At 31.4% G+C, this 72,089-nt stretch overlaps 1 protein-coding gene across 2 annotated transcripts; it reads right to left on the reverse strand.

The window, feature by feature from the left end:
* Window positions 1-14,634: 14,634 nt before the first annotated feature.
* On the reverse strand, window positions 14,635-44,808 carry LOC145322243 (uncharacterized). Of its 2 annotated transcripts, XM_080164109.1 has the most exons (6): window positions 44,392-44,762; window positions 37,755-37,816; window positions 19,725-20,427; window positions 18,346-19,274; window positions 16,675-17,111; window positions 14,635-16,536 (listed from the first exon to the last, which is right to left on the reverse strand). In XM_080164109.1, the coding sequence occupies exons 3-6, from the start codon at window positions 20,120-20,122 to the stop codon at window positions 16,156-16,158; spliced, it is 2,145 nt and encodes a 714-aa protein (XP_080020235.1). In that variant the 5' UTR covers window positions 20,123-20,427; window positions 37,755-37,816; window positions 44,392-44,762; the 3' UTR covers window positions 14,635-16,155. The 2 variants fall into 2 exon arrangements, with proteins under 2 accessions (XP_080020235.1, XP_080020233.1); XM_080164107.1 differs by lacking the exon at window positions 37,755-37,816 and having other exon boundaries at window positions 44,392-44,808.
* Between the last annotated feature and the right edge of the window lie 27,281 nt (window positions 44,809-72,089).

Raw genomic sequence — 72,089 nt, forward strand, 5'->3', positions numbered from 1 at the left:
TTACAATTGTCAGCAGCATGACCATCACACAGGCAGAGTTCACACAACTTATTCTGCTGGACAACTTTTTTTTGGTCAACAACATCCATCTTCTTAAACGTGAGACAACGGAAAATAGGATGTTTATCCTTGCAACTTTCAATAGGACATGCACTATTCCACTTGGAAGTTTTGTCCTTTCCAGCCTGTCCATTCTCATTGTCACTGCAGCCAGATACTTGCGCGGCGGCAGCTCTGTCACGGTTCCTCTTGCCAGCACCAGTGTCATAGGACATATCACCAGCCAACATTGCTCCCCTTGTCCTCTCCAGCAGTTCTACAATCTTCTTGGTGTCTGGTAGGTTCATGCTGCCTAGCTCCATCATAATTTTCTCTCTCAGGGCATCTGGACATTTGTCTTTGAAAATATGAATAAGAGTTAGGTGGTGGTAATCCTTAGCTTCAGAACCAACGATGGCTTCCACTTCCTGCATGGTGCTTTTGCACTGATCACGTCCACAGGTTTATCCACAGGTTTCATCTTGTTCAGCTTAGTCAAAATCTTCATAAACCGGCGGGTGTTTGATAAAAACATCTGATCCAAAAACAACCATTGTTCATTTACATTATGATCTCTAATCGCTGACACTTGCTTGCGTAGCTCCGGGTTGGTTATCACCTTTTCCATACACAACATTAGACTTAGCCTCTGGTCAGAGAATCCATAACCAGCGCACAGATCTTTAAAGACCTGTTTAAAGTTGGAGTAATCCGTGTCAGTGCCATCAAAAGACGGCAACAAACTGTTGTCCCAGCGCCCATACTGCGGGTTGGAGCTCCGAATATCTACGGTGGACATACTCCTGGAGAGTATGGCAGGTGTCCCACTCTCATCTAAGTTAGATGAACGACGTTCAATCTCTCTAAGCCTTCGGTACATATCACGTACTTCTTGGCGCAACTCCATGGAAATCTTGAGCACTCCCATGTCCATCCTCACCTTCTCAATGACGTCGAGGTTCTTGGCGACAGTGCTCGACCTCGCGTCGTCTGAATCATTGTCAAGCCAGTGCAGAATTTTCGTACACTGCTCCAACGACGCATAAACTTTATCTGCAACATTTTTCTGTTCACTAGCTTCATCCAAATCACGCTTGAACTCGCGCATCTCACTAGTCTCCACGGCAGATTTTAGACTTTTTATTAGGTCAGATTGGTCCTTGACCTCACTAAAAATGTCACGAATTGATTTTACATTCACATTTTCACATGAACTAAAACTTTGGCAGGCTTTTAGATTTTCATAAAACACTTTTAACTTTTCATCAAACACTTCTAGCCTTTCACTGCCAATAGCGATAGCTCGCTCAATTTTCTGCTTTTTGGTTAGTGGCATATTGATTCACTAGGTACTTATTTCACAGAAAAATTGTCACAGTTTTTTGCATCAATAATCACTGGATGCTATTGATCTCTTGAAGAATGCTAACGCCTATTCTTCAGATACTTTGAAATTGTCTCAACCATGACACTTTGGTTGAGTGTGACTTCTGAATTTGCGGGAAGTTCTAGAGATCTTAATTATACGGACAAATCCCCCAACACCAGGAACCATCAAGTTTCAACAGCAGGTTTGAGTATAGATTTATTGATACTAACTATTTCAAAGTCCTGAAATTACAAAATCAATTAATACAAAATTCCAGTTTTTATAACCACGTAATCTTATTTGCTTTTTAAAATCTTTTTTTCTACGGATAAGAATCTTTGGGTACTTTGGCTTTAAAGGAAAATTATTTGGTTTAATAAATCATTGTTAGATGCAAAAATAAAGGCACATAAAAAATTACTAAAACATAATAATTGAATCATAATAAAGTTTCATGTTTAGCTGGCTAAAGCCTTTTAAACTTAATTAATTCGTCTTATACGCCATTCAATTCAATTAAAATGAACAAATTCTACCTGAAGTTCTTATGGTTTAAAGCCCCTGGTATACTAGGGTTGTTCACGCACTATGAGACCAATGATAGGCCCAACTTTGTTCTCCGAAATCTTCATCCACTCACATATCATTCAAAAGTAACGAACGTGGACGCATCAAAACATAAACAACACTATGCCGCGTCTCTTTAGAAAGGAAAGTCAAACAAAGACGACATTTGCGCTTAATTTGAATTTTGAATAAGGAATTAATTTCGGTCTTGATAACCACAAAGATTCCTCGAAAAGAGGTTAAGACACTCCCAAAAGTATACAAAAATGATTTTTAATGTGTTAAAAAATCCATTTAAAAATCTTGATTTTGAGGATGATGGCCTTTAAGATGCTCCTTTCCTTTGGGTAGTGATGGTGAGCCAAATATTATCAAAGTGCATGACTATGATGACAACTTATATATTGAACTATGGTCCAATTTTTGTATTCATAGCAGCCTCCAGCCGAGCAGTATTAAAAGAAAAAAAATGCTATTTTAATTACTCCAATGCATAAGGTAAATACTGTGGTTTTTAGAAGATGTTTATATTTCTTGTTGGTAGGCTCCATTGGAGATTGCTATGACTACAAAAAATGGTACATAGGTTGATAGACAAGTTGTTGAAATGGGCATGTACTTAGATAACATTTGGCTCACCATCATCACCAATAGAAGCATCTGAAAGGACATCATCCTCAAAATCAAGATTTTAAAATGTTTTTTTTAACACATTAAAAAGCATTTTTGTATACTTTTCAGGGTAATTTTTATCTTTAACATGTATTAAACTGGAGGTCAGCAGCTGACCTCTAAAGTGATAGGGGTTGATTTTTTTCTAATATTTCTTATTTTAAAAAATCATTAATTTCTATCTTATACTACATTTCATAATAATTAATACATAAATCCCTTTAAAAATTGTGAATTTATTTGAATCAATCTTTAAAACAGAAAAAGTGCAAAAAAATCGATTTTCCAATGATTTGTTTTGGATTTGCATATCTTTTTGGTTCACCAGTTTTTACCCAAAATGCTGTTTTTGAGATCTTGTGCTTCATTGGTGCTGATTAATAAAAAATCAACGGTGGAAACTTGTAACAAAAAGATGCATCTACATATTATATATACAGTAAATTCGTCCCAAATGAATAATGAAGCTGCCATTCTAAAAATTCTGATTTGCCTATTTTTTTGGTTCGTAGTTTATTTAAATCAATTTTAATTTTTTGATAAATACTCCTTTTAACCCAAGAGGAACATAAGAACATTCATCTATTTTGAATTATACATTTAAAAAATTGAAAGTGTAGCTATTCTAAAACTAGTCACTAAAATTAACTTACTGATTTATAAGTTTCTTATTTTCTTTGTCTATTTCTAACTTTTATTCTCTTTATCTCTCAGTCTATTTTTCTGTTTATATATAAACATGTATATACTAATAGCCAGTTTTAAAACTTAAGTAAATAGTTCATGATTTAAATATCTTGAATAGAAATAATTAATGAATGTATTTTTATAGTTTATAAGATAAATTGCCTTTTTATTTAAAACAAGTTAAGATGCGCATTTACTTAAAAACAAGAATGATTATGTTAAATAGTAGGAAAAATCTACGGTAAAGGGCAAAAATGAAATCAGGAAGGAATGTTTTATATTAAAGAAACATATTTTTCTCATAGAAGTTTTATAATTTTGTATACATATATGATATATACATATGCATATATTTATATACAATTATATATTATTTATTTAAAGGTATAATCTTTTTAGAGCGATGTGAAAGTGCTCTGTACTGAAAAGTAGTGAATTGTCAATAAACTTATATTATAAATAGTTAATCATTTTGCCGCCTGGCGTCTCAAATGTTTACCTAATTCTAATAAGAAAATATGTAAATTACCTTTGTTTTTGTAACAAACGTAAGAAAGTATTTTAATGGCAAATATTTAAATTTTGAAATACAATAATAATAAGTTTATGCACTTTTCTAAATTGAGTGTTTACATATAGATTACGGCTGTCAATTGATCTTTTAAACCCCTACCCATCAGTACACAGACGAACATACCTTAGTTATAGAGTAGCTTTGCTTATTTAATTTTAACGCGACAGCGTTCATAATTAGCGTAGCAAAAGCTTAATTCTTTTATTGAGGGCTTCAAGTAAGCCTAATAAATTTGCATAAATCCTATCACTGCAATAGTCCTTTGAAGTTTAATTTTGAACGATATATGTATATATCGTAACGGTTGTCAAAGTTCTCTAACAAAAGGGGTTAGGTTTTACATACACTTAACGTTACGTTCCTTCCCGTACATCATTAATTTATTTTATTTAAAAGTAAAGCTTTTATATAATTAGGGTCAATCCTTACTTCCTAAACACATACCTCTTATCGTTAATTAAGACATTTTAGAATTATCCTATTGATTTCAAACTTTTCATGAAAATTTTTGTAACATGTAGGTATGATGAAATTATTCTATTCATCTGATTTTCGGAATGATGATTTCTAGAAAAACAAGGTACAATTTTATAAGTGAAGCATCTCATAATTATTTTTAAACATAATTAATTTGTATTTAAACTGTTTTGTAATAAATCTATGTATAATTGAGTTTATACAATTTTATTTTAGATCTTCGCTTTTATAGATGTTGTCATCTTTGCTTCTTTAGTCAGGAAATAATTCTGGTCAGCTTGACGCATTCTTTAGGTAAAATCTTATTAACCAATTTTTTTAGATTTTAAACTAATGCGTGACTTCTAGAGAATCTTAGCTTCTACTTAAATATAATTTCGCAGCATTTTTTAAAGGAGTGGTCAAATGTATATATTGTACATACATACATAATATATATATTAAAAATACCAATATAGTCAAACACTAGCTAAATAATAGAGATCTTTTTATTATGCACCTTTTACCTTTTACCCGTAGATAATCTCAACAAAACTTATTTGTTTGAAATTGTCGAAAATAAAAGTAAAACTAAGGTAAAAATTTGTATAAAAAGTTACATACACACATATCCCAATTGTCAATCACCCACTGAGCAAGTTTATTCTGTCAAATAAAAACTGTTTATTCTAAAATTACTAAAACTAACAGTTTTTGTATCTCCGTGTGTATGTAAAAGCTTTATATGTATATCTTCTGTCAAAGAATTATTAGTAATTTTCAGAAATTTGGTTTGGACCTTCAAACACCATCTAATTCAAAGCAAAGTTATTCTAAAACTTATTTGTTATAGTAAGTAAGTTTCATTGACATTCACATATTTACCAAGTTTAAGACTAAAATATAGTGTTATACTTATATTGTAATCTATTATACAAAGTAAAGCGATGTCTGCCTGTCTATCTGTCTGCCTGAAGCTTAAGATCATAAATTGGGCTCTACCCGATTGGGCTCTACTCTTTAGGGAATATGCTACTGGTCCTATGATGGTTTTAAGCTATTTTATTGTGGGGTTGGGACACCCCTCTAAAAAAAATTTTGATTTCTTTTATAAAATTAATTTATAAAAAATGCTTCTTTTCATCCATTTCCATTTTTTCTTGGGTCAGAACAATTTACAGGGAAATTGTTTAAAAATTGACATTAAACAATTTCATTTTTACATGAAAAATTCCAGATGTAATTTTTTGTAGATTTTCATTTAATTTTAGCCTTAATGAATTGGGTTCAAAGCTTGTTTTAATCTATATGATAACTAGAACATTTTTCCAATTGGTGAATCATAAAATTAGGAAGAGGGCGGATTCCGAGATCTTTAGCTTCAGACTAAAATCTCTTAATGTCTTTTTTTACTCTTTCTGTCTTTCTCCATTATCTACTATTCTTTTTCTCGTATCTCATACTATCTTTCTATTTTTGTGTATGCAGAAATGATTGTGCAATAAGTAGTAAATATTTCAGTTGCATTTTCTGTGTAGTCTAGCTACTCTACAATTCTATATAGTCTAGCTACTCAATAATTCTATATAGTATAGCTACTCTATAATTCTATATAGTCTAGCTACTCTATAATTATATATAGTCTAGCTACTCTATAATTCTGTGTAGTCTAGCTACTCTATAATTCTATATAGTCTAGCTACTCTATAATTCTATATAGTCTAGCTACTCTATAATTCTATATAGTCTAGCTACTCTATAATTCTATATAGTCTAGATACTCTATAATTCTGTATAATCAATCAAGCTATTTTATGATTTTATATAGTCTAGCTAATGTATAATTCTGTGTAGTCTAGCTATTCTATAATTCTGTATAGTCTAGCTACTCTATAATTATGTATAGTCTAGCTACTCTATAATTCTGTATAGTCTAGCTACTCAATAATTTTCTGTGATTGAGCAAAACAATAGAAGGGGAAATGGTTAAATAACTGTAAGTCCCCACCCCGTGAACCAGGGTCTTTGAATATCACCAAAAGCTTCGTAAATAATTACACAGCCAAGCCGCTACAAAATAGCAGGAATCAATTTGCTTCCAGATGAATAAGGTCTCCAACACTTGATCCAGGTTGTTTTCTAGTTAAACATTTATACTTATAATTTTTTTTCTGTGTTTTCATTAATAATTCTTATTGTTTTGTTTATGCTGCGCTCCGTTGCTAATAATTGTTATTGTTATGTTACATGTGAATTTGTGCAAATCTAAACCTAAATATGCGTATTCATTCACGTAAATACTGTGCAGGCAACATACAATTAAACTTGAATCTTACCTCTCCCGTACAAAAAAAGCTTTAATTTATTTAAATTGCTAAAGAGATTATTACTCATTGCTTTGCTTAGAAACAAAGTAATCACATAACAAAATTTTAACCTTAACTTAAGTTCCATTAAAATACTTATATTATATATCATTTTTGGGGACCAACAATGGCCGGAGTAGACCAATTTATGGTGGAGTTTTCCTTACCATACGAGAATAAACAGACATTAATTAAATGGGATAATTTTAAAATATAATTTAAATGCCAGAAATAAGGATACTATCTTTATATTATATAAGGATATATCGCATACTGTGAGGAAATTGTGAATGTTTTGTCGATTTTGATTTATAGGTAACATTTTGTAAGGCTTAGAAACAAACATGGCAATTTCATTCCTGTAAAAGTAAAATAGCTATCAAGGACGATGATTGCATAAAGGCGAAGTTCTACAAAAGATATAGTCAAAATAAGATTTGTTTGAAAAAAGTACATAATATTTTCAGATGTAACCATTATAGAGATTATGCCAAATTGTAATTATGTACATAAATAATAAGTTAATATTGATGAGTATACCTCCTCGTTACAGTAATCTTCATGATTGCTAATCTAAATTGATCTCATGTTATCTAAATTGCACAAAAATGTAATTAAAGCTATCCGCAACTGAATAAGAAAAACGAAATATTTTATAATAGATTCGCTTACAAGAAGAAAAAGTAATGAATGGAAACTTAAGAGGAAAAGGAACAGAAAACTTATGATTTAAGAACGAAGGTAACAGAGTTTACAAGGAAGATTATTTTTAAAATCAGCACAGCAATAACATAATAAAAATATCTGAAGAAGATACTTTTTTTTCTTTAAAGTAGTATAAATGTAAATGTAAACAAAAGGACGAATCCTACTCTATATCTAATATAATATAATAGCTTTTTAGAAAATAATAATAGAAAGAAAAATCAATAAAATGCTATTAAATGATTCTCAATATCTAAACAATAATTTTAGGAAAAAACACAAAATACAAATACTGGTGCTGTAATAATAGATTAGAAAGCCCTAATAAACATAAAAGTTTTAATTATACCAACAAAAGCCGAATTCATATTTACTGTTAAGCATGTACTATGTCAGCTACGATCTGTTTTACTTAATACCATAAATTCGACATAAATAATGTCTTCCTCCTAGTCGATGATGTCATTGAATTTCTGATGGTTTGGTTATGTGATACATGTGTGGAAGTGAATGTAGACCCCTAAAGCTGTGGTGATACAAGTGCGGAAGTGAATATACAATATACATCCCTCAAGCTGTGGTGATACATATGCTGAAGTGAATGTGCACCCCTCGAGCTATGATGATACAAGCGTAGAAGTAAATACAAACTCCTTAAGCTGTTGTGACAAATGTGCGGAAGTGAATATACACCCCTCAAGCTGTGGTGATACATGTGGGGAAGTGAATATACACCCCTCAAGCTGTGGTGATACATGTGGGGAAGTGAATATACACCCCTCAAGCTGTGGTGATACATGTGCGGAAGTGAATGTACACACCTCAAGCTGTGGTGATACATGCGCGGAAATGAATGTACACCCCTCAAGCTGTGGTGATACATGTGCAAAATGAATGTACACCCCTCAAGCTGTGGTGATACATGTGCGGAAATGAATGTACACCCCTCAAGCTGTGGTGATACATGTGCGGGAGTGAATATACACTCCTCACGCTGTGGCGATACTTATGCGGAAGTGAATGTACACCTCTCAAGCTGTGATGGAGATAATCTTGTCATATTCTGTATTATTAATTGTCACAATTCACAGGATTACAAATATAATTGGATTAAAATAAGGTAGAATTTTATTTTGTTAGGATCGGAGAAGGGGAATTTTCAGGGAGGATAGGATTATTTTATTGTCTACCTTAGGTTCCTTGTGAGTTTAGTTCAAATGTCGCGTCTACTCTATAATTCACGTCTGCATGGCCGTGAGAAATTGTAAGGGGTGGGGTCATATTTTTTTCGGTTGCTGTTAATGATTTATATAAAGATTTTCTTTAGAAATCACCGTGTACTATTCAACTCCCTTTTATTATTTTTATAAATTCAGTTTACTCTATTGTTTCATTACATTTAAATTTGAATATACATACGTAAGTACCACAATTATAGAAAATTTGCGATTCTAAAATATGTGCTAAACCCTTTGGTCCAACCCTTTTAACATACTTCTTCTTTATATCCGTGAAAAATTATCAAAGATCCCGCCCCCCGCTCACCGCCCTCCCAATGTTCATCTTAAATCCCTTTTTTGAATGACCCATATAACAAGGATAGAAATGCAATTCGCACACATGCACGAAACTTTTTAAGTGGATAATTATCATTCTAACAGAAGTTATTATTTTGTGGTATCTACTGTATGCCCATCTTACATATCAGTGGAGTAATTTCAATTTTCATTAACAAACTTACAAATGGAAAGGCGAACAGTAGCTGCTCAATTAAACAAGGATGACAATATCCATAAAAGCGAAGCTCAGCTAATAAGACGGTCCGACATGCGAACCCTTTCATACATAACAACTTATTTAATATGTAACATTATTTAGAAGTCTGAACGCAAATTCGATATTAATCAATCATAAAATTTCAAGATGCTTAAAATGGAACTCGATTATAGAGATTCTTCGCTTTTAATAGTGTACCCTATCGTCCCAAAAATGAAGTGAAAATGAAGTTTCTAAAAAAGCTTTAAAGTCACATTGCTAAAAAAATTATTTTAAAAAGTATAGCAGCGAAGGGACGTTTGTGGCAAACCTAAATTTTCAATAAGACCTATCAGGTACGGACAGGCGGACCAATACATATATAGAAAAGTTAAGCTTTTAAAAAGTCTAGTTGAGCATTAATAATTGTTTAACTATTTTTTTTTAGTTTTTAATTTCATGGGATTAGGTATTTCTACTCTTTCTAATACAAAAGGGGTGAAATGTTTGCCTGTCAGTATATCTGCCTCTAAAGATTAGTAACTATTTTAACCGAAGGGTTAATACTTTTCAATGGAGCTACATATTAGTCTTCCAAGCGTTTTCATTATTTTTACGAAGAACATTAAAAAGGAATACATTTTATTAATTATTATATTAAGTATTCAGGCCTAGCTATGTTCACCTAGGTATGCTTATCTTCAAATGAGATATATACAAGATTTAAATATTACTTGATATTTTACCAGTGAAGTTATACGAACCTATGCAGCAACCTTATTCCTTGGAATAATGGCCACAACATGCAAATTTTATATCCACAATAAATGTAGTAGAATCATCTTATAAGTCAAGTAGAAACACATAACCAAATCCCCCCCCCCCCTCTTCATCCCAACTACGTCAGACAAACTAACCCTACAGATAAACATATTCCTACCCGTGTCCCATTTAAGAAAAAGACATATTATTTATGTATGAAAAAGGACACAATGGAAAAATACATAATAATGTAGATAATATATATATTCAGAAAATGCACATTTGTGCGTTTTAGTCTCTTCTTATGTTCTTGTGTCTGTACAAGGTGCATTGTATAATAGTTGTCTGTTCATTATTAATAATCCATACGTACTTGCCAATGGTGATTGGGAATGTATAGAAAATATCGGTCATGCCCTTACAGACAACCTTATGAATATACTCTATTTACACAATAGTATGAATAAAACAATTATGTCTTTTTAATAAAAAAATTATTTGATGAGGCTTTTGGGTGGTCTGCTGGTGTTATAGGGAGTTGTGCCAATAAATGTTGTTATACATATTGTAAACTATAATATTTTGGAGGTGGGCCAAATATGGACACATACACATAATATTACATTCATGGGGACAGCTTGCAATCCCATCAGTGATAAATGATCCATATAAACAACCCAACCAAGGCACATTTTAAAAGTGTGTGAGGGTTTGGAGGCGCGAGTTTTAGTGTTTTTGTTTATTAAATGCGGCTTGTTTCCAATCTTTGTGGAGTTTTGGTGATTTTAATTGTGTAAATGAAGGGGGGGGGGGGGAAGGCTTTGATATTTGTTGGTCCAGACGAAGACCAAACTGCATTGCTTTTGCACCACTTTTGACGTCATATTCTCCATATCTTTTTTAGAGGGTTTCTTTCCCACTTCTCTTCTCATCTTCCTCATTTTATGACGTCACAGAAATCAAAATTTGTCACAAAAGTAATGCAGTTTGGTCTTCGTCGTTGGTCCATATCTATTTTAATACCCCCACCACCACCCAGAAACAATGGATCGACTTATCTGGCCTTTTACGAGATCTTACTGGACTTTCATACATCCAGCTTCTTAAAGATAGAGGTATGAATGTTTTTTTCTCAGCTGCTATATGAGTTAGATCTTAGTTGTGTCCTTAAAAAATAGAATCGGAGAATTAAAAGATTAAAAGTAGAACCATAATTCTTTTTAAAGCATTTTTTTTAGATTTTAAAGATATTCTAAATTATTTTAGATCAGTTATTGGTGTAATATAGTATACAGTTTTTAATCATTTCATATTAAAAGACTTTAAAAGACAATTATTATTTACGTAGTCAGGCTACCAAAGGCAAATATCAAATTCTCTTTTTTAAGAACCAACCTAATAATAGAAATGATGAAAATTGTCCGGGATCTAATTATTCTTATTTACTAATCATTAGACATTGATAGATGTATTTATCAACATTATTAAAGATATAAATTTTATTGTCATCAGACACAAGACAGACAGACAACTTGTTGTCCAAACAATTCCGCTAAATAACCTGTTTTTTTTCATTTTAACTTTTCATAACTATTACTACACTTACATCCTTATAATTTAGCAACGAATTAATTGTATTTAATAATTGCTTTTGTTAAGAAATCCCTTTCTCTACCAAATTATTAAGTGTCACCAAAGGCAGAATTCCTCATATAGAAGTTACTAACAAGAATGTAACTTTTAATAATATGAAAATTTCGCGGATTCGAGTAAACACCCGTCAATGTTTAACCAATGCAGGTGTGAATCCAATAAACATATACAACAAATTATCAGAACTGCTAACTATTATAACAACACAGAATGTCCATTCCCAATTTCTTAATTATCATTATAGAACAAGTACTTTATTTTTTCAATTGTGCTTTTTTTTATAATTATGGAAATAAAACAATGTGATTGATATATAAAATACTAAAATGAAGGCACACCTTACCTATAATATCATCTTATCAAACTAATAAATCTTCTAATGGCGCCTTTTTATAAGTGTTTAATCATGTCCGCGAAAGTTCTAATAAATCAAATAAATGAATTCTTAAATATTACATTAGCAATAATGATTAGAAGATTTCGGAAGTGTATTCATGCACATATTTGTTTTTGCTGCGCTACATTTGTACATAAATGTGTTCTGATTTTTTGATAAACAAATTCTCTTGGGGAAGTGATGAAGCAACCTTTTACAACTCGATGACATCTCTTCACCAAAACCTTTATCTTTCTAATTATTTTATCTTTATTTATAATTCTTCTATCTGCATTATTGTCGAATTCTTTTTCTTACTTATCGTTCTGTCCACTCGCACGGAAATAGGTTAGAACCCTCACAGAAACAATAGGTTTTTTCCCCAAAAAGCACAACCTAATGTGTTTAGCAGGAACGAACAAACAAGCAATCATTGTTATACTTTGCGCTATTGTGTTAAAGATATAAATCCATGTAGACAATTCTTAGGAAAACTATACAGTTTACATTAAAATTAGTTATAGTGCTATTTTCTTGGGGAGTAGATTTGGCGTAGATCAAGGTATTTATCAGGGAGAGACGGGATATTTGACTCTAAATAACAACCTGAAGCTTATAACCATGTTCTCTTATACGTTGGTCCCAAAACTAGTGCTACTTTTATTGTTAGCTACCAAACTAATCATTTCCCAACTTTTCAACCAATAATCTTGATATACAGAAGTTGTAATTTTTTGTCATCATTTGGGATTGTAATCAATTTATCATCCATAGATTTATTTTCTTAAGGCTAGAGGCGAAAAGCTAACTCCATATGTTAATATATTCAATAATCAAATGGTTTTATTAAAGAATTTATCATCCTTTTGAGTAAACACTCCTTGCCTATTGTTAAGTAGACTACTAAATCCCAATTTGGTATTTTGAATAATTCATAAATTTTGCCTTTTTAAAAGCCTCTGAATCGCCTCTGGTTATAAAGAGAAGGCGTAAAGAATATTTAATTTTATTGGCGCGTGGCTGCTATTCAATTTATATAGGGTGCATTTACATTAGTTACAAGGAAAAGTAGACTTTATCATGGCTCGGTAGCCTCGCAACTCTTTTATTTCTTTACCTTTCACGCCTATACTTTGGGCAGTTGCAAACGATTGGCATAATTTCGTACTTATATAACCACTGAAGTTTGCTGTCATCAATGATATGCAGACACAGCAGGGCCCCATTTAAAACCAAATGTGTTCAAAAAAAAACTAAGTTGGAGTTTATTGCCCTATCAAATAATTGTGTAGTCGATATTTTGTCAGTTATAACCATTTTCTATCACTATTGTTAATAAATATTAGACCTTTTCATGAAAATACACTTTTTCGAATTTCAGTCTTCTCTTCTGCTAACCTAAAAAGTTACTTTAGGAGCCTAGAAATACATGTACAAAATTTCAGCTCTCCATCTTTACTGGCGACCTAGCGCCAGGCATGTAAAATATCAACAGATAACGGTAGCACGGCGGTTTTAACAATATCTCAGCAATGTGCAGGTTTTAAGCTCTTCTGCATATTTCAATTTAAACACATAAGTACAAAGATATATTATCCCAAAAATCTTTTGTCAAAGTCTACTCTACACCTAGCGCCAGTCAGTTTTCTAAAATCATGCATTTTATACCTGTGAAAATATAAATCGCCAGCGCTAGGTGTAGAGTAGACTTTGACAAAAGATTTTTGGGATATTATATCTTTGGCCTTATATGTTTAAATTGAAATATGCAGAACACCTAAATTCATCTTCCAAGCCATTCTCTAAGCATTTAATTTTTTTTTATTAAATAACGGGATTTCAAAACTGCCCTTTGAAAAGGCCTAAAAAATATCTTTTTTTGTCACTTTTTTCACTGCTTATAATTACAACTTATTAAGATATTATGCTCAGTTAAAAAAATCGGCGCCTCCAGAACCAAAACCGGCAAAAAATGGTAATTAAACTTCTTTGCCCCTGCTTGCCCCCCTCTTCGGCCAACAGTAGTTATCTCAAGAAGTAAAAGAGATATCAACACACAGAAAGAAAACTTTTTTAACATAACCGAACAGATTGTAATGTAATGTTTACAGATTTCTTTTTGGGACTTTCCTTCTAGGGGCTTGTGGAGCAAAAGACCCCCCAAAACACTAAAAATATGAGTTCTGAGCTTATTTTTAAAGATATCAACTTGATTTTTTTTGTAAACTTTTTTAACATAACCAAACTCAGTAACATTTACAGATTTCATTTTGGGACTTTCCTTCTAGGGGCTTGTTGGCAAAAGACCCCCAGAACTAAAAATATGAGTTCTGGACTTATTTTAAAGATATCAACCTAATTTTTTTTGAGAAAACTTTTCCACATAACCAAACTCAGCAACCTACACAGATTTCATTTTGGGACTTTCCTTCCAAGGGCTAGTGGAGCAAAAGACACTCAAAACACAAAAATATGAGTTCTGAGCTTATTTCTAAAGATATCAACCTGATTTTTTTGAAAGAAAACTTTTTAAAGAAAACTGAACTAAGTAACCATTACACATTTCATTTTGGGACCCCCCCTTAAAAAATTTTTACCCCCCAAAATAAAAAGCTCCTTTCGATAGGTCTAAAATTTAAATAATAAACAACAATTAATAAAGATTTCTTTATTTAGCGTAGAAATAATACAATAATTAGAGTATTTCATATAATATTAAGTTTCGAGGCCTGATTTAGGATGTCAGAAGATTTTTTATTATTGGATTGTCAATCCTTATATTCATAAAAATGTATTTAGATTATATTTTTTAAAAGTACTTTTCTCTGACAATTTAATCCATTCAATTATTTAATTTTCTTTTGATTTGGTTTATAAATATTATAGACCTTTTTTATATGTTGTAATATTAAAATATATATATTCCATTTTTAAACAAATAAGTTTTCCTGCAACCATCATTCTCAAAATTTAAATAATATTGAAAGTTTTTGCTTGAAAGGGTCCTTCGAGACAAAATGTAAATGAAAAATAATTTTCAAATATAAAATTCCATATTTGATTTTTTACCTCACCCAATTTTAAATTAAATCATTATTTTCAAAGTCCAAAGTAGAATTTTTACCGAAGAAAATTTTTTTGTTTTTGAGATAGTGCTTTTATGTGACAGAAATCATAATCTGTTATTTAATCCTAGCAGACAAGTTGAATAAAATACAATTTTTCTTCCGATAAAATATTCCTCCCTTGATTTCAAACATTGTAATTTAATAAATATGAAGTAATTTTATTTTTATCATTAAAAAACTTGCATTAAATTTAATTAAAAACTCTTTCATTAAATGATAAAAATAAAATTAAAATATGACAATTAATAAATGATTTTACAATAAGAATAAAAGCATAATATTGAACATCTAGAGATTTTAAAGACTTAATAAAGATTTGACACTGCGTTTCAATTTTTAGATTATAATAATCACTGAAATAGCGATGAAGTAAATACTTTTTTTAGGATCAGTACACCTATTAGATATATTTGTCAGTCCGTCTGCACGATTGTTCATTCATATTCTGGATGGATTAATGGGTTCTAAACCTGGACATTTTGTAGCATTTGAAAGAACTTGGTTCTTGTTTGCTTCACTATTTGTTGAGTCAGAGTTTTAAAAAATCACTTTCTTTTTTTAAAATGCTTAAGAGCATATTTTATAACTTTTTTATTTTGTGTATATTAATGTATTTAATATTTGAATTTAATGTTTGCAAAAATATCCTTTTCAATTTATTTGAAGAAGACTATTGCAAATTTCAAGTACTCTCTTATGTTGGCGTGCCATCACTTCCGCTAACTTTAAAACATTATCAAAACATTAGAAACAAGATGAGTACTACAGCACACACTGCCCACTTTTAGTTTACTTCAATTTTACCCATTCTTTTGCTTTGTGCTTTTTAAATAGTAATATGAAAGAATACGCGGAAATGATAGGACAACAACTTACTAGTTTCTATACAATCTTATGTATGCATCTCTTGTTCTAGTAAACTTAGTTGCATCACTATTGTTTCAACTTTACTGTAATTATGCATTACTGATTAATTAACATACAAATTTCAAGTTAATTTCATGTTGAAACTTTTTTTATTATTTGCGCAACTGCTCTAGAATTATTTAATATCTAGGTTTGTCATAATCTTCGTCTTCATTATATCCAGGTTTATTCCATCCACAGCCAGGCATAGGAAGACCATCGCTGCCCAGAGGGCAGGGAGCGTCAAGTCCTCTATCTCCCTTTTTGCCCCGCCTTCCCGGCGATCCAGGATCTCCTTTCTGTCCCATTTGTCCATGTGGGCCCATTATGCCACGATCACCGCGTTCTCCCTTCTGTCCCGGCTGTCCTGCAGGTCCAATGTCTCCCTGTGGACCAACAGGACCCTCAAGTCCATGTGGTCCAGGAACGCCCATAGGTCCAGGTAGACCCATTGGTCCCATGTCACCTTTGTGGCCCTTGTCACCTTCATCTCCTTTCACTCCATCTTTTCCTTGATCTCCCTAAAATTATATGAAAGGTCAAATTGACAAATATTTGTATTTCCAGAATTAAAATTTAATTAAATCCATTAATTCTATGCCACTGCCACGTAGTAGAATGTAAACATAATAATAATATATAAAAATAACTAGTATTACCTTTTGTCCCGGAGGTCCCATGACACCATCTCTGCCCGGAGGTCCTGGAGGTCCAGGAAGACCACCACCAATATATCCTTCATCACTCTGGTAGCTGCCACCAGTACGCCGTCTCAACTTCTTGGAAATCTTTGTATCTCCCTGATCTCCCTTCTCACCTCGGACACCCGGATATCCTGGGGGTCCTGGTAAGCCGGGAGGTCCCATCAGGCCAGGTGGTCCCATGTCTCCATGGTCACCCTTGTCGCCTTTAGATCCAGCATGACCAGGGAAGCCTGGTGGGCCCTGTGGACCAGATTTGCCTGTGTCGCCTTTGGGTCCGAGTGGACCTAGGCGACCTGGATTACCAGGAAGGCCTTCGCGTCCCTGTGAACCCTTCTCGCCCTTGATACCCATTGGGCCCAATAGACCTTGCTCGCCCTTTTGTCCAGGTATACCTAAAACAATCAATTCATAAAAATCATGTCGACGATTTGGTATTGTCATAGACGATAATACTTGTTATTTTTATTGTTATTCTAACAATTGTGATAAAGCTAATTAGTAAGTCAAGACATGTCTGGCTTTTTCATAAAATTGTTTATAAAATATCTGGCAAAAATAATAACGTTTTTTGTTTTCCTTCACATTTCATGACTCCAACTAATTTTCTCTATTTCTCTCTCTAATTGGATATTTACTTAAAGAAAAGGAGAAAAAATCTAATATTTTTCAACAGCAATTTTTTATTAAAAAAAACAAGAAAAAAATGCAATTAATTTGGATAATGAAAGGGGTTCGACACAAAATCAAATTTCCTAATTTCTCTTTTTGTGTGGCGTTAACTGCAGGGATAAAGAGAAGTTAAAAATTTTTGAAAGATATTTTTAAAGATTTTTTCTGGTCCGTTTTGTTAGTAAATGAGATACTGTTTAAAGTTGACTGCTAGTTTGAATCTAAATTTTATTGTAAAGCAAGAAGTTTAGTTATAGAGATTATTTTAATGTCTCTAATAGATTAAGTTTACTTTAGTTATTGAGAAAGAAAATTCAAAAAGGCAATGTAATTTAACCATGTAGTTTTTAAGTAACGAATCTTAGATGAGTTTGTCAAAAGTATTGTTGGAAATAGGAAAATTTTTAAAAAGTAAAAATTATTAAATCTATTTTGAAAAGTAACATGAGCTTTTGGCTAACCCTTCCATTCCTGGAAAAATGAAATAATTTGTTATCATGAAACAAAAAGAAGGATTAGGGATAGACAAATATAGTAAAACAGGACTGATAAAAAGCAGTATAAAAAAGTGTCTTCCATTTAGATGCAATATAATTTCATAAATAAAATTTGTCCGTAGCATATCAAAGAGAAGAGAGGAATACAAGAAATGTTTTTTATCTTAGTATTCCCATTATATTAATACTAAGAAACCTAAAGTAATTAGATTTACAAAAAAAAGGAGGGTAGAATTAATTTACATCCATTGTCATATCCCTGAATGTAATAAACCGGATGCAGAAAACACCAAGGAAATTAAACATTATTATTTACACAAGAACATCTTTCATCCAAAAGCTTATGCCAAGATGATAACAAAATAATAGTCACAAAAAAAACAATTACACCCAAAAGAAAAGAATATGTTCGGTATTACAGTTAAATAGTACATTGCCAAATTAAAATCATAAAATCTACCTGGACGGCCAACTCTGGAGGCTCTACCACTTCTTCCCCGCTTTCCTCTCTTTCCTCGTGGTCCTTCAGGTCCCAGATCTCCCTTGTCACCAGGTGGTCCCTGCACAACCTTAGCATGCTTCTTAGAATCATACAGTGATAAATCTCCCTTGTCACCCTTCTCTCCAGGTTTACCAGGTGGTCCGGGAGGTCCCTGTATTCCTCCAATTGAATATGATCTAATGCCCGCATCTGCCTGCATTTGATTAGCTGGAGATCCATCTAATCCTGGCCAACCCTTCTCTCCGCGTGGTCCTGGCTTACCCTGATCGCCCTTTATACCTGGAAGTCCAGGAGTTCCATCAAAGCCTGGCACTCCCATGGGACCCGGAGGTCCTTGAGGTCCTGGAGCTCCAGGGATACCTGGATCCCCCTTTATGGCAATTACCTCAGCATATCCATAATTGTTAGCAATTTTAGTCAGGGCAGTTCTACGAGCTCCACGCCGATTAACTCTGTCAGGAAGGAATCTGTAACCAGGTGCACCACGCTCCCCATCCTCTCCTCGTGGGCCTGGGGGTCCAGGTGGACCAATTGGTCCTCGTTCACCTGGAAATCCGGGAAAACCTTCTTCACCCTTAGGACCTGGCGGCCCAGGTAGTCCGACACAGCTACAACTTCCACTATTACTTCCAGCTCCATTGTAAGACATCCAATCAGCTGATCGTTTCTCCTTCTTGTGGCTTGCAATGTCGTCCGTACCAACAGTCTTCAATTTCCCACCCAAAAATTCATCAAATGATATTTGTAAGGTGTTAAGTTTGACATCATGTGACTGAACTGTACTCTTGAGAACTGCTAGTATATCAAGTTCATCTCTTAATAGTTGGTGTATGTGTTGTCTGTATGCGGACGAAGATAAAGAATTTGGGTTATCAACTGGATTCAATCTGAAAAAATATAATAAATGTAATTACAAAGTAAAATAAATTACAATGAATGATGCGTATAAGCTGAAAGTAGGTGGGATGCCTTAGTCTATGAACAGACCTAACTTATAAATTAAGACTTTTACAAAAACAATTGCAATGTGATACTTAAACACAACTGACTTACAAATTAAGGGTAATGTTTCATAGAAATTTTTATTAATTAGTTATCAGATATCTCACTTACATTTAATAATTCCAATTAATTTTAGCAAGGATATATTATTACTCATCGTCACATTTATAACAGACAAAGTAAGTATTCTGACCTTGCACCTATTATTCCGTCCCAATGTTAGCCGTCATTATTGTAACTATTGTCCGTGTACATAGAATTGCATAATTGTGACTCGTAATCAAACTTAAAATAAAACTATTCCCACTGTGAAAAAATAAATGATAAGATCTTACCTTGACTCTAAAGTTTTGACAATATTTTGTAACTCCAAATGTTTATGTGTGACATACATACACAATGTTGTACAGCATAGCACCACACCAACCACAAAAATTGTCTCCAAAGGCCGTAGCCGCGCATAAGCCGAGTCTAACAAATTGTTTATGCCCATTAAACTTTTTCTTATGTACTTAGCACGATGTGTCACAAATTTATCTGATTGTTCTTTAGATGTTCTTGTTTGTGCTGTGGTTTGTTGTTGCTGAGATCTTGATGGTGGCTGTTGCGTTGAATAATCAGTCTCATTGGATTTGCTTAAATTATCTGTCATATTTTGTGTGTTATTGAGCCGTGAGCCCTCCATCCTTTCTCTCCCACCACTATCTGATGTTTGGTAAGTTTGTTGATCCATTTTTTGATAATTATCACTTTATCACCTTTTCATTGTTTAAAGGATTTATAAATGTGATATTTTCACCTGTATGTGTGAGGGAGGGGGGGGGGGGGGGGGTTGAAACTTTAGCTGTGTGAGTGTAACTTGAGATATCAAGATTAATTCACTAATCTTCTACTTTCTATATCTCCTCTCTTATTGTGCACAAAACATTTATTCTTTTTCTCTACACCCAATTAATGTTAATATTTCTTCAAACTTTGTTCCAGTCCAATTTTTTTATTACGGTGACTTGTGTGTGTTTGTGTTTGATATTTACTGACCTGAAATAAATATTTCATCATGAAATAGCGAATTGAAAATTAATGTTTAGTTTTATGTTTTCTTAGAATTTCTGACTGTATTCAATATCAAAATATGGGGACTAATATATACTTTTTACACACGAAACTATTCTAAATTTATTGTAAACCTTCTATTAGGATTTCTGTAATAATTATAAAAGCTTATAAATTCCATGCGCCTTTTCAAACAAGAAAATTAAATTTTGATTTAGTGATATTTAGGACGAATTAGCCATGTGCCTATACTTAACTAAAAGTACTTCAATTTAAGCATTTTGCAACATGTAAACAATAAATTAATTTCAAAAATTTTGTTTCCAATTCTAAAAGCATCATAACCCTGTAATTGTTGTGTTTGATTTGTTTACCTTCGCTATTTTGGATGTTGTCCTTGGGTATTTTATAATTTAAATTTAAACAAGGACAATATTATTCAAAGGTTATAAAGCATTTGCATGCTATTGAAGTAATTCATTGAACGTTTAAGATTTCTATCTGACAGTTAATGTTTAAAGATTAAATAGGTGACCATTAGAAGGACAAAAAAATACTATTGTTATAGAGTAGCTGTGTTAAGTTAAAAAATCATATCCAAAAGTCGCAGAAAAATGAGAATCTTAGATATATTTATATTTTAGATATTAATAAAAAGATGGATAAGACATAGTGTTTGCTCATATAATTTGGCAGACGGACTGTAAACCATATTTATAGAGTTGATGCAATAAAGATGCATTAATTATCAAAGTTTTTAAAAATATTTTGTTTCTATTCAAATTTTTAGCTTAGCATAAAAAAATTAAGTCATGATAAAATCTGAATTTAATGCATTTTTTATTTGTGTCTTTTCATTTCCGCTCAGAAGTAAGTTGTGTGTGTCCCGAAAGATCTCATAAACGGCTAGACTGATCATTACACAATCTAGAGGGTTAGGTGGTTTCCACACCACCTCTTGAGGAAAGTCACCATTTTAATATATTCAAACATTTTATAGGATGTAATAGTTTCCGAAAGTGAATGCACATATTTTTTATGTCTCTATGTTGAACCAAACAGTAAAGAGCGTAAAAACTCCCAAATACGTACATGCAATAAAATATAATATCATACAAGGAAAATTATGTGCAAATCAGCGCGACAAAAACACCTAAATAACAATTCATATGATTGGTGGAAAATTTTAATACATAACTGTTTTTAAAAGCGAAGCTTTTCTATAATTAGGGTCGGTCCGTCCGTACGTCCGTCCGAGATAGATAGCTTTTATTCGTTAATTTAGGCATGTTAGAATTGTCCTATCGATTTCAAACTTTGCATGATGATTCCTGTAGTAGTTGGGTACGATTTAGAAAGCGTAGCAACTCTATAATCATTACCAGAATGTCCGTACGTCCATTTTAAACATGTTGATTTTTCTACTTTTTTAACAACAAATTTTCAAGTGTTTTAATTATCCGTTTGATCTGATTTTTGGTATATTGATTCCTGGGACAACAAAGAACAATATTATAAGCGAAGCAACTCTATAATCAAGTCCAAAAATGTAAGTATGTCCATAAACATTATCCTGTTTTTAAACAGTTTTTCAACAAATTTACCTACAATTTTGATTCGACATATTTACATTTATGTTCCGATTTTTCAGTTCAGATACTATACAAGTGTTAAGGTCCGTTTGTCCTACCGTTTCAGTGCTTCGCTTTTATGGATGTTGTCATCCTTGTTTAGTTATATCTTATCTAAACTACACAGTAACAATACCTAACTAACTATACTCATATTTCACAAAATAAGGTTTTTTTATGGAGTTGCTGCGCTATCAAAAAATGGGCTAGATGCATTTTACGATTGTGTTTGGATAGATTGGATTTGACAACGGCATACACCAAAAAATTGAAGGGAGCGGTAAAATATCTTTAAAATTTCTTTATTTCAAATGCACACAGTATTGTTACTGTATGATAAAATTATTCCCTGAAAAGCAGAACCCAAATGGCTTGTCGAGTCAGCTAGATCTTAAGCTTTTATTAATACTGTCGGAGAGATATCATTTTAGTTTATATTATAATAATGCATAAATATATCAAATGTTATAAAGGATAATTTTTTTCAAATATTGACTTTAAATCATGGTATATAAATATAGTAAGCAAAGCTGTTAGCGAGATATTTAGCTTCACCTAAACGGACAAACATTGTTTTAATTTGCAGCAAATTCTGGAACTTATATTTATTTCTATAGTCCCTGGATAAAGCACGCTATGTATACTTGTCAATTTTATCACCAGATGAAAAAAGTAAACAGAAAAAAAAGTAAAAATTGTTTGTACATAAAATTAGTTAAACAAACAGTGAGTTTTAAAGAAACTGGCTTGGCGTGCTGTCTATATCAATCCATAATATCAAACTTAAAGTCTTTTATTTTTAATTATTAGAAATTATTTAGCATTCTTATTTTAAATCAAGTAAAAAATAAGTAGGTACTTTGTAACTTTTTTTTTACAAATATTCATGCTATAAAAAAGCGCAAAAGGGCTTAAATATTCAAAATATTTAAAGCGATCATATGTATATTTTTTCTTGTAAAACATTTTAAGGATGATTTACAAAGTGATCCATTATCAATTTTCTGCTCAATTACATTTTTTTATTGTGTACATGAATAAAAACAATAGATAAGACAAATAAGACAATATTTAGTACAATATGAATCTTGTTCATACAATTATATATTCTACTTTGTAATGTTGTTTTTTATCTGAAGCTTGAGATTTCAATAACTACAGAAATGATTCAGTTTTTTTTCTAAGAAAGATTTAATATGTCCTGGGATGGTTTAAGGCTATTTTATTTTTAGATTTAAGTCTTTTCTAAACAACATTATCGGCAAAAGTAGCGTACAAACAAAAAATGTTTTTAAAAAAATAGGATTGAGCAATATGCAACATTTTATGATGATTTAATCAGTTTTATATCTGTATATTATAATTTACATCAATCAGGGAGAAAGGATTAGTTTTATATCTGTGATTCTGTATATCATTATTTACATAGATCTGGGAAATAGGATAATTATGCCTTTTATTAAAAAGGTTGAAGTTTTATCTGTGTATATATATAGTACACAAAGCTCAGGGGGAAAGGACTGTAAACTGTAGATTTTAAAGCTCAGGGAGAAAGGACAAGGTTATTTCTGTATATTAAAGTTTATAAATTATATTGTTTTTATGTACCATTATATATAAAGCTTAGAGAGAAGGATAAGTTTTATAAAGCTTAGGGGATTGTTTTATCATCTGTTTATTAAAAGCTAAAACACTACAAAAATGATATTTGAAGACCTATTGATAACTACTTACTTACTTTTTCCTGAAATTTTGTTAATAAATGTCTAAACTTGTATAAAAGCGTGGGAAACCCTATGGAAGAGTCTTGATATAAAAATTTTGTGACTGCAAAAATGAAATTTCTTAATTTAAAAAAAAATTACCTCCCTCCCCCGGTCATTGACTAATTTTTAAAACATAAATTCCTCATGTTTTACCTCCCTGTACCTGACTAAATTATTACTCATGTAATATGATGTAACGCACAAACCATATTAAAATTGATCAACTGTAAAATGAGATCAACTTATTTTGCTTATTTTTATGCAAAATTTTAAATACTGTTGATTTTACGTCGTTTAAAGAATGTAAAAATCGCAATTATTTGTAATAAAAGAAAAAAAGATTTAGAAAGGAACTGTTTTTTTTTGGCGATTTAAGTTAGGGGTTAAGTTGTTATTCTTTCTAATTAAGGAAAACGTGTTCAAAATGAATTTAACAGGGTTGACAAATACTAAAAATGAACATTTAATCTCAAATTAGAATTTAAGTCACACCCTAATGTAGAAAAGTTTGAATTTCAGAATAGGCTATAAATCGAAATCTTTATAATGAGTTATCAATAGAAGGATAAATGTGATCTGACTAGTTTCATTAACACCCAATAAATTCAAATATTAGATGCATGGTTGTTCTATAATATCATGTTCGTTCGTCTTTCTTAGGACGTAGAAAAAAATTGGGATATTCTAAAAAATCAGCTTTGGTTATTACCTCTTTTCCCCTCTGGTAAATTTATTGCGAGAAAATTAAAGAAATTGGCAAATCACTTTTTTCCCCAACCCTGCATTAAAAAGTGTCTATTGAATCTGGAAACTTTTGTCGTCGATTGACGAAGTGGCATTTATAATGAGAGTCGATTAGACACACATAGATAATAGATATATAATTAAAATTAATGATTAACTGATTTGCCAAAGTTTTACAGAGATTGTGACCATTTGGAAATCATAAGTTTTTTTAATCTTAAATATATTACAAGATAACCTAACAAATTTATTACAAAACATGAAAAATGTGCTTCAAAATAAAATTATTATCTTTTGATTTATTACTTAAAATATAAACATATGTTCATATTTTGAGCACTCGAAAAATTTTCACTTTTTAATTACCCTCAACTATTTTTATAGATCAATCTATTTATTTTCATTTTTTAGGCTTTTTAAAACAGAGCAATAGTATAATTTAGGAATGACGTCAGAGTCGGGTAGTTCTAATAAAATACTTATGTAATCAACAAAAACATGTTCTATGTTTAATGACGAAAAATTTATTACCCTACGAAATAATAATAATTAAGTTATATTCATTGTAAAGCTTTAAAGCGGAGTTCACCGTCCATGAATTTGAATGTTGCTTTTTTAAAAGAATGCCAGAATGTAAGAATCCCATGAGAGTTGTTAACATTTACAATTCAACTAAATTTATGGATTTAATGAATAGAGGAATAAGTAAAAATCCTAGAAATCAAAATTGATTGAGTTAGTTGCACCTTTTTAACAAGAAAACTATATATAACTTGAGAACTTAATGTTAAATATGTCTTTTATCCTTAAAATTGTATTTAATAAAGGAAAAACTATTCTGCCTAGGAATTTTCTACCAGTTATTTTATCATATTATGCTGTACTTGTTTCAAGAAAATATTACTAAATTTCAAAGGAAATATTTTTTTTACTTGTTTTAATTTTTCTACCCCTTTTTCCTGAGATTTTCTGACCGTCTTAAAATATATTAAGAAGCGAAAATTCTCTTTAATAGAAATATCTATTTGTCCTTCTATATAAGCATACTTTTAATAATGTTTAAAACTTTAATTTCAATATTATCCTTTTGATTTTAGTTTTTAACGTTGATTCAGTTATGATTAAAAGATTTTTTCTACTTTTATATAAAAATGTTCTTGCTTTTACATTTGTTACAGAGATTTCACATTAGCATCATTTTTAGAATACTTTACACATATTAAAATCACATATTTTAACTCAAACTTTTAACTATTTCATGAAAATGAAGGCATTTTAAAAGAAAAATTAAACAATAATAACTAAAAATATGTATCACTTATATTTACACAAATTATCTAATAAGAGTGAGTGAAAACTAATTTATTGCTTAATTCTGTGCAGGTTAGTTTGGAGCATTCAATTTGCTGTTCTGATATCTTGACTACCCGAATAATCTTCATTTTTATGTTTTGCTGTGTGAAAAAAAACTTTATTGTTTACAAGATAGAACACACATTTGGAGGACTAAAAAACTTCTTTTCAAAGTCTATTTGTAAAAAGTGAAGAATTTAAATAAACACTTGAACAGTTGCACATGTGCTCCCAAGAAAGGCACATCTTATTTTGAAGTGTGTAATTAGATCTATGTCAAAGTATATAATGATCTAATAGCTCCTAACATAGTATATTTTCAATATTGCATAACTCTCATCTAACTAAGTGATACAAATAAATATAGTGCAACCAAGCATTTGACCATCAATGCATAGATAAAAGACAATTTTCTATATTTTTTCATCATATTTTATAATATTATAAAAATTAACCACAGCAAGAATGTTTAATAAGATCACAAGAAATATTCTTGAAAAAAACAACATGTCTAATGATGTCGACATAGAGTCACTAACTACAGAGTCTAAAGATACCAAAACCGCTCCTAAAAATGACTCTGTTAAATCAGTAAGAGCAAGTCTCCAAGAAGCTCTGAAGGTAATATCTTTACTCCAAGACAGAATTACTGCCCTAGAAAAGATCAACAACAACACATCTACAGATAAGTGTTCTACTTGTCACCCAGACATAAAAAGAATAAAAGATATCCTAGGTATCAACGACGCCCCCAAACCCAACTCCACACTCAACTCTCACAATTCTGAACCAGAACTAGCTAAGATCCACAAAGCCAGACACATTGTGAACATAGGTGACCTCATTCATGTCAACAAAAACACGTGGAAATATGGAGGAAGCCACAGTGAACAGATTCTGGCATTATTTGGAAATAGCCAGGCTATAGTGAAAATATATCAATTAAAGCCTAAAATTGTGAATGGGAAATCCCTTTATCCAGTGAATATATACTTCAGTTCTGAAGTTGCAAGTGATAAAGCTATCTCAATACTGAGATCTGTTTGTGACAAGGCTGGTAAGAGAATGCCAACTGTTCAATACGCCCTAACAGGCTTCCCAACACTACAGAAACGTGTCAGAGATGTTTCTTCTATTCTCAGCTTGGCAAAACAGAACAAAGAAATTACTGCCTATTCTATTATGAATTTCTCTATGGCTAAAGACAAATCAATAATCCCATTGTACTCTGTTAAAGTTACAGTTAATGGACCATGGAGCAAGTATATAGAGAGTCGAACTATCAACCCAGACAGCGCAAGCAACGGACATATATTTCAGGAGAACAATAACACAGAGGAAGCACAGATCCACATTCAAACATTGACTGGTAAGATTATGGAACACATTCAGTCATTAGATCGCACAAACACTTCTATCAACCCAAAGAAGAACATTCAACACAACACTGACAAACACAACTCTCCCTCAGATTCTATGGATGACAGCAACAATGGCAAAAATTCCAACCCTTTCATCAATAATATTCATCAAAACAAGCGCGGCCGTTCCTCCTCTTGCAGCCCTTTACTCCATGCCCAAAAAAAAACATCACATATAATTCCCCCAACACACCATTATAATCCCTCTCCTTTTCTGCACTCTCCACTACAACAGACCTCCTACCACACCTCCACATCCCCACCACCCCTAACTCAAACATATCCAACAAACCCACATATACAACAAACTCCACACACAAGCGATACAACCACAACAACTTCCAGAATTACCAACAAACTTATGACCAACAGCAAAATCAAGGACTAACTTATAACAGTTACAATGTGTAATATGATGATTTAAAATGTAGAATATGTTTTTGCATAAGTTGCATTGTTAGGAGAATCTTTCATTGATTTGCCTTTAAATATTTGGCTGTTGTCCAAAGCCAATTCTTATATTTAAATTTGGACTAAGAATTTCAAAAGTTCGGCTTTTGATTCCCTTTTTTATAAGAACACTTATTGATAGTTTCTTCCCCCCCCCCCCTTTTCTTATTAGTATATAGTATTTCTTATAAGTTTTAAATTAAGATATTAATGCATTTTGATACTTCTTTTAACATAAGATTTGTAAATTGTCGCGGTCTTGGGCTTCTCTCAAGTAACAGCAAAAAGCATAGGCTAAATAGGATTTCGCACAAAATCAAAGAACTAGAATACTCTAATAATGGCATACCATCTTTATATGCACTCTTAGAAACAAAATTAAAACCCAGTAAAAATACCCCCAATCTCCCAAATAATTGTAGTTATATTGGAGAAACGTCAGGTGGCAAGGGTGGAATTCTACTATACGCACACAGTAGTTTAGAAGCTGAAAATTTTAAAGTAATTTCACCCAAACATGCATGTTACATTAGGCTAAAGATAAAAGAAAAATTTATTGACAACATAGTAGTTTATCTCCCATGTGACATATTGCAGTGTTTTATTGTTCTTTCTGAAATTGAAAACTTTATTGTAAACAATAATATAAGCAACTTCTGCTTGTATGGTGATTTCAATATATCATTTGATTCTCCACATCACTCTTGTAAAGCAAAAAGATTACAAAAATTTCTAAGCAAATTTAACTTGTTTGATCTAGCAGACAAACTAGGCAGTAATCATGCATATACTTGGTCTACTATTCGAAACAAAAAACTACATACCAGTAAAATAGATCATTTTTTTGTGAATTTTGATGGTTTCACTTCCATAAGCTTTGAGCACAATAGCTTTAGTGACCACATGCATGCAACAGTTAGCTTTAAAAAACCATACATATATACAGCTCCAAAATGGAAAAATTTTTTGTTTCGAAATAAGGATTTCACTTCTTTGCTAGAAAAAAAAGCTACAGAATTTTTGTTTGATTATGCAGATCCTGGCAGTTTATTAAAGTCTAAAGAATTTTATATTCAAAACCCAAATTGCTTAGATAATGAAATATCATTTAATAGCCTTGAGTATAAAGATACAACGCCTTTTTTTAAACTTCTAAAGCATCTTAAAAATGAACACGATCGTTTTTTCTCAAAATATAAACTTAAAAATTTTCATAAAACACAAGATTTCAATAAAAAAGTAAGCAAGTTGTATGAAAACGTAAGCAGGTGTAATTCCACAGATACATTAAATCAAATTCAAAATCTAGTAAAAACCCAACAAGATTATTTTAAAGGTCTAGTCTTTACACAGGCGGAATTTAAATACTTGCAGAGATTAAAACTTGATGGAGCAAACAACAGATATACATTTCAACATATACCTAATTTTAAGAAGCAAAATTACAAGTTAAAAATCGATGGTAATACAGTAACATGTCCAATGAAACTAGCAAATATATTTGCAGATAACCATGCTAAAATTGTGTCCCCAGATAATATCCCCCCCTCTGAGTTAAAGGGATTTTTAGAGGAATATGATTTGACTTTAAATGATATATTTCCACAAATTAAAAGTCTTACTTCTCCCTACTCTACAACCAACGAATTTAAGAATATTATTAAGTCTATGAAAAACTGTTCTGCCCCTGGAATTAGTTCAGAAACAAAAATTTTATTTGAATTTTTAATAAATCTATTTCCAAATTTCATAACTAGGGCCTTGAATAATTTGTACAATATTGACATTGACCAAAGCCCTTTTAAGTTTATAAAAGATAGAAATATAATTTTTATTGCCAAGAAAAATTGTGACCTCTTGTCACCCAACGATTATCGTGGCATTGCTTTATTAGAAACTGTATATAAAATTTTATCTAAGGCATTAAATAAAAAACTTAATGTTTATCTTCATAAAATCATCCACAGTCAACAGTTTGGTTTCGTTCCTAACAGAACAATGTCCACTGCATCTCTTAACATTACAGCGGCCATAAATCATATTATCAAAAAGAATGACAATGCTCAAATTATTGCATTAGATTGGTCTCGTGCCTTTGATACAATATTACCCTCAGTTATCGATTCAGTTTTATTGCACATATTTCCAAATGGTAGTTTTGCAAAAACATTTAATCAACTTACAAATAATGGTAGGTTTAGAGTATCAATTAAAGGCAATTTTTCCAAATTCTATACATTAAAAAGGGGGTCAGCCCAAGGTGACCCACCCAGCGGAAGCAAATTCATAATTACAAACCATATATTTATAAGTTGTCTAACTAGCGAAAAATTTAAGCATATTTTTTATAAGATTGGAAAAAAATATACTAAACCTAAGAGCTTTGCCGATGATTCTATTGTAATTTCTCAATTGAAAACAAATAAGGATGTCCACGATTTAAAACAGTTACTACATAAACTAGAGAAAGCTATAGGGCTTCATATAAACTTTGGTAAAACAAAAATTTTAACTCATGGTACTTTCCCCCCCGACCTTGCGTCAATGGGTGAAATTGTTGACAAAATTAAGCATCTTGGGATTTACCTCTCTTTCAATCAAAACCTAGCCAGAATACATACTTATGATGAACTATGTAGTAAACTTGAAAAGAAAGCAAAATCTATTCCCCTAAAAAGCAGTTATAATTTGATTAAAAGACGAAATCTCTGTAGCCATTTATTATCAGCTTGTGCCTATCATGTATACAGAATTTATCCCCCTGATGAGAAATATTGTAAATCAATTTGGAAAATTATTTCAAAGTTTTTGTGGTCTAGTAGAAATCCTGATGGAAAATTATCATACAGATACAAAATTTCACAAAAGCGTATAGAACAAGATTTCACTCAGGGTGGCTTAAATTTTCTAAAACCTGAAACGCAAGCATTTTCAATCTGGATCAATAGTTTTATGAACTGTTTAAAATTCTCTTCTCAACACAATGATACTACTATTAGTTTAATTTTGGAACATAAGCACATAAACATTCAAGCTATGTTACCTACATTAGGATATAAAACAATAGTTGAGCATCAAAAATTATTTAAAAGTCTATACCCATGTGCAGGTGGTAACTTCTTTCATAAACTTGTCGAGTTTTTCTATGATTTAGAGCATGAACCATTTACTTTTTTTCAATCCCCCATTATTACTTCAAATTTTGCTAATATCTCAACACCCTTCACTAAACACGATGAAAATGTACTACTTAAAGCTAAGAAATTAACCATTGCTTCTATATTTGAAACAAGAAAATTTGAGGAAAAAATACTGTTTCTGCCATGCATAAGAGCTGATCTGCCGAATATAATTAGAGACGTTTCCTTAATAAATAAATTGTCTAATATAGTAGAGTCAACAAAAACAGCTTTTCCTAGAGATTGTGTATTTACAACAAAGAGAGCAAAACAACTTTTAATCCCCATCGGAAATATTTTTTTAAAGAACAAATCCATTTTTTCGCTTCATTTCAAACATTTACATAGAAATAAAAATGCTTGCAGTTTACCTGCATTGAAAACTAGAGTAAGTGATAAACTGTATATCCCAGACAAAGAAATGCTTAATATTTCGTTAAAAAAAATATTTAACATGCCAATTATTTTATATTATAAAAATTTTCTTCTTGAACAAATGAATAGAACTCTAAATAGTAGAAATAAACTTTACAAATTTAAGTTAGCTGAATCAAACTTATGTTCAAAATGTAATATAATAAGTTCAACAGAACACGCCCTCTATTTTTGTGTGTTTCCTACCTATTTTATACATAAACTTGCATTATTTTTAGATTATGTTCTGAATGATAGTAAGCCAGAATTCATCTTTTTAAAAGAAAACTTTTACTTATACAATATGTTTTATGAAGGCTTTTCAAACGATTTTTATCTACAATTATCCCATTTAATCTTAGTTGCAAAAGATAGATCTTTAAAAATAAGCGTAGAGGATGATTTCATTAAGTGGGATGACAACAATTTCTATGCACACTCTATTCTTTTATCTCAATTTACTTGTAAACTCCTTCATAATGCCGGCTTGAATAACAATATAATATATGATTTTATTAATTTCATATCAAACTAAGCCTAACATACACATTGTTTCTTTTATTCGTTCTATATGGATTGATTTATGTCTTAATCTTATTTATCTAATATTATTATTATTTAACTGTTTGTATATTATTTCGTATTTGGAATAAATATTTAAATGTAAATAAACACTTGAAAGTAACAGCTACATCATTTTAACCAAGGAGTTTTTTAAGGTTAACGAGGACAATTGTCATCATATGTTCTACATACATTCCAGGGATCTAAATGACCGATAAACTGATGTACATTCCCAATGGTGATACACAAAATTACTACTTCTGTTTACAATTAGTGGCTGAAACGTTTTAACATTCAATTAAATGAAGCAACAAATTAAAATTCAATAAAATTCCCCAAAGTTGGTAATCCAACGAATAAGAATATCACATTGGGGTCAAGTGCAATAAACAGCCTAATGCCCCCTTACTCTCTGACTACATGCGCTACATAAATGGGGTGCTGCACTTATACCATTAGCAAAAAAAAACTGTCACTGTGAATTTGACAATAAAACAGTGTTTATGGCAGTAGGTTGATTGTAATTTTGCTAGTCATAGATTCGTTATGAACCCACTTTAATGTATCGCAGCTAAAATAAGATAACTATATCCCTGTCAAAACTGACATTTCATCAATATGTATTCTAATGTCGAATTTATTATACAATAACATTTCAGCATTGAACAGCAATGATAACTAATATGAATTGTTTTAAATTTCAATGGTGTAACTGCTGCATTAAACATTAAACTGTCCTTGTATTAAAACTTTACTTTTGTTTAACAAATGAAACTGGAAATGCAAACATCTCATAAATAAACTCTACGGTCATTAAATTAATTCCTTGAAATTAGAATAAAATAGAAATATGCCCCATAATGCCAAATTTATCACTATCATGAAGCAAAACATTTTTAAAAAGGTTATGACTTCTTTCTAGGAAAACTTGATATATACTTTACATGATATATACTTTATACATACTTTTAAAAATGTACTTTTAGATTATTATTTGATTAATTTGAAAATTGAAACTTTGTTTGATTGATTAAGTTAACATTTTTGGCCTAATGAGGTAAAATTACATAGAACTCAAAACATTAGATTCATGGATAAGGAAATCGGACTTCGACGCGAATAATAGAAGTTAACTTGTAACAACTTATCTATACCTCTAATACTCCATGGATGTTTTATATGTCAGGAAATTTTAGAGATCTTGATTTGCACACAGATAAAAAAATAACTTTCGTAGAAAATCCCTTTTGCCCTAAAGTTAACAGGTTCTAGGCAAGAAGATATTAAAGATTCTTAAAAGTGTGTGTTGCCTAAATTATGATTTAATCTGTGTATTAGATTATTGTATTTGTAATTTTTTTAAATTAATAGATATGCCTATCTGACACATTGGTTCACCTATCTTTTGTGTGACTTAGTAAATATCTAATATGTCTTATCTAAATAACCTTTAAATTACTTAGTTTTTCTTCATTTTCTTACAATTTTGTTATAAAAATAAAGCCTAATCAATGTTTTATATAGAAAATTTATTTTTTCGAATGCATGCAACCTTAATAATCTGCCCTCAAATTTAAGTGTGTTTAATTGCCTGATGTATATCTTAAAAGGACAGTGAATTTTTTTTTGTAAGAATATGATGTGCATTAAATCTAATCTAAAAAATTAATTTAGTTGTTTGACCATGTTTTAGTATTTATTAAAGCGAAGCTTTTCTATAATTAGGGTCGGTCCGTACGTCCGTCACAGACGGATATCTTTTTTCGTTAATTTGGGCATGTTAGATCTGCCCTATCGATTTCAAACTTTGCATGGTAATTTCTTAAGTAGTTAGGTACGATTAAGAAAGCGTAGCAACTCTATAATCATTACAAGAATGTCCGTACGTCCATTTTAAACATGTTGATTTTTTTACTTTTTTTAACAACAAATTTTTATGTGATCTAATCATCCGATGGATCAGATTTTTGGTATGTTGATTCCTGGGACAATAAAGAATATCGTTATAAGCGAATTCGAAGCAACTCTATAATCAAGTCCTAAAATGTAAGTATATCCATAAACATTATCCTGTATCAAGCAGTTTTTCAATAAATTTACTTACAATTTTGCTTCGACTCTTATACATTTATATTCTGATTATTCAGTTCTGACACTATATAAGTGTTAATGTCCGTTTGTCCTACAGTTTCAGTGCTTCGCTTTTATGGATGTTATCATCCTTGTTTATTATAAAGGAGAAAAAACGTGAAAAGATTTTCCAACGGGGAGGCAAATATTACTGAAACTTACGGATTCAACAATGCTGATATATTAAAACGTTTTGATATTAAATGTTTCACCTCTTTGATCCCTGATAAGGATGCACAATTAATAGAACAAGATATTTGTTGAGGATATTATGATAAGGTATTAAGTCCAAATTATGAAGTAGATCTCTTGTTCAACAACTTTATATTACACAGCCTACCACCATATCATAAGAATCGATCTGATAATACCTAAAATAACCTGGAATGGCTCAGAGACATTATTGCAGGTGGAGCTATCGGCTATTGAGATTGCGCATAATATTAGTGTTTTCGCACATTTTGTACGCTGTACGCTCCTTGTGCAATAACAAGACTTGGTTATTTCAGATTTTTTAGAACATTGTTGAGCCAATTTCATTGTAAACTGTGCGACTAGTCGTTTACCATTAAAAATTTTAAAAAGTAATTATAATAATTTTTAATGGAATATTGGCAGCTTCTAGACAAGATCCAAATTTAAATTACGGCTTATTTTGATTGCTCCCATAAACCCATTTGTAGCAACTAAAGTGATTTACTACTTAAAGCTAAGTTAATTACATTTTAGAACTTCATCTTAAGTGGAGAAAAATATAAAATCAAAGGCTTTTCTTTCATTTAAATGCATTAATATTCTGTTTATTCAGTTCTGTATTATTCAGTACAAAGTGTTAATATTTGTTTGTCCCACCGTTTAAGAGACCGCTTTTATGGATGTAGTCATCCTTGTTTTCAAAATTAAGATTAGAAGATCAGATATGAACAGTGTGTTTTTATTATTTAACTTTATGTTGTGTTCTAAGAATAATTTTCTAGACAAAATATATTAATGTGTCGCGTAAGAGTGTTTTAACACTTCAACCAAAACAAAATAAACATTCTAAAACTATCACATAAAAATGTTTTGTTTATACTCGCAAAACGAATAAAAACAAATAAGAATTATAGTATGATGATTAAAAGGAGAACATTTTATATATTGTGAAGTGTTTTTAGATAAGGTATTCTTTGGATGATGAGTTAGAAAAAATGATGTTCTCATAGCTATGAAAATTAGTAATTTTATTTGCTAATCTCTGTTTTGTTAAAATGATTGAACATCATATATCGTAGTAATTGTTGATGAAACAGTAGAGAATTGGAATATATTTTAATCTCTTAAAAGACAATATAAGACCTTTTATTTATTTTCGTAAAAGAATATTGGTGTATCAAGAAAAAATAGCATTGAGATATAATATCATATTTATAGGTAAAAGAATAAATTTTACCGATGCAAGTTAGGTGAAATATTATGAACATCTCAACTGTTAAGGACTGAAATGAAAATATTATTATTTCTCACTCTGCTCCTTTCTTTGTGATCATACAATGTAGTTAAAAGACATTAGCAAATATTAGCTGAAAATCTTGGTAGTGGTGAAAATGTACAGATAGTATTTTTAAAAATTGCATTCACCCTAGCATATAGGGACTCTTTAATTAAAGGGGCAGAGAGGGGCTACAAAAATTGCTTTAAGCCATCACTATACTTAAATCTGAAAACAAAATTTTCTAAGGACCTATGTAAAGCTCCCCTTAAATGGAGAACCAAATCGGTTCAGTAGTTATTGAGATCTTAAGCTTAAGACAAAAAAAATCTCACTACTTATATATCAGATATCCTTGTACCTTTTTATTTCTAAAGTTAATATCCATATTCGTCCCAATTTAGAAAATAGTTTCTTCGTTTAAATATTGTTTAACTGTTGAACTGTCTCTGAAAACTTAATTAATCAAAAATCAAAACATAAATGTGTGTGTGTTACTAATTTATATAAAAGACGTATCTCATTTCAATTCAAACTAATTTTTTTAAAATGACAACGTCCATAAGTAGCGAAGCACAAAAACGTGGATGGGAATGTGAACAATAAGCTATAAAAATTGGAAAGAATTTTAATGAATATAATAGATTTGAAATCTGCATAAAATTTTAAGGAATTTTTATAAAATTCGTTTTTTGTATAATTCTTTATCTATAAGCGCAAATACAAATTAAGTTAAATAATTTTGACATCTGTGATTGGTGGATTGAAAACTATCTGCGCTCTGATTGGAGAAGCTTAAGTGACGTACATCATTCAACCAATTAGAGCGCAGGTAGTTTCCAATCCACCTATCCTATTGGTCAAAATTTATTAACTTAAATTGAATTTGTGCTTTTAAATAATGAATTATATAAAAATCGAATTTTATAAAAAAAAATCCTTAAAATTTTATGCAGATTTCAAATCTATTATATTCATTAAAATTCTTTCCAATTTTTATAGCTTAGTAGATTTAAATGGTATTTTTTAAAATCAAGAATAAATTTATCGGCGAAAATAAACACGAAACCTTGTTTTTTTTTGTATGATGACGACATAAAAGGTGCTCATAACAATTGGAAAAATTATTTTGATACTGATATTGAACCAAAAACACCAAAGATGTGGGAAAATTTGTAAACCATATAAAAATAGCCCCAAACCTGCTAATAGTCAGTCTGACTGCCATGTTTGTTTTCTTAAAACGACAGATATGTAGAAAAATGTAAAAATATAAAAATAGCCTAAAACCTGCTAAAAAGGGGTCCTACTGGAATCCATGTTTTATACTTAATTATGCTGCATATTAATGGGAATGTTAACAAGAAATTTCAGCCTTCTATCTTAAACAGGAGCCGAGAAAATCACGTTTCCCCTATTCTGTCTCAGAAGGACAGACGGACGGACATTTCGAATTATAGAGTAGCTTCGCTACTAAAAAGGCGAATTGTATAATACTATTGGAAATAAATCTTAATTATATGCTTTCAATAAAAGGAAACAAAGAGAACGAAACCATAATGCGACTAGTAGGTGTTTGACAAACAAAAAAATCTTTGAGATTTTTATAAAATCTTAATAAAAATATTTTCTTTTCAACTAAAGATTGTAAACAAATTTTTCTTCTAGTTTTTTTTATTAAAAATTCTCTTATTATTTGTTATCAAAGATTTTTTTTTAAAACAAAAAAATAATTAGAAACATTGTTAGTAAAAATATCTAAGAATTTGAAAACAATTAAAATTAAAATATTTGAACAATTGTTTTGTAGATCTGAATAGAGAAGTTTCTTTTCTTGTATTTGAAATAAATTGACAACTTTGTTAACAAATATTTAGGATCAAGACGGAAATACGAAAATTGTATTTTGAAAGCAACTTTAAATACTGCTTGCTGCCAAACGGCTGACAACACAACCTACATTCGAAGGAAAATTAAATTTAAAAGGAAAACTTTGTTTTCTTTAGCTCTTCAGCCAATTAAAGTTAGGTTTACATTATTTTATTACAGCACATATTATCAGTTTATAATGTTCAATTTTGACTTAATAATGACGTATGAAATTTCTATAGCTCCTTTCAACCGCCAGTGGTCAGGTATTCAAAATTACATGCAATCAAAGAGTAAGTTGTCTAGTAGAAGCTATTTACCTAATACACAAGGGAAGGAGATAAATTTACCACTTCGGAGTGCCTTGGCAGTTGGACCTTACCTAAAAAAAATATAGCATTTTTACTCAAAAATATTTCGTGTGACAATATTTGTCTCTAATTAGTGTAATTTTTCTCTGTAAACCGTGTAGTGACCGATTTATTTTCGTTTCTTCCTTGAAAAATTTTATGTTTCAAACAAGAAATTATATTACAAAAAAAATATATTATATTTTAGTGTATCATTGACGGTTTAACTCCAAAACAATTTGTATGGTATTACAGATATCTTTCTGAATATAAAGGGTTATAGTGTATCATAATTTATCGTGAATTGTTTATTTGGAAACAAAATTAATACATATTGCTTTATGAATTGGTCATTAGTCGCTTTTTGACTCGCCTTGGGACGGAGTAGCTAAAACATATTTGTTTACAACTAAAACAATCACAGTAAATATTGAAAAATGTCCTTCCTTGCATCGTATGACCCTGCCTTCTAGACAACATTTGAAAAATTGAAATTTAAAGAGTAGCTATGAATTTAAAAATAGTGTATATGCATCATAAAACATGTTTCCTGCCTTAGGCCAACACACAGAGTAAAGGAATGGGACAAATAAAAAAAACGAAACATTTAATTAAAATATAAAAGGGCATGTACTCTAAACTGTCAGTACTTACCTTCTCTATATATTGACAAAGCTTTTCTAAATTAAAAAAGTATGTCAACACAATGATTCCCTAGTGTAACAGGTACCGAACACACACATACATTTACATACAAGCATATTTTTGGAATGCATTTTGCTAAAACTGACCTCAGAGATTTATAGATGGTAAAAAATGTGGGGAAACATATTTACATTCTTGGAGAACATGGAGACATAAACATTGTTTTCTATCCCTGTATCTAATATTCCCTCCCTATGTTTGCATCAACAGTTTGAGTTGCTAGTATAAAGTTGTGTAAAGTTTTACCAAAATTTTATCAGTCTATTTTCTCGTCTATTTCTCGTCTATATCTAACAGTTGTGCATTCTATCCTAAAAATAAGTGACAGGACTGTTTTTCTTTTAGACCAAGAGCATATTCTGTAGGGAAACAAAAATTTAAGCTCCACTCATGTGGTATTAATATGTAAAATTATAAGCCAATATTACCGTAGGGTTTAGTTTATTAACTGTGATTTTTCAAAAAATCTTGATTCCAAACAATTTTGCTATGACTCTGAAATTTTTTTTACATACTGTTTTAACCAGCATCACAACTGCGATGGAATATTTTCTTTACATATTTACGAACATGAAGACATAAATATGATTCTTACAGTTCATATTTTTTATGTTCTAGTAGAAATATTAAAATTTACGCATGAAAAAAGAAGATTTAAACTGAAGTATATTGTAGCTGCTCTAAAAATATGATCTGCCTGTTCGTATCTATGATTAAATCTTATCCTTAAATGACCAACTTTACATACTAATTTGAGATTGAATCGTGTGCATATACTCATAAAAATAAAATTAGGTAAATATATGTTAGATTTGTTGTAAGGTAAAGCATGTCAAGTTTTAGTCTCTTTGTTATCCTATAACAGTTATTTTTGTCCTTATTATCTAACTTTAAAGCTATTCAAACTACAGGACAAAGTGATTTATAGATAAGTGACGCTACCGGTCAATAAACTTGTATAAAACCTATGCTATGCAAAGGACAAAATTAGCATTGAATAGATAGGCTACAGGAGGGGATAGGGCATCCACAGCGATAAGTTTTCACAACAACAAATGTTTAAAGTTTTACTGTCCTTTTCAAAAATTTAAACCAATGCCTTTCTTACTGGTGTTCTGTCTGTATGGCAAGCGATATGACATAAAACAAAGCTACTCTACTCAAACTGTTTGTATGTATGTATATAAATGTTATGTTTCTTCTGTGCAACCTTTTTCTTTTAATATTAAACTATTTTGTTACGTTGTCTGACTTAAACTTAATTATAATTATTAATATTTTTATGCCATATCAGTCCTTTTCTGGATAAAAATGATCAATGTCTCTGCTGGGAGGTGATTGCAAATAAGAACATAAAAACGCTCCAGCTCATTTAGTATTTCGGCAACAAGAAAGGTTCACTGTAAAAAAAAATGACAAGGACCATAAAAATCCAAGAAGTATTCAGGTGACAAATGAAATATGCATTTGAAACTTTAGTGAAAATTTAACATAATAAATTTAAGTTGAAGAATTCTTCTTCATGATTACGTGGACAAGAACCGGCAGAACCCTGACCCTTTGATTGCATAAGGTTTTTCTTGAAGTCCATTACATGAAATTAAGTTGCTCCTTTTTATGGGTCAATGCATTCTTCTCACTTTTATTGTCAATGACATGCACCTGACATAGCAGCAAAAGGAACCATTATAATGTCTCGTATTACTTGCAGTTTGGGTCAAGACTTAAACCAATAATCCAGCATGACAACCATTGGACGCCTTTAAAGTTTCTATGTTACCAAAATTTCAGTATTGGAATCAAACTTTTAAGAAACGGACCAAGGCGTGCGTTGTCACAATTTACTGGGCAGTTACTTTTTACTCAACAAGAAACGACTTCACATTAGAAAAAGCTACCAAACATCATCATCAAATTCTTGGCTACAAATTAAGACAAAAAGGTTTTAATGCTCTATTGAAGCTAAATAAATGCGTTAACATAAAATATAATAATTTATGTCGACCTACATCTCATAAGAAAAACAGGTAGGTAATATATGCAGTTATAAGTTTAATTAAGTACATCTGAAATTAATATCATTATTAGGTTTTAATTTAGGTATCACTTTTAGAGAACTATATCTACTATGAAACACAATTTCTCCTAACACAATGACTATAGTAAATGTTTGATAATACCAGCACCAAAGTTTAACAAGAATATGCTTGGCTATAAATTAGGGCAAAAAAGGTTCCAATGGCTTTAGAATAGACTTCATACTTTTGGACATGGGTATAGTAATGTAAGAGTATTGAGGATTATCATGGTAATATTAGGTTAAATCAATAAAAGGTTGACATTTTTCATGACTTTAACGCTCTTTGTTAAGGTAAGATAAGGTATTTTTTTCTAAAATTCTTTTTGTTTTCAATCATTAAAAAATTGTATTATAGAAAACTTCTTCAGTAATCTTACTTATTTATCACCTTTTCATATATTTTCTGAAAATTTTTACGATAAATTGAGTGATGTGTCCATAAAACAACAAAGGACTTGTTTCACATTAACAAAAGATATAATTTTAATGTAAATTCATTTTCCAGCAGCGAAACTCCTATACTTCATCTAACTCAATTGTCTTTCTTGTAAGTAGATATATAAGTGGTTACACTTTGTAATATGACAAATTCGCGTAAGTGAATGAACACCAAATTGAGTTGCAAAACGGGCATATTGATGAATAAATATTGTTAACATGCCTTTTTTTATTGGTGACCAAAAAAGATCTGGTCCTTTGATGAAAAAGTTTACTATATTTGGACATTTCAACTTTTTTTTGGAGCCGCGTCGCAATTTATGGAACAATGAAAGGGTCTTTCAAAAGAAAATAATCCCGTTGCAAATTTTATTTAAATCTTGTGATCAATTCAGTACTATAGATTAGAAGTAAAACTAAAGTTATGTTATAGATTATATGATTCAAAAATATATTTTGGCATGTCGTTCGTATGATAGCTTCGCTAATGAAAAGAAAAATTTCTTTAATTATAGTGTAAAATTTATATTCCCATTAGCCTTGATATGTAATATATTGCACAATTTACATACACTTTAAAAAATAAGTTTTTATGAGTATCTTTCAAATAAAGTAAATTTTTACATATATGATTATTTTCTTTAAAAATGTTATGATACCACAACAAAAGAAGGTATTTGATAAGATTACTGAATTCGTGATAAATAAATTTTAAAGTACACTAGTAATACACTTTTATAATAAAGAATATTAAAACAGTTTAATTTTTGCAGTGTACAATATGGGTTTATAATCTGTCTGATAACTAAGACATATGAAGAGCAGTAGCGAATTTAAATAAACTACTCTGTACTTGTACTTGTACTTGTTTCAACTCTTTAGAATTAGAAATAGAAAAATGGATGGGGCAACCCCACCCCCCCCCCCACCCCCCAACTAGTTTATAACTTGGATGAAAGAAGGGATAAGTAATCTTATGAAACCAACATTAACCCCATTATCATCCTTGTAAAAAATAAAGATTTACAAATATAAGTTTGTATTTCACTAATTATTAAGTAAGTATTTCCTATAGTCAAATTATTTGTGATATTTCACCAATTATTCCCTGAAAGAGAAAAGAATATCATTCGAACAAGTAGACAGTAGTTCATTTAAATGAAACACCATAGAAGCAAAAATGAAGAGGAGGGATGAGTTGACTTAACCTTTATCCTGTTTTGAAATGAAGATATGATATAATAATTTGTTTATTTGACATAAAATTACACATAAATTTGTTAATAAATTTGAAGTAATATCAAAATAGTCTCAATGTTGACTACCTTAATAGCATCATTTACAGAGATAGAGGGATAGAATATGAGCATTCATGCTAAGAAATCAGCCAAATTCAAGCTTTGACTTAATGGTTCTATTTTATTTGTCATCTACAAAAGGAATAATTTTGTTTTTCTTCATTTGTTCATTGTCTTACAATCCTAGATAATTTTAAAACAACTGGGATTCAATATTACTTTTTATACTCACTTTTCTTTTAAATTTTGCATATTGCATAGTTTTTATTTGTTAAAAAAATTATCTAATAAATTCATACTTTTATAGATCTAATATTTGAAATATTGTTATTGAAAGTGAAATAACTTTTGAAACTACATATACATTTACTCCAATTTTACTGCATACTCTCGAGGATACGAGGAATTCAAATGATAGAAAAATTACCTAATCATCATTTTAATATTTATGCAAAATTTATATTTACATTTATTAGAAATGAAAAAAGTTTAATTTATTGATTTTATTGACCAATTTTCTAACTCTCGACATAAATTGTCCAAATTGTTAAACTTAAAAGCATGTTATTGTACTAAAATATGTAAACATTTAAAATTTTTGAAGATGTATCTTGATTTCAACGCATTTTGTCTTTGCCTGTTTCTCCAATCAAAGTAAGCCAGAATTAAATATTAAATATAAAATATTATTCAACAACAACAACAAAAATATTGTTGTAACTGTTGGAAAAGTTGGAGGCAAATCATTATTTTAGGTCAGATACTGTATCACTCTTTATCCTGCATGATCTTATAAATATGTCAACATAGGTTACAAGCCTTTATGTCTAAATATGAAATATTTATCTACAAATTTTTGCAACTTTTAAATTATATTTCATTTTAAGCATACTTGTTAGGAGTGATATATATATTTTTTAAAGTGAAATTAGCTTGCTGATAAATTTTGCTAGTCCATTACTCTTAGCAGATTAATACAAGACAAAAGTATTGGCCAACATTAGATATATTACCTGACAAACATAAATCGTAGAACGTACTTGGTATCACAAAAAAATCATATTAGCATACAAATTTTTTAAGAAATTGTTTTAATTATGCAAAACAATTAAAGCACACAAATTTCTCTTTAAATTATGCTGTATGAAGTTATACCTAACCTATTATATTTAAACAATATTATACATATTATTATAACAAAAACAAAGTTGAAGAATAGATTTGAACGAATTTTCAGTTATCAGCTTCTCTCTAAAGGCTTTATTCTAAAAAAAATATGAACATTTAAGATCAAAGAACGCCAACAAACGTTATATAGTAGCTTTGACAATAACAGACAAAAAAGCGCAAACTTACATTTTTTTGCGGAAATATAGAAAAGGTTGCAAAATTGTGTGAAATCTTACCATTGTTGATTTGAAAACAATACAATTTCTTAGAAATTAGTGAGTAAAAATTCTTGGTAAAAGGGGCATTTATGGGATATTTACACTCTAGAATAAATATTAAATATTCTTTTTTGAAAGAAAAGTTATATGAATTTGTTTAACCCAAAGTGGGACATAAAAGATTTGAGTTAACGTATTATAATTGTAAAATCATTAGCTTCTGTTATTATAATCACAGTAGAAAATTAAACAGGATATTTTCCCATAATGGCTCCTTACTTATTTTTTCTCTTTTTGTTTCCTTATTGTGTCTAATAATTTGATCTCTTGCTGTCAATTTAAGAAATAAGTTCAATTGTTTTACTTTTATAAATGAAAACATTGTGCTCTATTGAGAAACAAAAAAAAATATGTTAACCACAAAAATATTTACCTTTAAAGATTTTACAACAAAAACAAGAATGACTAAATCCAGAATCCAAAGTTTAATTAATCAGCAACAAACGAAAGCATATCTATAGAGATTCCACGCTTTTAAAATAAAGTATAAATCCTATGATATAAAGAATATAGATTTTTTGTCTGAAGCTTAAGAACTCAGAAACTACTGAACCGATTGGGTTCTCGATTTAAGAAAAACTTTGCATACATAGGTCTTTAGGTGGCTATTTTATTTTTTATTATGTAATATTTCTTACCTTGGAATTAAGTCATAATTATTAAATAAAATCACTTAATTTCACACTTATAAGAACTTATATAGAGAGTTGAATGGATGGGCTGGCGAAATTGTTTTAGCCCTGGGGTGCCAATAATATGCGCTATCACCACCTTATAATGACACCTTAATTACACCTCTCCCTACCACAAATGAAAATGTATTATGGTTTCACTAGATATTAACACCTTTAATTTTCTTCAGATATATTTTTTTTCTCTAAATTTGTAGCAATTAATGGAGTCACTTTTTAACAGTTTCTATTTAACAAGAAGATATTTTCTTTCAAAAGTTTTTTTTGTAAAAAAAGCACTCATTTCTTTACGTCCCTTTGAATATTCACGACACGACTAAAGATTTATTTATCCGGCGGCTTTAAGCTTCGGCTTATTACCGCGCTCTATCTGTCCCATTCCCCCCGAATAGTGCTCTCCCTTTTTAAAAATATTATCATGAGACCACATATCTCTTTCCCCCAACTCTGCACGATCTTATATGATCCCCCTTCATCTCCTCTCCCATCTCGTACCTCCGCCAAAAGCTCAGAAAGCAAGGAAACAGGATTAATAAAGAGGAGGGGAGAAGTTGTAATTGTAATTTTTTGGGGGGCGGAAAATTTAATTCTTAAGGCAGACAATCAAGGAAGGAAAATGTTCAGGGGGGGTCCACAAATATTTTTCTCTATTCTTCTCCTGGAACTCCTCCCCCCTCTCTCTCTCATGCTCCCCGTGTCTCTATTATCTGTGTAATTCTCTAATATTTTGTCTCTATTATAATCCTATCCTTTCTGTAAGGAACCAGTGATTAAGGTGGGTAATTTTAACACTGCCCAAAATTTAGAAAATTTAAAGGTGGTCTTTTTCCCTTTGAAAGAATTTAACACAAATATTTAGAGAATAAAAGAATGAAAGAGAATCATAATTGTCGGCTATGGATAAAAGAATTATATTAAAATGATACAGTGTTGGCCGTTTTTTGAGAAATTTTGAATAAAAAGAATGCCAAATAATTGTTTTACATTGTTTCTAAACAGAAATAAAGATATTATTTCTTTTTAAAGAGTATCTATAAATGGACTATAATTGTTATAATTTTTGTTTTATTGAATGTCTTAATTTAGGTTTTTTTTAAGTTTTTTAAGTTTTTTCATGAAAAACATATAAAACCTCTTAATGTTTTTTGGGTTTGTAAAATTTCCTTGGGGGAGTTAATTACTCACAAAGATTTGAAAACCTATATTTTGTTATATGCAATGTCAATAATTCATATTATATTTTAGAACTAACCAATAGGGGGGGGGGGGGGTGGGGGGGGGTTGTAGGCAACACCAAATTTTGCTGAAACATCCCGTCACTTCGTTGATACATCAGAAAACTTAAATTTTTCAATATCTTTTTTTACGTTTTATCTTTTAAAGACTTTAAGAAAATCTAGTGGAAATTTTTCCTTATTATTATGTATAAAACTGTTTACAATAGCGCAGCTGTATTAAATCTGTCTATAATTCCAGATCATATAATTTCAGTTTTTTAGGGATAGGGGAAGGAGATGAGATTAGTTTTTGTTCATCATTTCCTAAATGTTAAGTTATTTTCAAAGTTGATTATTAATAAAATTCAAGAAGGATGTGATTTCATATTGTCAAAAACTATGTCATATCTTATGATTTTAGCATGTAGCAGCTATGTCAGAACAGGAAGCCCAATGCCTGTAAAAAGGAACAACTTGAACCCATCCAAAGTTTAGTAATCATAAGCATTGTTTGTCTTTTAGGAGCTTTATAGCCTGGATATTTTGACAGAAAATGAGAAATTGTTTGTTTTTTTTATTCTTGGCTGTTAGACATGATGTTATATGTAGGTTAAAATTTTCTGTAAAATTTTCTTTCATATAATATAATTTATATGATATATCCCTTATTTCCTGAGTGGTAATTGGACCAACTTTAATGGTATAATTACGCACCTTTAATGGCCCCTTTCCCATGACCACAACCCACTCCCCCCCCCCCTAAGCCCCTGTTGGTTTCAGGTGGTGAATTGACCGCTAAGTACTCTAAATAGTATAATTGTGGCAACTCCGCCCACTTGACACTCTGGCACTCAACACCGGCAATATCCCTGTTAAACTTTCTTCCTTTTATTACAACTTTACTCGCTCCTATTTATTTCTTATTTAATAATTTTTCTATAGTTTGCACGTTTTTGTCTAACTGAGTTTCTGCTATATTTGAAAAAGGCAATACTTTTTTTAAGGAAATGTGTGTAAATATGTTTCTTTATTGCTGCACTACTTATGGAGTTTGGGACTGGCCTAATCTTAGAATAGCTTTGCTTTTAAAAAAATCTAGATAGAACTATAAGTATAAAAGCTCAGCGTGAAACAGATTTTTTCTCCTTTTAACTGTGTTATGATTCTTTCAAATTTTCACAATCAAATAAGGTTGACCAGAATTCAATTAAATGTTCGAAATAACCATCCTCATTAATTTATTTTGATATGACTTTATTTCAAAAGAACCTTAATAATTTTTCTATTGGGGAGTTTTAACTTAACTGTGTTATGATCCTTTCAAATTTTCACAATCAAATAAGGTTGACCAGAATTCAATTAAATGTTCGAAATAACCATCCTCATTAATTTATTTTGATATGAATTTATTTCAAAAGAACCTTAATAATTTTTCTATTGGGGAGTTTTAACAAATCCATTCCTCTGTAACTATTATAGTCTAACAAAGCATCCGTGAATATTAATTGAAATTTGCTCAGAATTAAATACAAAACTTTATGGAAGGGAATTTGAGCATTTATGTGATATTGGTTCAGCACATCCATTCTTAAAAATTAAATGTCGAATATCCAATGTATTCCTATTCTTAAGAGTACTCATTTTTTACAAGTCCCCCTTTCTCTCTATTAAAAGAATATAGGTTATCTAACTTATCTAACAATACAATACTTACTTCAGATAGATACTAAAATAAAACTGTGTATTGGGAGATTTTATGTTTTATCACCTATTACAGGATTTGCATACAGTTTTATCAATAAACAAACGATTAGTCGGTGGTTCTAAAAAGCAAGAATATAAATAAAAATATTATAAATTGATTTATTTGTGTATTACTGGGAGGTACAGAAAGTGTCATGTGTAAAGTCATAAAAATACGTCTACATGAAAAGGAGAGATGCGAGGAGAAGAAGGAAAGGAAACCAGGTATACGGTTGGTTATCAACATGTGAAATAAATCTTAAATAATATTTGGGGGGCAAATGAAAAGGTTGTCAATTTTCCTATATGTAGACCCCCAACGACAGGTTTCGTGATATTTTTCGAATTAATTTCGTTATTGGTATAAGCTGAAAGAAAACCCCTAAAAAATAGACGGATTTAGACGTATTTTTATGACGTCACACATTACACATTCCGTATCTCCGTATTACTGGTACGTGTATGTTAAAGCATATAGTATCATTGCAGGTATCATTTTGTACCAAATCGAGAAAGAAATAGGAATTGCAATTTATATTTTGATGGCATAGCGATTAATGATGATCTCTTTTGAAGCAAGATTATAATTTCAAGTCGAGATCACATTCTTTGAAATTAAGGCATATTACAATTGAAAGAACATAATATTGTATTTTAATGTGTGAAGTCATAAAAATACGTATATTTATGACGTCACACATGACACTTTCTGGTATATGTATGTTCAGTGTAACAAATCAAGAAAGAAATAGAAATGGCCAATTTTTATTTAGATGGCATTGTGATTAGTGCTGATATCCTTTGAAGCAAGATTATGATTTATGTAAAGATTATATTTACGATATTAAAGCAAATTACAATTAATTGAACATCATATATGTCCTGGAACACTGTACAGCAGTAGTGTACCTTACTGGACTAAACAAGGGTAGCAAACTAAAATTGGCAAGCTAAAAAGATCCTTCTTAAAAAGGTCCTGCCTTAGTGCCTATTTTACTAAAAAGGGTTTCTTTTGTCTAGAAAATGAGGGCATTTTTAAAGCCTTGTGTTCTCTGTAAAAAAATGTTTTGTTTGCAAAAATTAGTTTATTAAAGAAAACTCTTGCCCGTAATAAAAACGTTAGAGAAGCACTTTAACACTTTTTTGTTCGCACTAGACCTTTTTATGCTTCATGTTTTTTACTTTTAAAAAATATTAGGTATATTATTTCTTTATTTAAAACATTGTTAGCACGATATATTAATATTGTACAATGTTATACAGAAAAAAATATATTTATGTCGCTTTGATGATGATAGAAATATTCCTTCCTTTTAAAACTTATTTTGCTTTTTAAAAAATCACCAAATTATTTTAGTTAATTCTAATGCAGGGTGGGCACGCTTCTGAATAAAATTAATTTGTGCCTTTAAAAAAGTTACTCTACTTCTCTCTGAATTGTTTGAGATAAGAGATCAGACATTACAAGACAATTAGATGCATTAAAGTAGCTAAATCAAGGACAAGAACGTACAAAAGAAGTGGTACATTTTTTAGGGAAAATTCGTATTTTTCCTGATTAACTTTACTCTATTTAAGCAACCGTTTGAAAGAAATAACCCCTTTCAAACAGAATTAAAATTACTTTTCTTAAAGCTCTCCTTTCTGTCTTCACTGTTTAGAGCCTGGAAATATATAAATATATTTTAGCCAATGATTTATAGCATAACAGAATGAAGTATATATGAACAAGTGATTTTTATAGTAGAATCACAACTTATAAAAAAAGGGTTGATTGTTTTCTATCAAGTTCTCCTTTTTCTATCCTAAATTCAAGTTAGGACTAACTTTTTGTTTATTAAAATCTAAGAATTTAAAAAGAATAATGAAAATGCTGATTGTTTTCAGTTTCATCAACGTTAACATATCAAATAACAATGAGATTAAAACTTTTTAACAGAAATTAAACAAACTTTCAGAACATGAATTTTGAAGTAACCCAAGTGAAATCAAAAGAACTATTAAAAACTAGAAAATCATAACAAAGATATCATCCCTATAGTGTATACATATCTGATTTAGCAGACTTAGCAAAAAAGAACAATTAATTTAATTTGTTTAGGTTTAAAGTATTTATTAGGGATCAGTATCCGACCTAACTATCAATGTATGGTCAAAAGACTTATACTATCTTTTGTTATTGAAAAGTCTAAATTTATGTTTGTTTGTGTCCAGTAAGATCTCAAAATATTTTAGAAGGTGGAATTTGAGTGTTACATAACAACCGTTTCCTTCTCATGGGTCTTCCAAAGAAGGATGGTATGCTAATTACTGGCTAAAGAAAAAAACGAAAATTTACTTATGCAGCGCCGATCTGATTGTTGTTATTACTTGTTGTGCACCGCAGTCTTGTTGAGATTAGCGCGGCTACACAGCTTCTGTATTTAGATTAGTTAATGTTGTGCTTATTGTCTAACACGCGAAACTAAAAAATGGATAGGTCAATGAATTAGTAGCTGTGTGGGTGAGGTTTCATTATAAATAAATATAAAGCTTCTATTGTGAACAAAACTAGAACAACTATGCCATACGGATTAAATGATTAAAATGAAAATAAAATATTAACTGTTTAAAATATTAATAGGTATAAAAATAGGCCTCTAATAAATATAAACCAGCAGTAAGCATTCCTATTTTATTATTATGCTTGCATGATGCTTTTATCTACCTCTCAACATACTCACCTTGTTATAGAATAGCTGAATCTTTCATCTTTAGAATTATGCATAATTGTATTAAAGATATGATATTCTACAAGTTTCCGAAAAAAGGTTGGGTTGGTCAATACAGCTTTCTGGTCTTACAGAATTTTATGGGTAGCGTAGCTTCTCTATAATTTAACCTAAACCATGAGTATCACAAGTTTTACAACCTATGGCTTATTTTTTCTGCGGATTACAAAGCATCTATAATGGATATGCTTTTATTGAAGTTAAATGATAAATAAGTTGAAACATTATATAACCTTATGAATTACAATCACGATTCTTATCCACCAATTTTTTAAAAGAAAACCACAAAAAAAATCAAAAAAATAATTTTACTATTAAATTTTGAAATACTTTTTCTAAGGATTACATATACCTTTCCAGAGAAGTCAAAATCCTGGTTGAAAAATTATGGGCCATTACTTTTCATTTTTTAACACTTTTTTTATATTTGATAGCATACATTTTGATTTAAATCATAATTAAAAATGACATCTTGATGTATATTATATTTAAGCAAGTACGATTACGCTCTAGAAGGTCAAGAATTCTAAGGAAATAAATCAAACAGTTCCATTCTAAAATGCACACACAAACATTATCGAAGCCCCTTGGAGTTAACTACTAACTAAGCTATCCAAATTTGATATAACAATTCTTATCTAACCCAACTTACCCCCTTAAGAAAAAAATGAGTTAGCCATTATTGCTTCAGAATTTCACATCCGCTCAAAAATAGCCTAAAACAAAAAGTAAAGTATGTACCTTCCTAAAAATTACAATGAAGTAGAATCAGTTATTTAATTCCCAAATAAAATTTATTATTGGTATACTATTTTGCGAATAATCATATGATAGAATAATTAGGTGCTGAAAGGGCCTAAAAGTATTAGCAATGGTTATTTGGGAGAAAGGAGGGGCAGTGAAAAAAAGGTTTCAAAAATTTAATTTTAACTACAACAAATATATCCATAATTGGCACAGTATTAGAATCACACTGTTTTTTGGACGATGAAAAAGTAAACTTTTTCAAGATAAATACCCCAAACAATCTGAGCAATCCTAGGCAACTAGCAATGTTATAAATACCAGTAAGACTGCAATTCAAATATGAATAGGTAGTAATCCTAAAACATTTACTTGTGAGCACAGCCATCCAAACAATCTTGAAGACTAACATCTCAAAGACAAACCTGCGAACATAGCTAAACACGTAGCGCACTCGCTTGTCGTCGGGAAGGCGATAGATTCGAATCTCGGACTAACACCGCGTCATTACTAAAGACGTTAAAATAGTTCCTACTGGCGCAACTCATTACTATGCACAGTTAGGACTTCTCAGACAAAGGTCGTGCAATCAAAGGGTTGGTTGTCTGATGGGCACTTAGACCGCAATTATATGCGTAGTTTGTTTCAAGGTGCGTGTAGAGGTCTAGAACCCGAAGCGACACCAAGCCCCCATCAACATCTCAAAGACACCCACACATCCTTCTCTGTGGCAGTTTTCAAATGTCATGCGTTAATAATTTGGCATTGCATTGCAAATGTTTTTATCCACACTTTCTTAGCGTGCCATCATGTTCACTAAAATTCTAATCCTCAGGGATTCAAAGGGATAAGACAATGACCGATAAATCAATGCACATCCCCAATGATGTCACACAAAATTACTCCTTCTGTAGATTAAAATCAGTGGTTGATACGTTAAGACATTCAACTTAATAAACAAATCAATTAAAATTTACTAAAAGTTCCCAAAGTTGTTAAGACAACGAATAGGAAAACGTAATTATAAAACTTAGGGGACTTTTTTTGCCTTTTGTCCCGGGATGTTTAATCTAACCCCAAACCCCAAACAATTTTTAAAATTACCAGTATGATCCACTGAAAAGAAGAATTCAAGCATTCAAATATCGACAATTAGATTCATCTTCTAAATAATATTTTGTTGTTGTAATATAAAAAGTGTTTCTGCGGACTTTATTGGACACCGCTTTCTTATGTGCAAAAATTCTTAGAGCTACCAATAATTTTTATTCATTACAATGGCCAAAAGGGTTCTGCTAATAAATAAGAAGAAAAGTAAACTATTTATTTTAAAGGTAATAGATAAATTAATCCTTATACTAAAGTAACAGGATGTCTGTGTGTCTGTACCGAAGGATCTCGCTAACCGCTGAACCGATCGGGTTCTCCTTAACAGGGTAGCTTCTCATAGGTTCCGGGAAGGTTTATAACTATTTTAAATGAGGGGAGGGGGCACCCCCACCAAAAAAATTTTTTTTTTGCCCCCCCCCCCCAAAAAAAAAAAATTTTTTTTTACTTTTTCTTTAAAAATTTAAAATAAGAAATTGGGTTATTAAATTTGACTCTCTCCTCCTCAAGTGCCCCTAGAGGCCTCTAGGGGGCGTAGCCGCTAGTAAATTTATAAAGCAGTAAGGTTTTCTGTCTGTAGCTTAAACGTTTGATAACTAATGAACCGATTGAGTTCTACAGGAAGCTTCACATAAGTGTTTTTAGATTATTTTCTTTAAATATAGGTCATAAGATGTTTATCTTGGATATTTTTTAACTCCCTTCTCATTTGAATTGAAGTTCCGAAATGCTAAGGGTGCACCTGCTAGTTTAGCTTAAAATAACACCTATTTTTTTGCATAAAAGTTACTTTAGCTATCACATAACTCCTCAAAAATGTGCATACAATCAAAAAATCATTACATTAAGTTTATCAGATGATTTATAGATTTAAAAACAAATCTGATATATGCTTTAAAATGTTTAAAACAAAAATATGTTAAAAAACAATATCAAAGACTGTCTTTTTATTCTCAAATTATATGTTTTGTGTAGAAACTAATTGAATAGCCAATTTTATCATTTTTTCTTTGGAAAATGCCAATTTGAAAATTCAGGGTAATATTTTTTTTTAAAAAGCTCTCAGAGATATGGGGGTGAGGGGAGTTAAAGGGTCCTTCATCAGTCTACTTTCTACAACAAATTTACTTTTTAAGTGCAGTAATTCCAAATAGCTGGGAAAATTGTAGATAAAGAAGAAAAATATTTAAATACTTTAACAAACCTATTAAAGTTGATAAACTACAAGCTTTATCATGCCAGTAAAGGATAAATATAATATTAGTGACCAAGCCAATTTAATGTTCTAGGTATCTTGCAAATTTTGTAAAAATACAGTTTTTTCAAGTTAAAATTCAATTTTGGAGTAATAAGGGCCTAAAAACAAAGGTTGCTAAATAAGGGTGTTAAGGAAGCTAAAATGTCTACAACTGAGTTATTGTCAAAAATTCTTCATTAAATTTCTGGCCCTCCAGCGCTATCAACAGCGCAAAATAGGAGGGAGATTAGATTATCATCCCCTTATTCTCCAAAAAATTTGCCTTTGCTATCTTTAACTGTTTTATTGATCTTTCTTAACCTTCTCATTTTCGGACTTCCTGAAGCTTATCTTAAGGCTAAGGCAAGATAGACTTATCTTGCATAGCTTGGTCCTGTACCTTCCTGTGGGAATAACCATTCTACTCTACATATTATGTCACTGTGAGCTACAATTGAATCAAGACAAAAGTAAGTGCCGAGCCCTGGGACCTATGTAGGGTGAAAATAGACATAAATCCTTGATGATTCTAGGTGGAGACAAAATATTTCAGCGGGGTCTTTTGGTTTTTTTTCAATTTTAAGTTCTGAAAAAAAAATTGAAAAAAATATGAAAATCTTTAATAAAAAACAAACAAAAAATAATTTTCAATATTTTTTTTCACAAAAAGATACAAACATTTTATATACATACCATAAGCTTTAAAAAAATCATAATTTTCAAATTTAGACCTTTAATATAACGATTTTTAGAAAAAACCTAACAACAAATTCTAACATATTTCTGATCAACATAGCAATAAAACGTCTTTTGCAAAATTTTTATCATCAAAAATAAATGGCACTTACTAAAGACTTTTTTTTATTTAAACTTATACTTTTTGCATTAATTAACTTTAAAGATTGATTTTTTTGAAAAGAAAGGTTGCGTGATTTTTTTCTTCATAATTCATTGCCCAATTTTGAGATTCAGACAAAAAACCTTACTGCTTTATATCAGGTAATAATATACTAGCAGCGGCTATGCCTCTAGAGGCATATAGGGGCCCTTGGGTTGGGGGGGGGGAAGTCTACCCCCCCCTTACAATTACAGTTTTTTTAAAGAAAAAGTTAAAAATATTTATTTTGGAGAGTTAATTCTCTTGGGATAGTGATGGTACCCTTCCCAAAATAGTTATAAACCTTACCAGGACATATGAGAAGCTACCATGTAAAGGAGAACCATATCGTTTCAGTGGTTAGTGAGATCCCTTGGTGCACAAAGACTCACATAGAACCTGTTACTTTATTATAAAGATACATATATACACAGAAACTCTACAATCAGAGTATGTCTGTTTATACATCAGTCTGTATAAAAACAATACAGAATATATTTATTTGGTACTAGCGGCTACGCCCCTAGAGGCCTTTAGGGGCACTTGAGAGGGGAGAAGTGGTTGAATTCTACAATAAGATTTTTATTTTAGGCTTAAAAAGAAAAAGTTATTTTTTGTGTGTGTAATTGGGTCCTTTTTTAGGGGATGATTTCTCCTAGGATGGTGGAGGTATCCTCCCAAAAAAGTTATAAACCTTCCAAGGACCAATGAGAAGCTACATAGAAAAAAAGAACCATTGATCATTGTTACATACTATTCAGGGATCTAAAGGGATAAGACAATGACCGCTAAATTGATTTACATTCCCAAATATGATACATGGATAACCCTTCTTTATGTTTCAGTTAATGAACAGTAAATAAACAGCCCATTGTCCCATCTTGCTCTGATTAATATATCTTTGCATCTGTATGTTACACTTGCTATTTTCTTTATTTTCATTCTTTTAAACTTATGAGCTTCACTAATTATGGATGTTGTCTTCTTTTTTTTCCTTGTTAAATCCAATTACCTAAATCTGGATATTCTTTGAGGTTGATAATTACAATTATGTTTTATGAAATTGAAAAAGAACACTTTAATCATAATTCAAGATAAAAATTATTTTATCACTAGCGGTTTTGCCCCTAGAGGCATCTAGGGGCCCTTGATAAGTGGGGGGAAGTTGACCCCTCCCCTACTTTCAGTTGTAGTATGTAAAAGAAAAAGTTTTTTTAAATGTTGGGTAGGAACTCATTTTTTCTAAACTCAAAACTTCTCAGGACCATGAAAAGCTGGAACCAAAAGGAGAACTACATCAGTTAAGCGGTTATAAAGAATCTTCGGTACCGACAGACACCTACACACATATACACACAAAAAGACAGACACAGAAACTGTTACTTTTATATAAGGATTAATAGACACTAAACTACTCCTTTATATGTTGATCCTATTATCAGTCTAAAAGATAGGTCAATAAAGAAGAACCAAATTGGTCCAGCGGTTAGCAAGAACTTTAGGCACAGACAGAAAAAAACACACGGACATCCTATCTTTTTATACAGGGATATAACTTTTAAACAATAGCAAATTTTTTTTTTTTTAGATGATATTTCTTTCCCTGCTTTAAAGCACTTTTATGATACAAAATATATTGATGTCTGTTTGTCCTTCTTTCTGACGCTTAAGAATCGATATGGTTCTTTTTTTACTTTACTATGTAGCTTCTCATTGGTCCTTGGAAGGTTTATAACTTCTTTTGGGATGGTACCTCTACCTCCCTAAGAGAAATCGCCCCTTAAAAAAGGACCCCACAACATATAAAAAAAAACTTTTTCTTTTTAAGCCTAAAATAAAAATATAGTTGTTGAATTCAACCCCTTCTTCCCCTCTTAAGTGCCTCTAAAGGCCTCTAGGGGCGTAGCCGCTAGTACCAAATAAATATATTCTGTATTGTTTTTATACAGACGGATGAACAAACAGGCATACTCTGATTGTAGAGTTTCTGTGTATATATGTATCTTTATAATAAAGTAACAGATTCTATGTGAGTCTTTGTGCACCAAGGGATCTCACTAACCACTGAAACTGATGGTTTTCCTTTACATGGTAGCTTCTCATATGTCCTGGTAAGGTTTATAACTATTTTGGGAAGGGTACCATCACTATCCCAAGAGAATTAACTCTCAAAATAAATGTTTTTAACTTTTTCATTAAAAAAAACTGTAATTGTAAGGGGGGGTTTGACTTCCCCCCCAACCCATGGGCCTCATATCTGCTAGTAGATTATCCCTTAATATAAAGTAGTAAGGTTTTTTGTCTGAATCTTAAAATTAGGCAATTAATTATGAAGAAAAAAATCACGCAACCTTTATTTAAAAAAAAATCAATCTTTAAAGTTAATTAATGTGATAAGTATAAGCATAAATGAAAAAAAGTCTTTAGTAAGTGCCATTTATTTTTGATGATAAAAATTTTGCAAAAGACGTTTTATTGCTATGTTGATCAGAAATATGTTAGAATTTGTTGTTAGGTTTTTTCTAAAAATCGTTATATTAAAGGTCTAAATTTGAAAATTATGATTTTTTTAAAGCTTATGGTATGTATATAAGTTGTTTGTATCTTTTTGTGAAAAAAAATATTGAAAATTATTTTTTGTTTGTTTTTTATTAAAGATTTTCATATTTTTTTCAAGTTTTTTTCAGAACTTAAAATTGAAAAAAAACTAAAAGACCCCGCTGAAATATTTTGTCTCCACCTGGAATCATCAAGGATATATGTCTATTTTCACCCTACATAGGTCCCAGGGCTCGGCACTTACTTTTGTCTTGATTCAATTGTAGCTCACAGTGATGTATGTATGTGAATATAAAGTCAATGAATATGCAGATTGAGTAAGTTGTTAGCAATAATACAATACATTCAACTTCAGAATAGAATTTAAGATATTTACTTATTTGCAGGGAGGAGAGGAGTTCGAATCTCCACCAAAACAACATCATGAATGAATTGTTGAAAAAGATTTCTATTTTTGCTTAGTTAGCGCCTGACGCCATGCTTATGTCATACAAATGTTGCTATCAATCAACAAGACCTGAAAACGATGAAAGACTTCTTCTTAAGTCAAAGAAATACTTTAAACCATATAAAAACGATAAAAAATGTCTACGTCGAGACTGGAATCCCTTACCTCTTCCTTAAACTGTTTTTAAACTATTTTTGAATGGGGGGTCAAAAATATACTAGGACACCTATAGAATCAGACTGCAGAGCCCAAATTTGAATTAAGTCCCCAATAAACTTTTTTGGGGGGATTTAAAAATTAATTTTTACTGTTGCTCTGGTCATTTTTACCAGATCAAAGGGTCTTTTTTTACTTCGTGTAATATTGTAACTTAGTGAACAATTTTATATAATTCACTTTATACTGATACAATAAAAAAAACATTACTCTGTTCAATGGAAATGATTTTTTTTTCTAAAACAATCAATTTCATTGAAAAATCTGACATAATACAATAAAAAACATAATGCTGAATTTAAACCAATTAGAAATTAGAATTTCCGAAAGAGTGTTTTCACAAAGTGACTTATTTCAAACGTAATTAAATAATTTTATTTAATAAAAATGAAAAGAATGAAAACCCTACTCATAAAAGATACATACTTTTTAAAAATATTTTTAAAAATATGTTTGAATAATCTTATTTTATATCACATTTGTATATGTGACAAAAATAAATTTGTTGTATTGCATAAACATTTGTTGTCATCTTAATTTATTTAACCCTTTACAGCCAATTATTATGTGTTTTAATGTATAATAAACATGAAACATTTTTATGTTAATTCATTGATATATTGTAAAGAATTAATTTTTAATTAGTATTGATAGATAAAATCAAAAGACCTAACTTTACTGTATACTAGCATACAATATTTACGAAGCAAGACACTCTAAAAGCTAAGTATTTTACCTACAAAGGGAAGAAACATCACGATTCAGTAAAAATTATTTAATCCATAGTAAAAAATAAACTTTAAAATCCTAATAAAAGTTGATGTGGGCAATTGTTCTCATTTTTGGCTTTGCAGTATGATTCTACAGATGTCAAAGTATATTTTTAATATACCTTTTAAAAATAGTTTAAAAACAGTTTAATTAAAATTTGGATAATTTATTAATTGAGTGTTGAACAAATATAATATTCTAAATTGAATAAAATCACTGAATATCTGGACATTCGTCCATAATTATAGGAAGTAGCAACTTAAAGATAAATCAATTATCCATCTTTGGTTGCGAGTGTTTCCTGTTTGTAAATATTTTCACAAACCATACTCCATTAAATATTATTTAATTAACGGTAATCGATTAACCCTATTCAACAAGGACAATTATGTCCATAAGTATTGATATAAAAGTACACAATATTTAGGTGTACTGTACATCGTAATGGGTCTAGAAAAAAAGACGATGTGTGTGCTCTTGTGTACATGAATATATGTATTGCATTACTTCTTCCATATAAAAATCTCCACGGACCACATTTATAAAAAGTTTTAACGAATATTTACTGAAAGTATAGATTATTCATGTTTTTGCATAAATGTTGAAGTATTTGCTTTTTGTCAACTTACTTTAGTAAATTCAATATCATTACTAATTTATCTTTTTTTTCTCTCCCTTCCTCTTTCTTCCTCTCTCTCTCTCTCCTTCCTCTTTATTCTTCTATCTCTCTCTCTCTTTTTCTCTCTTTCTCTCTCTCTCTCTCTCTCTCTCTCTCTCTCCCACTCTCCCATCTTTCTATCTGTCCCTCTTTTTCTTTATTCACTTTCTCTTGTTTTATTTAATTTTATGTTCTAATTTACATATATTAAAATGTTTTTTGATTAAGGTAAATGTTTTTGTTCATTTATAGCAGAGAAGTAAAGGATAGTGAACCTGAAAGATGTTGCTTTTAAAAGTATATCAGACTTATTAATATTATTTTTGTACAATAACTAGCAGTAATTTTAAATTCAAGAATATTTCATAGAAGAAAAGCAATTTTGCCTCAACCTTTTCGGAATTTGAAATAGTATTTCCCCTTTATATTGTTTTACTAATTTGGTTGTTAGGATAGAATTTTTTACTATTAAAGTAAAAACATTTTTTATATTTAAAAAAAATTAGGAAACTGTTGAGATGCTATATTCCTGGTCCAAGTTTGCTACACGCAGAGGAATTAGTTCTGCAAGCATTTTATTCAACTTTTTATTTAGTTTTTTTTATAATTCGGAGCTACTCTATGCAAAAGTCTTTTCATAGATCAATGTTTAAATTACATATAAAATTATATACATGTTGTACATATATACATTAACATCTTTGGTTTTGTCCAGAGATCTTTTTGGCAGTCAGTGAAGACACTTTATTGTGTCAAATTGTCAATGAGTTTTTTTTGCCTATTTTGACTAATGTTGTCCTTGTTGATAATTGATGAATCTGACATGAAGAGAACCACAATGAAATCAAAGCAAATCCCATCAAATCAAAGCTCAACCGAACAACAAACATTTTTTTCCCTGCAGCAAGATTATCTGCTGGTCGTGAGGTTTGCCTTTACAACTTTTTTCAATATCTGTACATGAATCTTTTTTTTATATCTTTTTCTTCTATCTTTCTATCCCTTGGCTGTTGGAGTACAAAGACATTAATTGTATGTATTCCACTTCACCAAAGAGTACAATGACGGACATACAATTAAAAGTTAAGATAAGATGTAGAGTGAAAATCTTTCTCAAAAATTGAATATTTTGTAGAAATTTCTGATGTCTCTGAAGGCATCAGAGAAATTAAAGTTGAAGACTTTAAAATATAATTTTAGAGGTAAGGAGATAGGTTTATTGTGCTTCATTTAAAAAATAGAGGATAGGTTGTTCTTTTTTATATGAGTGTATATCTAACGTTGAGATAAAAGGGGTCGTGTTAAAGTTGTTATGTTTGTATTACTTCAGGGTTGTCAAATATGAAATTATCAGTAGATAAATAAGAACGGAAAAGATAAACAAAAGAAAATAGGTTGAAAATTAAGATCAATATGCTTACATAAGGATTTAACCAATAATGTAAAAACGAAGTGCACTCACAAAAAGAATACTTTTTCACTTTAATATGAAAAAAGTTTATTCTTTGCGCCCTGATAACTCCTGTGCATATGTTGACACCCTATATTAATAGAAGGTGTTTTTGTCTGCCACCTTTTTAACCCATTTTACTATCTAAACTTATAATGCACTTCATTGAAACATTTATTTCTCCTATTATTTGCAATGAAAATGAAAAAAATATGGCAACCCTACTACAATTGGTAAAATTAGTCAATGTAAACGTACATAAGAAAAACTATCATGCGTCAGGCGTTGAAAAACAAGGATGAAAAATAAGAAGACAATGTGTTGGTATTACCTTCAGTAAAAATGTCTGTCTTTCTTTATGAATATATGTCCGATAAGATCTTGTAAACGGTTTTGGACTGATCGTTCCACCATCCAAATAAGAATTTTTAAAAAGTAAGGCGGCTGTTTCCAAACACCCACCTATCGAAGCTTTGCCTTTTAAGCCTAGAGGCTAAATCACAAATAGAATAAAATAAAACTTAATGTTTGTCATAATGTTGCATTTACGGCAATTAATTATGACATGTTATCAGTCTAGAACAATTTTATCAAATATCATACAGTCTAAATGACCCATCCAAAATATTTCCTGATTTTTATGGTTTTTTTATGTTTATAGAGTAGCTTAGCGCAGGAAAAAGGGGTTAAACTTTTACATTTATATTATCATAGCCCTTGTCACAAATTTGAAAAAAAATAATCGAAAACTTGGATATTGATTTTAAAAATTACCTTCTTTAGCAGCGTAGCTACTTCTTAAATGACTTTTTATGTCAGTCAGTTCGTCTGTCAGTTATTCCGTAACGATATGGGGGAAATGTGAAATATAAGCTGTTATTCAAAATATACGACTGATTATTTTGTGTGGAGTACTTAAACCAATGAGCATCCAGTTAAAATTTACATGGTCTGTCAGACATGCTACAAAGACATAATCATAAGCATCGGAAAGGTTTCGTAATTTAAAAAAAATTAAATTTATGACAACCGAACATTTGCTTTTATAACTCCGTTTGTTCTTTTTTTAATTTTTATGTGCTTTGCTACTTATGAATGTTGTTATCTATGTTTAAATATCAAATAATCTAAAATCTAAATTAACCAGTAAAGTTGCATATCGACACAACTAACGCAACTATGTTTGTACGGAATATTTAGGATATTTTAGATAAGGATGAGTTCCTTAATCTAACCTAAACCTAGCTAACCAGATGGACATCTTATTTCAATTGTGACTTGAGTTTAAATCTATGTATATTAGGAAGATTAAGAAAGATAAAGTGGTTAACAGTTTTACACAACTTTATCTATCTATCACACAGGAAAAAGGGGTTAACTTTTTCAGAGAATCGTGAAGAAAATTGATTTTAAACATTAAAATGTTCTTGTGGTTTGGCTGAAAATGCCACGTTTTTAAAAGCAAAGCTTTGATTTATATATGGTTAGTACATCAGAAGCAGCTAGATATAATTACATTTAAAGACACAAAGAATTGTGCTTTTGATATTAAACTAATCCTATTCATTTTAGGATTTGACACATATCATGTGGCAAAGTTCAATTAGCGTCCTTTGAAATTACTTTATACTTTAATATTTTGGTAATCGGATAAACCATGACATCAGCTTGTGCTGCAACTCTTTTGGTCATATTGCCGACAACAAGCATATGTGGGTTAAATTTTTCTTACCAGTTTCTATACCATAATCACTGAAGTTAATAGCTCCATTTGTAGGTGACTCAAAAGTTCTTAAAATTCCAGTTCACACGGTCTCTACAACTCCACAAGTTTTACCACCTTTTTTTCGTTAAATAGTACACTCTCAATTTTATAATAGAATTTGCAAATTTCGAATGGAACAAGAATGACATTATTTTGAAGTGGCGAAGCACAGAATTGAATGAAAATATAAAGGTCAATTCCAAATCCCATTTCCCATTGGCATTTTGTATTTACTTACAGGCTGGCAAACAAATAGAATTTTAAGAATATGCTTTAGGTCAGGGCAGGGAACTCTTAAAATTTTTTACTTTTTAAATAATTGCAAATTTTTTGCTTTGTAAATAATTGCAAATTTTTTTTTTACTTTTTACTATTTGTTTTTATATGATTTTACCAGAATAGAAACTCTAAATATCACGATGTAAAATTTAATTATTTAATGAGTATCCTTTTTTATATTCCTTGAAATGAACAAAAAAATAATATTAAGAGTTTCCTTTTGAGAAAGTTAAAATACAATAAAATTTGCATTAAAAAGTAAGGTTTTATTTTACAGTTTAGCAAGATTTAATAGATCTTGGGAGTAAAACACCATAGTAATCTAGTCTCAATCTATAACATTGATCAATGATTCGTCATTCCATACATACACATGTCAAATAACACACATGAATGACACAAAAGATCTATAAATTAAATTATGGTTAACCATTTCTTGTAGATATGCATTAAGTCGATTTAGTTTTTTTAAAATTGCATTTACTGAATAAACTGTCTATGTTCTGTTCCCTTTATAAACATTATTAGCCTATTGTTGCTGCAGTACTTACTACAAGCCTAATTGCCAATGAATTATTCTCAGCTGCATTTTTCAATGATGTTTTACTATAGTAAAATGTTTATCCTTCCTTACCTGAGCCAAAGTTGCACACCCCTGGATCAAATTCCTGTATTCTTAATTTGCCTACCAGTTCTATACATGACCTTGAGTATCAAGTAAGCTTGACATCAAGGTATACTTACAAAGATTAAGGATATATTCCTTTTTTCCAAAATATTCTCTCTCCTTACCATATCTATACAGGGAGGAGTATTAATAACACACAACAAAAACAGGTATCGTAAGGTGTCTAAATTAACAAGGTACATTTCTTACAGTTAAGTAAATAATCCTTTCAGGAAAGTGGTACCTATTAACTTGTATGCACCCTCCAATAATTGAATTGTAATGTGTTTAATTGGGACAATTGGGCACGATCTATACACTCGTAATTCTAGAACAAACATAGGAACAAAAATTAAGGGCGTGTACGATACTTTAGATGAGAAAAGGGATGAAAAACCATACAACTTGTTGTCTGCCATTCGAATAAATTTGGATATTTATATTCATTTATTGACTCTTTCTAGCCTTCTAATGCAACTTTTTGTAAGCCATTTAGTTCATCGTTCTTGAAGAAATAAAGAAGTTGCAAAGCTTTTCTTAATGAACAATAAGATTTAATAATTTGCCCAGCATTTAAAACATGATACTTCTTCAGATGGGCAAAAAGATATCCTAATACTTTATATTAAAGATTGATAAATATTTTATGTACTTTATACTTACAAGCATGATATGAATTTTGGTCACGATAAAACCCAAAACTGTATTGATATATTCATATTGATACAAGTATTAAAGCAGAACACAGACAAACTTTATAAAATAAAGATAGTAATTAAATTAATTCAAGACCCTAACCTCCATAAATTAGAGTTGCTAAATTACTAATCATTGACCAACAAGTTATGAAGTGATCTTATAGATCTTACATTATAATCCAATAAAATTCTTCCTATTTTTCAATAGAACATAACAATGCAATGGCAATGGATTTAATTTTATTGGGCAATTTTTGGTCAGCATGAGAAATTCTAACAATCTGATTTGAGATGTTAAACACATTCGCAAAAGATCCGGCCTACTATTCTTATCATTAAAACAAGCAAATGAATCGAATTCAACTTTTTTTACTACAGCATAAAACTCAAAGAATAAAAGTAATTAAATCTACATCGAGCCAATTTGAAGAGTATTAACTTTTGTAATATACTTTTGCGAATATCCAATAAACTGCGCGGAAATGATTGAACATCGAGTATTATTGGTTTTGCCCGAAGAAATGTTTAAAATTTGACTCCTTACTTTAAATTATGTTAATTGCAATTAAATAAGTCATCAATTTCAAATCAATACATTTATGACTATACTTCAATTATTATACATAAACACAAGTTATTTTTAAACATTTTATTAATTGAAGACAATTGTTTTACTACTAAATAGATCATCAGTTCCAATTAAGATGTATACAGCAAGGGTTAAATAATTTACATTTTGATTATAATAAGCGTAGCAATATCAAAATGACTAATTTTCTCTGAATTGGAGCATGAAAATATATAATTAATAGATCTAAAATATATTAATGTGAGTAAAGTTTATTCTTGCAGACCAAATATTAATATTTTCTCCAAATTTAAATAAAATGGATGAAACGAAAACATCCCATAGTGATTTTTTGAAAGCGTCATTCAATGAAGAAAGGATTAATCTATCATCCGTTGATTTCTTCCTACTTAAATGTTTTATAATAGTGGATGCGAAACTCGAATATAAATATATAAACGAGGATGATAAAATCCATAAGAGAGAAGTTCTGATACGGTAGGAAAAACGAACATTAACACTTTTAGAGTGCCAGAACTGAATAACATCGTAAGTAAATTTGTTGCAAAACTGTTAAATACAGAATACTGTTTAAGGACATACTTATAGTTTTAGGACTTATAGAGATTCTTCGTTTATAACATTGCACCTTGTTGTAATAAGAATCAGTATACAAAAAATAAGATAAATGTATTTTTGCTGGCAGCGATTATAGAGTTGCTATGCTTCCTAAATAATATCTAATTTTTGTATGATGCAAAGTTTAAAATCAATAGGACAATTCTAACATGAATAAATTAACAAAAAGATGTTACCTCAATCATTCTGTTTGTGTTTACTTGTATGTAATTCTGTCTTAACCATGACACTTTGGTTAAGTGTGACTTCCGAATATGGCAGGCCTTTTACCCTGTGTCGGGCGGCAAGCTTGGCAGCAGCCAGGTCGATTCTTGATTCACAACAGCACCAACCTCATTATCAGAACCGGCTGCAACACAACCAAATTCAGCATTATCATTGTGAACGGCTACAGCCTCACCCGCCGTAGCAATGTTATCAACAGCTGCGGCAGTATCTTTAACATCAGAATTGACTGCAACACAAACAACAGCATCAACTGCAGAAATAACAGGTTTATCAACAACAGCATCACAAGCAGAACCAACAGGTTCATCATCAACAGCTACGGCAGTGCTCGCCCTAGCAGTGTTGTCAACGGCTGCGGCAGTATCTTTAACATCAGAATTGACTACAACACAAACAACAGCATCAACTGCAGAAGTAACAGGTTCATCAACAACAGCATCACAAGCAGAACCAACAGGTTCATCATCAACAGCTACGGCAGTGCTCGCCCTAGCAGTGTTGTCAACGGCTGCGGCAGTATCTTTAACATCAGAATTGACTGCAACACAAACAACTGCAGAAATATCAGGTTCATCAACAACAGCATCACAAGCAGAACCAACAGGTTCATCATCAACAGCTACGGCAGTGCTCGCCCTAGCAGTGTTGTCAACGGTTGCGGCAGTATCTTTAACATCAGAATTGACTGCAACACAAACAACAGCATCAACTGCAGAAATATCAGGTTCATCAACAACAGCATCACAAGCAGAACCAACAGGTTCATCATCAACAGCTACCGCAGTGCTCGCCCTAGCAGTGTTGTCAACGGCTGCAGCAGTATCTTTAACATCAGAATTGACTGCAACACAAACAACAGCATCAACTGCAGAAATAACAGGTTCATCAACAACAGTATCACAAGCAGAACCAACAGGTTCATCATCAACAGCTACGGCAGTTTTCACCGGCCACGCACTCTCGTCCTGGCACAACCATTCTGGACCCAAATCTGTTACCTTGCAGGTGCTCCTGGATGACTCTGAGGACAAAAAATCAGGCAAGGTGCCTTCACTAACACTGACAGCTTTATACACAGATTTCTGCTCACCAGCTCCACAGTCAGCACTTGTACAGATAAAACCACTTCCAAAACTGGTTCTCCACAACATAGACTGGCCCACTTTCTGGTAGGTTGACGGGAACACGTCAGGATGGGTATTTCCAATGATGATATCCAAGCCTCCACTAATATATGTAAATCTTTCTGGCGGCATCTTAAATATTTCGGTGGCGGTTTCAGGATGGACCGAGCGCATCTCGTTGCCCCGCCGAGGTTAGGCATAACAGCTGCCTCAAATTCCCTCAAATTACCATCCCTGTCCTTCAGATAAAACACAACATTGTAGCAGGATGATTCACTGCCGTCAGCCACAGAAATGGTTGTATATCTGCCGGTAGATTTCAGCTTCAACTTGTTGGACAACTTCTCAGACACAAGTGGAAGATTCGCACCAGAGTCAAACATGACGGCGGCATGGCAGGCGCCGCCGCCAGGAGCTACAACTGGAACTAACTGCAGCAGGAAGGAACATGTGCTAGGCGCAGAACTTGATTTGTAGACTGTATTCACACTAGCACTAGCCTCATGCAACATACGACTATGATATCTGTCGCAATTATTGGTGCCACAGACACCAAGCTTATCCGATTTAGTACAATTGTCAGCAGCATGACCATCACACAGGCAGAGTTCACACAGCTTATTCTGCTGGACAACTTTTTTTCGGTCAACAACATCCATCTTCTTAAACGTGAGACAACGGAAAATCGGATGTTTATCATTGCAACATATCTTTAACATCAGAATTGACTGCAACACAAACAACAGCATCAACTGCAGAAGTAACAGGTTCATCAACAACAGCATCACAAGCAGAACCAACAGGTTCATCATCAACAGCTACGGCAGTGCTCGCCCTAGCAGTGTTGTCAACGGCTGCGGCAGTATCTTTAACATCAGAATTGACTGCAACACAAACAACTGCAGAAATATCAGGTTCATCAACAACAGCATCACAAGCAGAACCAACAGGTTCATCATCAACAGCTACGGCAGTGCTCGCCCTAGCAGTGTTGTCAACGGTTGCGGCAGTATCTTTAACATCAGAATTGACTGCAACACAAACAACAGCATCAACTGCAGAAATATCAGGTTCATCAACAACAGCATCACAAGCAGAACCAACAGGTTCATCATCAACAGCTACCGCAGTGCTCGCCCTAGCAGTGTTGTCAACGGCTGCAGCAGTATCTTTAACATCAGAATTGACTGCAACACAAACAACAGCATCAACTGCAGAAATAACAGGTTCATCAACAACAGTATCACAAGCAGAACCAACAGGTTCATCATCAACAGCTACGGCAGTTTTCACCGGCCACGCACTCTCGTCCTGGCACAACCATTCTGGACCCAAATCTGTTACCTTGCAGGTGCTCCTGGATGACTCTGAGGACAAAAAATCAGGCAAGGTGCCTTCACTAACACTGACAGCTTTATACACAGATTTCTGCTCACCAGCTCCACAGTCAGCACTTGTACAGATAAAACCACTTCCAAAACTGGTTCTCCACAACATAGACTGGCCCACTTTCTGGTAGGTTGACGGGAACACGTCAGGATGGGTATTTCCAATGATGATATCCAAGCCTCCACTAATATATGTAAATCTTTCTGGCGGCATCTTAAATATTTCGGTGGCGGTTTCAGGATGGACCGAGCGCATCTCGTTGCCCCGCCGAGGTTAGGCATAACAGCTGCCTCAAATTCCCTCAAATTACCATCCCTGTCCTTCAGATAAAACACAACATTGTAGCAGGATGATTCACTGCCGTCAGCCACAGAAATGGTTGTATATCTGCCGGTAGATTTCAGCTTCAACTTGTTGGACAACTTCTCAGACACAAGTGGAAGATTCGCACCAGAGTCAAACATGACGGCGGCATGGCAGGCGCCGCCGCCAGGAGCTACAACTGGAACTAACTGCAGCAGGAAGGAACATGTGCTAGGCGCAGAACTTGATTTGTAGACTGTATTCACACTAGCACTAGCCTCATGCAACATACGACTATGATATCTGTCGCAATTATTGGTGCCACAGACACCAAGCTTATCCGATTTAGTACAATTGTCAGCAGCATGACCATCACACAGGCAGAGTTCACACAGCTTATTCTGCTGGACAACTTTTTTTCGGTCAACAACATCCATCTTCTTAAACGTGAGACAACGGAAAATCGGATGTTTATCATTGCAACTTTCAATAGGACATGCACTATTCCACTTGTAAGTTTTGTCCTTTCCAGCCCGTCCATTTTTATTGTCACTGCGGCCAGATACTTGCGCGGCGGCAGCTCTGTCACGGTTCCTCTTGCCGGCACCAGTGTCGTAGGACATATCACCAGCCAACATTGCTCCCCTTGTCCTCTCCAGAAGTTCTACAATCTTCTTGATGTCTGGCAGGTTCATGCTGCCTAACTCCATCATAATTTTATCTCTCAGGACATCTGGACATTTATCTTTGAAAATATGAATCAGAGTTAGGTGGTGGTAATCCTTAGCTTTGGAACCAACGATGGCTTCTACCTCCTGCATGGTGCTTTTGAAGGTAGCAATTGCACTGACCACGTCCACAGGTTTCTCCACAGGTTTCATCTTGTTCAACTTAGTCAAAATTTTCATAAACCGGCGGGTATTTGACAAAAACATCTGATCCAAAAACAACCATTGTTCATTGTGATCTCTAATCGCTGATACTTGCTTGCGCAGCTCCGTATTGGTTATCACTTTCTCCATACACAGCATCAGACTTAGCCTCTGGTCAGTAAATCCGTAACCAGCGCACAGATCTTTAAAGACCTGTTTAAAGTTGAAGTAATCCGTGTCAGTACCATCAAATGATGGCAACAGGCTATTGTCCCAGCGCCCATACTGCGGGTTGGGACTCCGAATATCCACGGCGGACATACTCCTGGAGAGTATGGCAGGTGTCCCACTCTCATCCAAGTTAGATGAACGACGTTCCATCTCTCTAAGCCTTCAGTACATATCACGTACTTCTTGGCGTAACTCCATGGAAATCTTGAGCACTCCCATGTCCATCCTCACTTTCTCAATGACGTCGAGGTTCTTGGCAACGGTGCTCAACCTCGCGTCGTCCGAATCAGTGTCAAGCCAGTGCAGAATTTTCGTACACTGCTCCAACGATGCATGAACTTCAAGCCAGTGCAGAATTTTCGTACACTGCTCCAACGATGCATGAACTTTATCGGCAACATTTTTCTGTTCACTAGCTTCATCAAAATCACGCTTAAACTCGCGCATCTCACTAGTCTCCACGGCAGATTTTAGACTTTTTATTAGGTCAGATTGGTCCTTGACCTTACTAAAAATGTCACGAATTGATTTTAAATTCACATTTCCACATGAACTAAAACTTTGGCAGGCTTTTAGATTTTCATAAAACACTTCTAGCCTTTCACTGCCAATAGCGATAGCTCGCTCAATTTTCTGCTTTTTAGTTAGTGGCATATTGATTCACTAGGTACTTATTTCACAGAAAAATTGTCACAGTTTTTTGCATCAATAATTACTGGATGCTATTGATCTCTTGAAGAATGCTAACGCCTATTCTTCAGATATTTTGAAATTGTCTTAACCATGACACTTTGGTTAAGTGTGACTTCCAAATTTGCGGGAAGTTCTAGAGATCTTAGTCTTACGGACAAAACCCCCAACACCAGGAACCATCAAGTTTCAACAGCAGGTTTGAGTATAGATTTATTGACATAAACTATTTCAAAGTCCTGAAATTACAAGATCAATTAATAAACAGAATAAAATATTATACGTTAACTTAAAACTTTGAGCACTAAAAAAAATCTTTTTTTCTTTTGGTTAAAGAATCTTTGGGTACTTTGGCTTTAAAGGAAAATTATTTGGTTTATAGACCATTGTTAAATGCATAAATATAAGCACATAAAAATTACTAAAACATAATATTTGAATCATAATAAAGTTTCACGTGTAGCTGGCTAAAGCCTTTAAACTTAATAAATCCGTCCTATATGCCATACAACAATTTATAAATGAAGAAAAATCTACCTGAAGTTCTTATGGTTAAAGCACCTGGCATACTAGGGTTATTCACGCACTATGAGACCAATGATAGGCCCGACTCAATTCTCCGAATGTCCTTATCCACACACATATCAATCAGAAGTAAAGAAACGTGGAGACACCAAACATAAACAATCAAATGCCGCGTCTCTTTAGGAAAGGAAAGTCAAACAAAGACGACATTTTTTCTGAATTGGAATTGTAGAATAAGGAAATTAATTTCGATCTTGATAAACAAAAAGCTTCCTCAAAAAGAGGTTAAGACAAATTCTTTCTTTTAATATTTCTGTTTATTTTTGGATAAAACTATAAAAAAAATACATGATCAACTATTTTGATTTTACTAATATATTTCTTATTGACCTTCGGAGGTCTAAATAAGTTTAAAACTGCATATATACACATGTATATATCTACATTATTATAATTGCACATGTTTCTTAAAAATCTTTATGTTTAATTATGATCATTTATGGTCATGCAATTCAGCTAAACAAATTAAAAAGACAAGCGTTCATTTACAAACATGAGAAACATTTAAAAGGTAATTTTGGGGGGGTAAATATCCCCCCCCAAAAAAAATAAAGAATCCCTATCAAAAAAATTTTGTAGCTCTTCGCGCGCATTTTTAATACTAAATCTTTAGTAGTATTTCATTATTAGGTAGGTACCTTTTTACATTATTAAATTACCCCCCAAAAAAAATTTCACCCCAGGGGTAAAATTTGGGGGAGTTAACAAAGATTTACCCCTGCCAACAGATTTCAGGAGGGGGTAATTACTCCCCCCCCACAAGCAAATTTTACACCCGGGGTAAAAAGCTTGGACGCCCCTGGACCTCTCTAATTGTAGAAAAGCTTAAAACCTTTAAACAGCATCTTTCTATTTGCTGTGATATCTTTTTAAAATCTGCATTTAATTTATGATAATTTCATATTTATCTTGTTTTGTTTGAACATATTTGCTAGAAACAAGGGTGGAGGATTTTTAAAATTCAAGTGCACGTCCCACCCCTAGTTTTTAGTTTATTATACATTTTTTTGTGGATAAGCAAATAAGTTATTTTAAAGACACCATGATGTAAGATGTCGATCAATAGTAAAATACGTTGAGAGAAAAAATCTAGAAGCAGATTTGCCATAAAATCAATCCTCTTACCATCTATAGATCCCCGGCAGCTCTGTTTATGGATTTAGCTATTGTCATATCTATATTTCCCTGGCAGCTCTATTTATAAAATTGCCTATTGTCATATCTCTATATTCCTGGCAGCTCTATTTATAAAATTGTCTATTGTCATATCTCTATATCCCTGACAGATTTATTTACGGAGTTGTCTTTATTTCTATCTCTATATTCCTGGCAGCTCTATTTATAAAATTGTCTATTGTCATATCTCTATATTCCTGGCAGCTCTATTTATGGAGTTGTAATTAGGATTCAAATTATGTTATCATCCCTCTATTCACTAATGATCTAAGGTTTGGTATGGCAGCCGCCCAGCATAAGATATGAAAGATTCTGCGAATTGTTTTTTTAATATATTTACCTACTTGCGGCTGGAAATTAAAAAAATAACAGTTGCATCCGTACCAATTAGACTAAACAAAAATGAATCTGAACTTAAATTATCAGAAATCAGCTGCAGTGAACCTTAGTTTTGACAGCTCAATCGGTAGTTGTTGAACTAATAGTGAAGTTTCGAAATTTTGTTTTGTTTGCTTGGCTGATGAGTGTTAAAGGCGACATAGCTTTGCTGTATACTGCTGCAGCATCTGAATGCGGACGCCAAGCTTTGCTAATGACTAATAAATCAAATAAAATTAAAATGGTTTCATTAG

The sequence above is a fragment of the Acartia tonsa genome, chromosome 6 (assembly GCF_053477335.1).
Source record: "Acartia tonsa isolate MP-2025a chromosome 6, ASM5347733v1, whole genome shotgun sequence".
In the NCBI taxonomy this organism is placed as follows: domain Eukaryota; kingdom Metazoa; phylum Arthropoda; class Copepoda; order Calanoida; family Acartiidae; genus Acartia; species Acartia tonsa.

What these genes read in the sequence shown, in the direction of transcription:
- LOC145322243 (XM_080164107.1), bottom strand. Translation starts at nt 20,122, where the DNA reads ATGGATCAACAAACTTACCAAACATCAGATAGTGGTGGGAGAGAAAGG. An exon ending in CTCCAGAGTTGGCCGTCCAG is followed by an intron (nt 17,112 to 18,345) that starts GTAGATTTTATG and finishes TGATTGTTTTAG; the next exon opens with GTATACCTGGACAAAAGGGC. An exon ending in TGGGACCTCCGGGACAAAAG is followed by an intron (nt 16,537 to 16,674) that starts GTAATACTAGTT and finishes ATATAATTTTAG; the next exon opens with GGAGATCAAGGAAAAGATGG.